The sequence below is a fragment of the Nelumbo lutea genome, chromosome 7, assembly GCF_056320005.1.
Source record: "Nelumbo lutea isolate HS-2025 chromosome 7, American lotus-T2T, whole genome shotgun sequence".
Lineage (NCBI taxonomy): Eukaryota > Viridiplantae > Streptophyta > Magnoliopsida > Proteales > Nelumbonaceae > Nelumbo > Nelumbo lutea.
Window position 1 is genome coordinate 11,487,968 of NC_142690.1, and position 72,089 is coordinate 11,560,056.

Here is a 72,089-nt window from a genome sequence, read left to right on the forward strand (position 1 = left end):
TTTGGGAAAGCTGAACAAGAAAGAAGATTATATGAAGTTGATATGCATGTGAAGCGTTCAGCGCCCACTGCCTAATGGTATCAAAACATGATTCCTTAAACTATCATATTCACCAGTTTTGCAACTTTGTAAATGTGATGGCTCACCAAGCAAATACTTAGCTTCTTCATGATTATGTTCTACCCATGGGTGTTTGATGTATCTCCTCAACCCCTCTAGCTCCATTGTCACTTCCATCATTGTGTGCCTCTCTTCTCCCTCCACACTTAGACATCTCTTTGCAAGTTTAGTAACTTCTTGAAGATGATCCTTACTAGCTTCTTGTAGCACTTTATCCTCTAAAATCTCCAAAATATTTTCTTCTTTCATTGAAGTAATAAAATGGATAGCTAGATTCTTCTCCTTTTCAGGCCTGTCAAATTCAAGTGCTTTTCTTCCTGTCAGTAGTTCCACAAGAACAATACCAAAGCTATTAACATCACACTTCTCTGTTAATTGACTTGTATGAAAATATTATGGGTCCAAATAACCCAATGTTCCCTATAACAATATAGAGTGTGTTTGAAACCGTGGGCGTTTATTAAATAAACGATGCCACGTAGGCACCATTTTAGCATTTTCCCCATTATGTGAATCTGTATGCATAGGGACTTGCAAAAGTAGACTTTAGTTTATGTGCACGCCTACCATTGGGAAAAGCTTCATTTCAGTGCTTCCCCCAACGGATAGGCATTTAATCGATGTTTTATTGATGTGGTGCCTAAATGCCAATAAATGGGTTTATCATTGATTTTCTTGGTTTTCCAAACAAATCAAGTGCAAAACATTTAGTCAATAATGTCCAAGGTTCCAAACACATACATAGTTGAATTTGATCCAAAGGGACCAATCTTGAAACTCCAAAATCTGACACCTTTGCCATTTAGTTATCACCCAAAAGTATGTTGGCAGATTTAACATCTCTATGAATCATGGTTTTGAAACACAACCCAAAAATAGAACCATTTTGACCACCGGTTTCTGCACCGACAGTCCGACCATCCGAGTCAACGGTGGTTCAAAAACTATGCTATGAATAATTGGAGGAGAGGCTGAAGAATGCAAGTATGCTAATGTAGATGTAGTTTCTGCTGCTATCCTTAAACTTTGTTGAGCATCTTATCACATGATACACAGCCACATCCACATCCAAGAGAGAGCTCCTCTTCATGAAACTCTCCATCATTTGTACATATGTAACTAATTATAAATACAAATCTAAGAATCAATCAAAGTGAGTGAAACAAATTAAACCTAAACCTGTTTTCATTCATGGCACATCCCCCGAGGTTTGTTGACTCTCCACACCCAACTCACGTCTGTCGTCTACAGAAATCCCTATATGGGCTAGGGCCTGGTACTCCAAATTTCATCAATTTCTTCTCTGTACGGGTTTCCATAGCTCCAAATCAGACTCGTCACTCTTTGTCTACACTAAGGATGACTTTGTGACTTACATCTTTGTTTATGTTGACGATATTCTTGTCACCAGATCCAGCAACTCTCATATTTTCAATCTCTTACAAAACATAAAATCCCCCTTTGCTATCAAAGAACTTGGGCCTCTCCACTACTTCCTTGGTATTGAAGCCATTCGCACCAGTTATGGATTGTTTTTATCCCAATGGAAGTACATTACTGGTCTGCTGCGGGATCTTTCTCTTGATGGTGCCAAACCGATCAAGACTATATTGTCCACAACAACTGTTCTCTCCAAAACTTATGGTGATGCACTACCTGATCCTTCATCTTACCGAAAGGTAGTCAATGCTCTTCAATATTTACGGATGACATGCCCCAACCTATCCTTTGTGGTCAACAAAGCCTGTTAGTTCATGCATGCACCAACCACTTCTCATTGGGCCTTTGTCAAGAGTATTCTTCGCTTCCTTAAGGCCATAGTTGACTTTGGACTCACAATTACCGCTTCGCAGTCTACTCACCTACATGTTTTCTCTGACTCGGATTGGGCTGGCTGCCCGGATGACCGACGCTCCCAAGGTGGTTATTGTGTTTACCTTGGTGACAACATTGTTTCTTGGTCTTCTAAGAAGCATTCTACCGTCTCTCGCTCCAGCACAGAGGCGGAATACTGCAGTTTAGCCATTGCTACCATTGAAGTTATTTGGCTTCGCTCTCTCCTCCACGAGCTTGGCATTCCTCAAGCCACTCCACCCACATTATGGTGTGACAACATCGGTGTTACTTATCTTGCTACTAACCTGGTCTTTCATGCATGCACTAAGCACATTGAAATTGACTTCCATTTCGTGCGTAACCTTGTTGCTTCAAAGAACTTACATGTTCATTATATTTCCACCACTGATCAAGTAGCAGATATCTTCACCAAGGCCTTGAGCTCTCCTCAGTTTTCTACTCTTCATTCCAAGCTTCGGGTGGTCTCTCCCACAATCAGCTTGAAGGGGGGTGTTGAGCATCCTATCACATGATACACGGCGGCATCCACTTCAAGTTTAAATTTCAATTTATGTTTATCCTTATTTCTTCTTATCCTAATTATTTACTGTATCTTATCCAAGAGAGAGTTCCTCTTCATAAAGACTCTCCATCATTTGTACATATGTAACTAATTATAAATACAAATCTGAGAATCACTCAAAGTGAGTGAAACAAATTAAACCTAAACCTGTTTTCGTTCAAACTTAAATTATCCCAAGAAATTGAAGAGTTATGCCCCTCATCATGAATATGATGGAATAAAGTTCCATTGTTGATGAACTCGTATACTAACAACAGAAATTCAGGTTCCCCAATAACTTCACTATATTTTTATGGTTAATTTGAGAGAGAATAACCACTGAATGATGAATTGTTCAACTTGATTTTCATCATTATTTTGGACTTCTTAATGGCAATTACCTTGTCGTTTGGTAAAGTTCCTCTGCATACTATTCCATAGCCACCACGAGTTAGGACTCGACTCTCATCATAATTGTTGGTTTCCTTTTTTGAGCTCTTCTTCCATAAATGTTTTTGTTATTTCTGGATTCCCATCATGTAAATAGAGTTGTTGTCTCAAAAGAAGAATTCCATTTTGCTGAAAGAATCTTTTTTTTTTTTTTCATTTTTTATGCTTTCTCTTTTGGATTCCCCAATATAGTCAAGAGCTGACAAATTGTAGAAACAACGGAGAAGTAGGGACAGGTCCAATGTAGATTTCTGATTTCCTCTGTATAGTTATAAATATTCAAAATGTCAAAAATGACACTTAAAGGTGTAAAGTGGGTCGTGCTGGGCCTACATGGAATGGCTTGCGGGTGGCCCACGGGCTGTCACAGGCCATGCCGTCCTTCCCGGTGGAAATTTTGGGGGTCAACCTGGCACGGCCCACAGCCTAGGCCCAAGTGGACCGTGTCGTGCCGTGCCGGCATGCGGGCCTGGGCTGGGCCGGGCTACAAGCTGTGCCGTGAGCTTGGACCATGCCGGGCTGGGCCACGGGGCAGGCCTTGGGCCAAGGCCGAACCGGGTTTTACTGTTTTTTTTTTATTTTGTATTTTTTTGAAAATTTTGATTTCTTTTCTAAGTAAAATTGTAAAACTAAAATATTTAACTTTCTTATGAACTTTGGGAATTTGGAACTATTTAAAAAATTAAGAAATGAGAAATCTAAGTTATTTAATGCATAATGAAAAAAATAATACTTAACCAAATTGAAATAAGAATGATGGAATAACAAATTGGAAGAAAAATAGGAATTCAATTTCATTTAAATCTGAATGGTACAAATTAGTGAAATACAAATACAATGATTGGATCATTGCATACTTGGATGAAAGAAAAATAAAAATGGAATAAATTAATAAAATATAAAAAATATAATATGGTTACAAATTAAAAATACAAAATTACATTGTTAAAAAATTAAAAAATATATATCAAATAAATAAAATAAAATATAAAAATTTTATAATAATTTGAAAAAATGAAAAATTCTACAAGTAGTCAAATTCATGAATCATCATCATTCATGACTTTCATCATCTGCTTCGGGTGAAATGTCCGGTGTTGTATCATGCCCTCCCTTGTCTTGTAGTCTATCTTCTATATCTACCCAATCCTTGAAGCAGATGCACATCTCTATACTCTCATCGTTCATGCAACTTCTTTTGTCATCCAGCACCCTGGTACCTTCACTAAAACAAGACTCTGGTGGAACTATAGACACCAGAGAGGTTAGTAGATCACGTGCCCTGGTGGCAAGAACCGGATAATTTTTCGAGTGTTCACTCCACTAGGAAAAAATATCAAAATTATTTGATACTTCACCTAAATTAGAAAAAAATTGCTTGCAAATAAAAATTAAGTTCAGTAAATGAACTTATTGTAGAACTAGCAGATTTCAGCCTTCTACTTATTAAATAAAAAAACTTTTCTCTTCTACTACTGGGCTCAAAGTCAAAAGGAGAAGAAGAAGATGACGAACAAGTTGTAAGAATATTTCCTACAACTTCAGATTTATACAAACTATACATTTCAAATAATGAATTATTAATTTCTTCTTTTTTATTTCCTATACCAATATTCATATTTTCATAATATGTTTCAAGTAAAATATCTAAACCATCTTTCCTAATCCTAGGGTCTAATATTGTAGATAAATAATAAAGGGAGAAATGTTCTCCTAATATTTTTTAAATTTATTTTTCATAATTTCAACAATACATTGAAAGTGTGGATTATTTCTATATTTGGCAAAACAATCACTAATTACCATCAATTGATATGGTAAATTACAACTAGTTAGATAATAATTTCCAGATAATTCATTTGTTGCATCATAAAAATGTTTTCAAAAATCTCTTATACAGATTTCCATTTCCCAGTCTTCCTCAAATATCATATCATTAGGCATTTTTAAATTATAAAAATAAAAAAGAATTTGTTTATGAGATATACAACTTTCTAACATAGCATAGGTAGAATTCCACCTATGCCTTACATCTAATATAAAATGTTTATATTTTAAACAATAATTTTGGCATAAATATTTAAATTCTTGTTTTCTTGCCCCTGAACTTTTTATATATATTATACAGTTTCTAATTTTTGAAATATGATTTGAAATAATATTCAAGGCATCTTGAATACATAAATATAAGATGTGACATGCACATCTAATATGAAATAATTTAACATTTAAGCATGGTTTTAATTGAGATTTTAAAATATTTATTACAGAATCATTATTGTTAGCATTATCAAAACTAATACCATAAGCATAAAAAGTATTTAAAATACTTGCAGCAATAGCTGGGCCACTATGTGGCCATTCAAGCTTAGTAAAACTTATAATTCTTTTATTCAATAGCCAATTTTCATCAATGAAATGGCCGGTAACACAAATATAACTGATATTAAATTTGGGTGTCCAAACATCCGAAGTAATTGCAACTTTAGAATTAAGATTTGCTAACAAAAAAAATAAATTTTGTTTATATGAATAAAAAATTTTTAAAGCATCAGTTCTTATAGTATTCCTAGAAATTTTTTATATTGTGGGTCTAGAGAACTACGCAACCATTTTTCTAGCTTTTGATCTTCAACTAACATAAATGCTTGTTCTGCATGTACAATATACTTAGCAAGTTCTTGTCTCATTTTTTCTTGTGAATATCTAAAAGTACTAAAACTAGTCCCCCTCCCAATCTGTGTTTGGGTTGTTTCTCTCCCTTCATCTTCCTTTCGCTCATGTGTGAGCAGATGTCTGCTCAAATGACCCGTACCACCCTTGCTACAATAACTAAAGTCTTTCTTACATTTTCGGAAAACGACCATTTTCCCCTTCCCCTCAATATCCTCTACTTTGAAAACTTTCCAAGCCAGGCTACTCAGCTTAGAAGCCCTCCTTTTTCCTCTAGTATCACTACTACCGGGGGTGAAAGTTCCACTTCCATTGACATCAAACGCATTGGCATCAATGTTAACACTAATACTATCGTGATGTGATTAAATGTCATCCATGGTGAACATGTTGGGCAATTGGTTTTAAGAAGGCCCGACCATTTTTTTTAATTCTAAAGATAAAAATTAATCTAATTTGACTTACCCGGATTGTCGGTTCAAAATCCCAACTTGATTTCAACGGTTGAAGCCTTTCAACATCCAAGCCTCCCGAATCGAGATACTTGAGCTAGTTGAGCAAGTCTTCTTCTTGTTGAAAGTCGAAACATTGATAAAATTGAGACTTGAGAATTAGATAATGCAGAATCAGGCAATCAGCTAATCAAAATTTCTCAGATTGTAGATAATTGAGATTGTACGAGTATGAGAGAGAGAGAATTAAGAGAATTAAGAGAATTGTTGAATTGGTGTGATGAGAATGGTAGAGGATATGGTTATTTATAGGAATTGAACATAATTCAATTACCCAAAATACTTAAAAATTACCTAATTGAACATAATTCAATTACCCAACACAGCACAGACCTCTGTGCTGGGCCTGACACAGCTCGTTAGCCGTCGTGCTGTGCCATGCCGAGTCGCGGGCAGCCTACCCCAATTTACACCTCTATTGGCACCCACCTCAATTGTACTTTGGGCCTAAAAATTCTAATCATGCAAAATTATAAACATTCAAAATATCATAAACCTCCACTCTACACATCAATACCCACCGGTAAAATTAATTAGCATCAATTCCGAACAGGCATCCATCCCAACTGTTGTACTTTGGGCCTAAAACTTCCGACCCTGTACTGAACCGTCATTCTCCCTATTAAACAATATGCCAAAGCTAATTCCTACAACATGAGAAATGTTGTCAGAAACTGTCACGTATGTCCCGGCCACCTTAATTCCCCTCCTGATCACCCCATCTCCCAATTGCACACTTATTAGCTAATGAGCCTATATTAATCATATGCATAGTTCATCTTGTTTAATATTTGTAATATTTAATATTAAATGAATCATTGATATGTAAGTGATAATTTATAAATTATTAAAATATTAGATATAAAGGATCCCCGTACTATAGGGTCAGTGACAATTAATTACCTATATATAGTGTGCCCGTGCTCTAGTGTTTCACTTAGGACCATTGGCGGCCCAAGGTAGGTTTGGTTCATCCAATTAGTGTCATTCATTTATGGATACGGTTAAACTCTATAAACATAGGACGATACTGAATTTGTTTTACTTGTAAAATTTCAATGCTCTTTGCCTTGAATATATGAATATGTAAGATTATAGTTAAACCCCTTCTGTAATTGTATTGCATACCTCTGTTTAGGGTGATCACGGCCGAGCTGGGCAGAAAATTTTTCAGCCGGGCTGGGCGGAAAATGATGACTATCCCTACTTCGGTTGTTGTTAATATCGGAATTGGAAGTCTGCAATTTGATCTGAGATGTTTTCAATTGGTGTTTGACGGATATATATTATTAACTTGACCGTTGAAAGTTATGATACATAAACATGTTATAAATCCCAACTTGTGTAAAGTAAATCGGCAACCCAGAAACATTCCAAAGCTTTGGACTCCACAACACATCAGTTACGTTCAATATGCAATAATACTTCAACTATAATTATTTATACATGGATAGAATAAGCTGAGAAATGACTCTGTAAGAAAGCGAGATTATTCATGTAAAATGTAGAAGCTAGCAGTGTTTGAGAAAAGTAGGAAAGTCAAATTTCGACAAGAACCATATAACATCTGCAGATGGTATAAGAAAGCTCGATCGACATAGGAAAACGGGCGCCAATTTGAAATATTTAACCATCATCGTCCACTGTCCAAGGGTGATATAACTCCCAGACTATGATAATCTGTGCTGTAATTGCAACTATAAGAATTTAAAGGCTCATTCAGCAAATACTCTACTTCTTCATGGTCGCGTTCCACCCATGGATGCTTGTCAGACCTCCTTAACCTCTCTAGTTCCATTGCCACTACTCTCATTGTCGGTCTTTCCTCCCCTTTCACACTTAGGCATCTTTTCGCAAGTTTAACCACTTCTTGGAGTTGATCCCCGTTAATCTCATGCCGCACTCTATCCTCCAAAATATCCAAAACAGTGCCATCTTTCATTGAACTAACAAAATGAAGTGCCAAGTTTCTCTCTTTTTCTGGTCTATCAAATTCAACTGCATTTCTTCCAGTTAATAGTTCCACAAGAACTATACCAAAGCTATAAACATCACTTTTCTCTGTCAAGTGACTTGTGAAAAAGTATTCTGGATCCAAGTACCCCAAGGTTCCTTGCACTAATGTGGTCAATTGATTTTGATCTACTGGAACCAACCTTGAACCTCCAAAATCCGACACTTTTGGTGTATAATAATCATCCAGCAGTATATTTGCAGATTTAATATCTCTGTGAATGATTGGAGGAGAGGCTGCAGAGTGTAAATAGGCAAGTGCTAGAGCAGTATCTGTAGCTATCCTTAATCTATCCTCCCATGAAATTGAAGATTTAAATCCTTCATCATGTATATGATGGAATAAGGTTCCATTAGTGACGAATTCATAGACCAACAAAGGAACTTCAGTCTCTAAGCAACAACCCAAGAGCTTCACCACATTTTTGTGGTTAATTTGGGAGAGAATAACTACCTCATTAATGAATTGCTCAACTTGGCTTCCATCAGCAATTTTGGACTTCTTAATGGCAACTACTTTATTGTTAGCTAAAATTCCTTTATATACTATACCAGAGCCACCACGTCCAAGGATTTGTGTCTCATCATAGTTGTTGGTTGCCTCATTGAGCTCTTCTGTAGTAAATACTTTTGCAGCTTCTACAGTTTTATCACATGAAGAGATCTTTTGCTTCAACAAGAGACCTCCATTTTGTTGAAAAAATTTCTCTTTTAGTTTTTTTATCTTTCTCTTTTGGAATACCAAATGTAGCCATAAGCTTACAATGACGAGAAACAAGATGCCCAAGCCAACACCTACATGGACAATATATATATAGAAAACGGTAAGTAGACCCCTAGCTCTAATGGCATTTCAGCCAGCTTGCTATGGGCCAGAATTGCTTGCCAACACATGAAGCCCTTTAAGAAGAAAAAGATTTATTTATTTATTCTTGTCGACTAGTCAATGAGTTAGTGACAAAGTGCATGAGAACATTGGCACATGGAGAACCTGCCTTTCTCATTCGATCCCTCTCCATCTCCTTAAACGTTTTTAGTATTTAATAATAAATAGATAATTGATAATACGAGGGTAATTTATAAAATATGTTACCTTTATTTTACAATAAAAATAAATTGAATTTAAATTCATCAAGATTTTGAATTCCACTATTTAGGGAAATGGCTTGTACTTGTTACTCAATAGATTGGACTAATGAATTGACTCATTCAATGATGTAGGAGATTTGCATATTTGATATACCAAATATGGCATTCACCTCTTCGAATTTTGGTGAAGAAAAGACAACGTGGCATGAATTATGTGTGTCTTGTTTTCGAAATTGAAACCAAAAAGCCAAAAACATGTTCTTGACTTTCTGGTTTTTAAATACATGTTTTCATCTAGAAACGTTTTAGATAAGTCATATAATTTCTGTACTATTTAATTTGTTTTTGTTTTAAAAACCAGTATTCCAATGGTTCCAAGAACATGTATTGTTTTCTGAAACAAAACCAACTTCTTTTTCCTATGCAAACAAGACAGTGTTTTTGTTTTTTTGATGATATGGTAATCCAAAAACAAATGAAAACAAAAATAATTATGTTGTAGAAGGCCCAGGGCATTCCACAATGTAAATTGTTTTTCTTATTGTTGGTTCTAAAAATAAATCAAAACCATTTGGTTTGAAAACAGATTGTTTTTCAAATGTTCTTGGTTTTTTGTTTGTTTTCTATTTTCAAAACTGAAACAAAATATATATATATATATATATATACTTCAATCTGGTTTCCAAAACATGTTTTCATCTTATTACTCAACTTCTTGTTCCATAAATCATCTAATTTCAAACTATAAAAGTGTTTTAGTAATGCACAAACTATAGGACAGGTTATAGTAAATAGATGAAACTACAGGGGTTGAAATTCTTTCCAGAGGAAGTTACACATCCCGTTACGGTGTCGAGGATCAAAATATCCCTTACCCAAAGATGGGCCTGGGTGTGTGTCGATATTGACGAAACTCTTGGTTTTTAATTTGTATTTTTACCCTATATTTTTTCTTTTTTAATGCATGAGAGACGATTCTTTTTATTTCCAAACCTTCACAACCCCCTCCCTAGATGTATTGATGATTCGATGTCCATACAGTCGATACGATATTTTAATCCTTGGAGACTTGGAAAGGAATCAATCTCAACTACAATATTCAGTTTGAAGTTTATTATTACCTAAGGTGACTTGTATCAGCACTACAAATTGCCTCTTTTGGCGGGCGGTGCAACCACTTACACTTTCTCTTCCGTCTCCCTCCATACCAGGTGGGCAGGAGCAGCTGTAATTTCCAGGGGTATTAATGCAAATCGCTAAAGGAAGCTTGCTGCAGTCATTTGTAGCTGGATTAGCGCATTCATCTACATCTGCACAGCATAGTTATTAATTACATATATGGCATATATACTCGATTTACATAATACCATTAACATCAGTAGAAGAGAAGGGTTTGTATTGTACGTATATACCTTGGCATCCGTCATCGAGATAAGGATTGCCTTGATAACCTGGAGAACATTTGCAGAGATATCCAAGACCGTTGGGGGAGTTGAAGCATTCGCTGTTATTCCGGCAAGCATAAGAGGGGTCGCTTCTTGAAGCATTTTCACACGTATACTTCTCTATTGCCCAGTCAAGAAACATTGGAACCATTTCTCTGTTTCGATTATAGAAATCCATATAACCCCCAAGATCGGACACTGAGAAGTTGTACCACTCAGAGTCAACAAGGAAGGCATAGCCGCATGGGTTGAAACCCATGACGTTGGTGTGGTTGTCGTAGCTATTTATATAAAACTCATAGCTTTTGAAACCCGTAGGGATGGAAGCCTGGCAACAGCCAATGCCTGAACAAGACCCGTTTATTAAGCTTCTTTGTTCGTCGCAAATCATGGAACATCCACTTGAAAAATTGCGACCGTTAGAGCCAGTAATAAGAGCAAAAGTGTCGCAACCAATGACTGTGAACCTATTGCCGGTATCGGAGAAAGTAAAGGGTCTAGAACTCACATTGAAAGCAGTGATGTCATAGTCATTATAACCAGACTTATTGTAGCAATCGTAGGCTATATAGCTTAGGACACGCAGTTGAGCTGGAAATAACGATATTTTTAAAACTTCAATGTTATTACCGGAGATCAGCTTGGGAGGGTCGAAAGATCTGTTGCAGTGTAGGTGGAACCTTTCTCTGTAACAGCTTGGGTTGTCGTCCAAGCCGAAGGGGTAGGGAACGGTGACATCCCCACATTTCTCTTGGCAACCGGGCTTTGCCATTGACACGGTTGATGATACGACCGTCGTCGGTGGCCACCACAGAAGGAGATGAAGCAGAATCATCACCACAACCAAAGCCATTGATTATTACTGGACCCTGTCAGTTTTGTACACGATTATGTCCACTTGCTTCTCCCTTTATAGATTTCGATATTCGGCAAGGAGTCGGTATATAAGCAGTTAAAAGAACTTGGGATATTTTGTGAGTCATCTTACAACTCTACCCATGCTAGTCACACAATTGGGTAACGTTACATTCCCAAATCACTTTTTTTTTTTTTTTTTTTTTTGAGAATTGCATCCCCAAATCACATTATGAGTAGTCTGACAACAACTTAACTTTTTTTTTTTTTTTTCAATTCCAGACCTTGGTTGAATGAGAAGTGTCAACATTTGACCCGGCTCATCACCCACTTGTCCGGGAACCATTTCTTGCTGAATTGTTCTTCTAAACCCGGTTATGAATACTAGTCACATTCATGTTGATTCGTATGCTCGTGAGAAGTGAGAATAATAAAACAGGGTAATTTTCAAGGAAGAAATTATCTTACTAACCTAAGGTTCAGTACAAACATAGATATAGTGTAGAACTTGTACCGTATAAATATAAATATGTACAATTTGCACTGTATACATTTCTATTTGTAAACTTGGCAAATGGACGGGTGATAGGAAGATACCTTACATTTGTGCTAGGTAAAGGAATCATTTCACCAATCAATTTCTATTTCATATGTCACATAAGGGACCCTGCGTCCACTTTCACAGTTGATAACCTTATATTAATCCTATGGTCAGTCTCTCCTATATATATATATATATATATATATATATATTTGTTTATATTTGAATCAAATTGGGATTATAATTCGATATTGAATAGTATGATAAAATTAGACTACAAATGATCAAAAGTTTATATAGTATATTAATAAATCAAACTAAAAATTACTTTAATATTATATTTTATGAACAAAATTAATTGATGAAACTTGAATCAGTGAAAATTTAGTAAAACTATAAAATTCAAATCAACTTTAATATTAGATATAGAAAAGATTATGATGGAAGAAAGACATGATAACAGAAAGGCTTCGATTAATCAAAACTATTCACCTAATTAGTTACCACTTTTATGATGTGAATTGATTTGCTATAAGTTTTTCTGATATGATGTCTTTCCAGCATCATATCATGAACGGGTGAAGTAATTAAGGGTGGATCCATATTAAATGGATCGAATGAATCACCATTATGGCTTATGGAACTAAATTCAAAATCATCCAATTGAATATCGTTTGAAGCCCTATGAAAAGGGCTTTCTTCTTAATATCGGTCAAACAAATAATTTTTTTGTGAGAGAACTTTTCTTTCTTTATTTTTTTATGAATAAAATGGTGGCAAGAAGAATACTGAGACTATTTTTGACTAAAAATTATAAATAAAGGGAACTTCACAAAGTAGACAAAGCGTGCAGGGACCACTAGCTTTTCAAACAATGCAATTCCAGGGAAGCTGGTTGATGGCCTTGCAAAGCATTGCTCTATTGTTCAAATGTCAAAATCAAATAATTAATAATCGATGTTACACCTTTGTTTTCTCTAATTTTTTCAAAATAACGTAACCTTGGGGCTACGGCCTATATAGAGGTCGAGAAGTTGGGACTCAGATGTAAATTACTGAGATGTTGTTTTGATGGTTAGAATCGATATTCTTCATTGAGCATAAGTCACTCTTTTAGGAGTGTTTTGTAGTGTGAATGAAAAATTGGTGGGTATAGAAGACTATTGCACACTATACCCTATGATAAGGATCAATCTACATCACACCATAATCCACAGTTGTTTTGAACTGTAGATAGACTATATGGATTGGACCAGTCCACGCCCATAGTGGCGTTCTATAGGTGTGGTGTGAATTGGCCCACACCACACTTTTTTATTCTATTTATTTCATATACATTTTTTTGAATAATCTACACAGTCAATAATAAAATGTCTCATTTTTTCATTTTATATGATAAATATACTACAAAAAGGCATTGATAAATTAGTACTAATCAATAAATATTAATTTTAATAAAATGATGGAAAAATGATAAAAAATAATTTAAATATTTGAAAATATTATTTTGTTGATAAAAACATTAAAATAATCAAATTTAAATAAATTAAAAAAAGAGTGAAAAAGGAGCACCATCGGGATTGTGCTAGAATTAACATTAAAAATATTATTTTACTGATAAAATATTAAAAAATTATTATTTTAAAATTTAATAATTAAAAAAAAGAAAAGTATATAGAAGAATTGTACTGTATTAAAATACAATGTAGAAATATTGTAGATCAGCCACATCCACAAGATATAAATGTGACCAAAATTTTGGACTGTAGACGAGGACGATCCATGATACATTGTAGACCAGCCCCATCTACGACCAACAGAACAATAATTTACCCGTAGAGTAAACTGTTTTCAATCCATCCACAAATAAACATACTACCAAACACCTCCTTAATTTTCTACCAATAAGTTGAACCAGTCTTTTCCATGGTCAAAGAAAACAATTAAGAAAGAAAATTGATTGCCGAGCGTACCAACGGAATTCACTTTGCATGAAGCCAAAATAATTTAACAAATAAGTTAAAGTCCAATTGACCAGCCTTTTGTGTATGTTCCAATTCACCAACCTTTTTAGTTTTCCGTGTAGGGTGGTCGATTGGACTTTAACTTGGGTGTTTGGCACGCGAGTGTTTCACAAACGTCCAGTTTCTATTGATGTGATATTCATATTAATCAGCAATTAAAAGGAATTGGCAACAAAATTACGTTTGATTAGTTCTGGGATTCAGGAAATTAAAGGAGGGATTTTTTGAAATGTTAAATTGCTTGAATGAACTTGTTGATACTGAATGGTAAGAGGATGTGATATATTAAAATTTGAAAATTTTGACTTTTTTCTGAAATATTATTATAAATATATTATAAAATTAAACTAAATCACTTTAAATGTTCAATCAACCTAATTCCTTATTCTTATTTTGGTGAAATGAAATATTTATGAATTAAGGCCCATTTGTGAAACCAACGCTTGTGAAATGTTCTCTCGCTAAATAAGCACTTAATCATTTGGCTTTATGCAACAGAATTCAACTATGATATAATATCCGAAAAATAATAAATTAATAAATTAGAGTCATAAACATGATAACAAATAAGGTATTATTTATCAAAATTCATGAAGCCCTTAATATTTGACGAATGTAAATGTGAATCGCTACGTTGGTGTTAACACCCTCTAGTAAACACACACATCAGTAGAAGGAAAATATCCATAAAATAGTGAATGACTGTTCGTTTGCCCACCACGTTATTCTTCCCAATTCCCTCTAGCAATTAATCAATCGATGAAAGAGAGCAATTTTTATTTTAATATTTTATGCATCACATGTAAAAATATTATGTCACGGCCAAAACTCATTTTATCAGATTAGTTCTATGAGCGGTCGGTCGGTGGTTATTTGGCACTGTGGTGTTGTCTATCTGTTATGATTCTGTGTTAATGATATAACACGGTTATGCTTGTATATTGTTTGATAGGTTCATCAAATACAAATGTTTTGTTTTGTATTATTTATACTTTTTTTTTTGTCTTAGATTATGCGAAACTTACTTTTAGAAGAACTAGAATATAATAAACAATGTTGCATTACACTTTAAACCAATATTTTCGATTTCCAAAGCACAATTCAAGAAACATACAACGCATTCATACATACCAAACTTATGTTAATTTGTTAATGAATCATTTTTCTTGCTCTACTTTTTGAGGACATTTGAAAATCTTTTGATCAGACACATGGCAATTCCTATAAAAGTGTTTATGTTCGAAAGCAAGCATTTTGTGAAAAAATAAATAAGTTTATTAGGGCATTTTTCAATACATTGGGCTGATGAACCTGACTAATTAACCAACCCTAAACCAAGCGCAACCCCAAGTGTGTATAGAGGACCCCTTTTTTTCTGTCCACTATTAAGACATTCCTTCCAACTGGTATTGGTCTACGTGTCAATCCCCAAGGTTCCATGGTCTAGTTAATTGGAAGTTCGACTCTCGGTGGCACCTTTCTAATGCTCAAATCTTTCTACTATGGGTCCGTGGCTACTGGCTAGTGGCACTTATTGTTTCTTATATGTTTTTATTTATGTTTTGTTTGTTTTTTAAGCTTATATTATGGGGGTGTTCTTTTTTTTTATTTTGAGAGGAGGGAAAGTTGGTCAATAGGATTTTGATTCCCATTGATCAAAAATTTCATATTCTTTTTTTCAGATTTATGTGGGGGTAAGGGAAAATTTATTTTCTTGGGTATTAGGTGGATAAATAATCTCATTGATCAAAACTGCACCATAATTTGGTGAAATAAATGTTGATGATGATGTGCCTCTACGGCTCTACTCTCATGCTAACCGATGGAAGACTGGAAGCTGAAGCCCATGCATTATTACACAAACTAGATCTCCTACCCACGAAATTACAGCTGTACATCGCGAGCATCTTTCCATTAATAATAACCTGCAAATAAAGGAGAGATGTTTTCAACTCCAAATCTTCTGCCCACAAGAACTCTTACCATGCCTACTCACAATACACTACCTCCGGTGAATTGGGAACATCTCCCCCTGCATAATACTATTATGCAAAGGATGAAATGTTCTCCTTGTATAACTGCAATAAACATGGGCAGAGTTCTTGTGGGTAGGAGATCCGAGACTTGATGTTTTCAATTGTTGTTGAAGCAGACAATGAATCAACCAAAGCAAAGCTTCTATTGGACAATTCCTCTGTGCCACACGATGATGTAATTAGCACCATCGTATTAGATTGAAGAAGCACCTTCTCTCTTCCTTTTGTTTTAGTTTCGATTGTTAGGAGAACACCCACTAGGCCATTACATCAATTAGTGAAATTAGATGCATCTTGTTGGAATTTACATTTGTACCCCACACGATGCATCTATATACACATCTGAACATGCATTGGAAACATGAATTTTAATAAAGTATATGCTTTTTTCTATCAAAAGTCCACTTGAATGTAAATTTACTTCTTTTTTATTGATGTACTTTTACATCTTAGTATTAATATAAATATGCATTACTCTATCATTTATCAATACATAAATGTCATGTTATCAAACACAAGTAAAAGTGAATCAAAGTGTATATTTACCCTAAATCGGGATTTACACTCTATTTACATTATTTTCAAACACAACCTAAATATCCACCATGCCAAATTTCCTCTTGCATATTAAAAAACATACCATCTCAAAGAAGTGGCTACTATAGGGTTCAACTTTCGTCGAATTGGATTAGGAATATATTAATGGGCCCAAACCCTAATCCAAATTCGATCAGGTTATAGCGGATCAGATCGGTATATATTCAAATTCGATCTTCGTATTTAAATCGGACCTAATCCAAATTATTCAGGGTCAACAGATTCTATGTGCACATGACGCATGCTTTTACATGCATGCATACATGTGTATATTTTTTCATATCAATTATACTTGCAAATCAATTGCCCCTATTGTGAATATGGAATACTAAGAAGGTGAGAATTGTTTTTCTTATCGTGAATTCGAAAAATGAATCAAAATCATCTGATTTAAAAATGATGAATTTATTTTCAAAGTAATTAAACATTGAAAACAAGCAAAATTTTTATGATTTTCAAAAATAAGAAGTGTTTCATTGAAACGAATAAAAAAAAAAGTTTACTAAGCATGCAGGAACTATTCAGTTATGAATAATGCTAGTCTGGACTTGGGAAAGTTCAATGGCCTTGCTGAGCACTGCATAATATTTCATTTTTTAAATAAATAATAATTAACGTTTATGTCACACTTTAATTTGTTTTTTTTTTTTTCTACTTATTCAATGGAACTTAAGGTTAGGGCTGGGCTATGGCCTACGTTAGGTATGGATCAGTTAGTCAGGACCCGGTTGTAGATTGTTGAAAAAGGGAAAATCTATGATGAGAAAGGCATGATATTAGAAGAATTTTGATCATTCTTGTGAGTCGTTCTCACCTTGTAATTTCATGCCATCGTCATGGATGATGAAATAGAGTGGGAATTTAATCGATCTCTATCAAAACCTTCATAGCACAATTTTAGGGTCTTGTGTACGTCAATCCTTAGTTCAACATTGTTGCTATTCATTATTTTTTATTGCAATGGTAAATGAATGGCCTATTCTAATTTAAAAATTAAACAAATATTTAAGAAAAAAACAGTCAAAACTGTTATTCGAGTCAGATGGGTGGACGAGAAACAAGATGCCCAAGCCAACACCTACATGGACAATATATATATAGAAAACGGTAAATAGACCCCTAGCTCTAATGGCATTTCAGCCAGCTTGCTATGGGCCAGAATTGCTTGCCAGGGAACACATGAAGCCCTTTAAGAAGAAAAAGATTTATTTATTTATTCTTGTCGACTAGTCAATGAGTTAGTGACAAAGTGCATGAGAACATTGGCACATGGAGAACCTGCCTTTCTCATTCGATCCCTCTTCATCTCCTTAAACGTTTTTAGTATTTAATAATAAATAGATAATTGATAATACGAGGGTAATTTATAAAATATGTTACCTTTATTTTACAATAAAAATAAATTGAATTTAAATTCATCAATGTAATTTTGAATATTATTTTTTTATTTTTCTGGAATTATTAAACATAAATGTAATTTTTTTGTATTACATTTGGACACTAGAATATAAAGAATTTATTTTATTTCTATCGGATTACACAAGATTAAAAGTGGCTTAATTGTTTATGCGTGCGTTTAAGGTTTGGCGTCGGGTGGTTTGTGTTCGAATCATGCCAGGTGCACCTTTTTTATAATAAACGCGCGCGCAGAAAACACCAATCCATGCCCTTTGTCTCTCCCTCTCTCTCAACTTTGATATTGATGCAATATCAATAAAATTTTATGATTTCTATGCATCATTTCTTCACATATACCTTTGGAATATACATTTTCTCTGTATCTATACACTAATTATGGTTATTTTTATCTTAAAAATATTGTTATTGATATGTTTATGGAATTTATATGCATTTTTTGGCGTATCCATATTTTTTCATCCATATCCATGCGTCTCAAAAGCGTATTCATATCCATATCCATATCTGAGTGGTCCGATACGATACCCGATACCGATACTTTAATCCTTAACTACACTTAATTTTTTTTTTTTTGTCTATGATATCATTTGACCCAAACCACTAACCACCACCTAAAAAGAAAAATAATTTGATTTCTCGGTAGACATTAAATTTTGTATTACATTTCCATCATTGATAAAATTATTTCTTATGTATAATATTTATTTTTGTTCAATATAATGAATGCATAATATTAGAGATGTACCTAACATTTAATTTTTTAAAAGTATATAACATTAGATATGCACCCGGATTTTTCCTTGCTTTTTTTATTTTTGTGAATCTTTGCATTTTCTATTTTTAAAAATTTTATTATTTGACTATGACATTATTTCATTTCTAGGTAGATTTTAAATTTGGCATTCCATTTTCATCATTAATAAAAATACTTCTTACATTTCATACTTATTTATTATAAAATTGCTTGCCCATCACCGGAAGGGAAGAAAATGTTTTTATTTTCAAATTACTTTTCAAAATATTTTTTTATACTATTAAAATTAATATTGTGGATTTAATTACAAGAATTTAATGATGAGAATAATATATCATAAATATAGGATTTAATGAGAGAGAATAGGAAAATATTTTTATTTCTAATTGGTTTTAAATTTTATATTTCATTTATGATGTAACCGTTTTTGGTCACATACCATTTTTTGTGATGTATAAATTTTTTGACTAAGTACCTCGTTGTTTGACCCGGTGGTGACGTGCCTTGGTGATGAGCTACTTGGTGGCGAACTCCCTTGGGCGAACTGCCTGGTGGTGCTCCCTCGTGGCGAACTGCCTGGTGGCGAACTGCCTAGTGTTGAACTGCCTGATGGCGAACTGCCCGGTGGCGAGCTGCCTGGTGGCGAACTGCCTGGTAGTGCTCCCTGGTGGCGAACTGCCTGGTGGCGAACTACCTGATGGCAAACTGCCTAGTAGTGCTCCCTGGTGGCGAACTGCCTGGTGGCGAACTGCCTGGTAGTGCTCCCTGGTGGCGAACTGCCTGGGGACGAACTGCCAGGTGGTGAACTGCCTGGTAGTGCTCCCTAGTGGCGAACTGCCTGGTGACGAACTGCTTGGTGGCGAGCTACCTGGTGGCGAACTGCTTGGGGGCGAACTGCCTGGTGGCGAACTGCCTGGTGGCGAACTGCCTGGTGGCGAATTGCCTAGTGGTGAACTCCCTGGTGGCGAACTGCCCGGTGGCGAGCTGCTTGGTGGCGAACTGCATGGTGGCGAACTGCTTGGTGGCGAACTGCCTGGTGGCGAACTGCCTGGGGGCGAACTGCCTGGGGCCGAACTGCCTGGTGGCAAACTACCTGATGGCGAACTGCCTGGTAGTGCTCCCTGGTGGCGAATTGCCTGGTGGTGAACTGCCTGGTGGTGAGCTACCTGGTGGCGAACTGCCTGGGGGTGAACTGCCTGGTGGTGAACTACCTGGTAGTGCTCCCTGGTGGTGAACTGCCTAGTGGCGAACTGCCTGGTGGTGAACTCCCTGGTGGCGAACTGCCTGATGGCGAACTCGTCATTTGACTTACTCCTAGGCGGTCTACAACTCAGAAGATGGTGGAGCTCCCTGGTGCAGCGCAACCCGACTACCCTCCGCGTGAGGAGATTTTCTCTCCTTTGTAGACCGCGGGAGCTGAGGGATCTACGAGAACTGAATCAGAGGACCCGGGGGTATTTTCCCGGCGGGGACTCTCCGATGCCTAAGTTAGCATTCTGATTATAGAGGGCTTGGAGAGAAATGAGAGAGCTAGAGAGCGGGGGTTACCATCCTTTTTTCCCCCCTCTGGCTTTGGGCGTCGGAGTCCTTATATAGTGGTGCCCTCGCGGGTTAGGTGGGTGAAAAGCCTTCAAATGGTAAGACGTCATATCCTGTCAGAACCGGGGTACGGTGATGAACTCCTCGAGGTTGTCAGGCTGGCGCTTGTGCCAGGCGACCAGGTCGGCGCCTGGGCCAGGTTTTCAGGTCGGCGCCTATGTCAGTCGGCGGGTCAATGTCCGGGCCAGGTTGCCAGGCCGACGCCTGTGTCTGTCGGCGGGTAAGTGTCCGGGCCAGGTTGCCAGGTCGGCGCCTGTGTCCGGGCCAGGTTGTCAGGTCGGCGCCTGTGTCAGTCAGCGGGTTGGTGTCCACGCCAGGTTGCCAGGTCGGCGCCTGTGTCCGGGTTAGGTTGTCAGGTCGGCGCCTGTGTCCGGGTCAGGTTGTCAGGTCGGCGCATGTGTCCGGGCCAGGTTGCCAGGTCGGCGCCTGTGTCCAGGCCAGATTGCCAGGTCAGCGCCTGTGTCCGGGCCAAGTTGCCAGGTCGGCGCCTGTGTCCGGGCCAGGTTGCTAGGTCGGCGCCTGTGTCCAGGTCAGGTTGTCAGGTCGGCGCCTGTGTCCGGGCCAGATTGCCAGGTCGGTGCCTGTGTCCGAGCCAGCTTGCCAGGTCGGCGCCTGTGGCAGGCTGATCCGGCCAAGTCGCGCAGGCCACGTGCAGGTCGCGCCAGGTCGCGCGCAGGTCGTGCGCAGGCAGCGCCAGGTCGCGCGCAGGTCGCACCAGGCCAGCCAGACTGGTGCCCGGGGGGAACACCAACTTGGTAAGTTGTTGCCTGGGTGCTTGCCTAGTTGTCACGAGGTGCCACATGTTGCAATTTCACTAGAGGGCCAAATCTGCTCTCACCAAATTCCATCATTAATAAAAACATTTCTTATTTATCATACTTATTATTGTTTAAACATGGATTGACCCATTTGACACAAAATGTTTAATGTGTATGTTAAACATTTCTAATTGGTTTTAAACATGGATTGACCCATTTGACCCAAAATGGTTTAATTTCTTACCACTACCTAAATGAAAACACTATTTTTTAGGTAGATTTTAAAAGTATAAGCTTTTATGTTAATGGAATTATTAATTTATTAACTATGGATTTAATTAATTGAACATAAATGATGAGAAGAAACAAAAATGACTTAAATATATGATTCAATGAACATGAATGCAAGTTAATAACTTAAATGTTGGATTTAATGAGAGGGAATTGAATGCTTTAATATCTTAAAATTACCACTTTTTAACTCATTTAATATCAATAACTGATTACCTTGTTTGCCCTTATTTTCCATCAATAACTTTAAATATAGAGAGATAAATTTTGTCCTCAAAAAATTCTAGAAACATTATTGAGGCCATTCATGTTTTTTAAAATTATATATATATATATATATATATATATATATATATATATTAAACACCAGTATTAATTAGAGTCTTGAACTTCACTCCATGCCGCGTGAGAGATCCATAAATTTAATAATTTATTTTGTGGAAAAATTACTCGTCTTGTGTACAGATAACATTATTTTACTATTAAGAAGACACCACTCTGCAATACATTCATCTTTGTTAAAATGTGTGAGATGGTAACATTAGTGGATGTTCCTGTTGTTGCGAAATGATGCTATTCTCCAAATTTGTAAACTTGCTGGTTGAAGTTGAAGTGGTTGAACTTGTTGGCTATAAGCTCAAAGTTTCATTGATGAAGATCTCCACCTCTTGGCCATTATCGGGGACTACCGAAGGCTCATCCGACCTTCTTAATCTTTCGAGTTCTGATGCAACTTCCATCATTGTTGGCCTTTCCCTTCCACTCCTATTCAAGCATCTCATTGCAAGGTTAGCAACTGCCTGGAGCTCCTCTGTTTTACCCTCCTGCTTAATTTGGGGATCAAGAATCTCAAAGAAGTGGTCTTCCCTCACTGACGAAGCAAAATATGTGACTAAACATCTATCTTCTGATGATCTACTGGAAGAAATTGGTTTTTCTCCTGTTAAGAGCTCTAGAAGAACTACCCCAAAACTGAAGACATCACTCTTCTCAGTAAATTGGTATGACTGAAAGTACTCTGGGTCAAAGTATCCAAAGGTCCCTTGTACCGATGTAGTTAAGTGAGTTTTATCATTTTCAACCAATCTTGAAATCCCAAAGTCTGAAACCTTAGCAGTATATTTTTCATCCAAGAGTATGTTTGAAGATTTTATGTCCCTATAGTAAATTGGTATGGAGGCTGCTGAATGTAAGTAGGCAACTGCACTTGCAATTTCTGTGGCGATTTTTAAACGAATGTTCCATGAAAAGAGCAAGTCTTTGTTTTTCTCATGGATCCTTTCAGCAAGGTTTCCACCAGAGATGAACTCATAAATTAGTAGAGGAAATTCTGCATCTAAGCAACAACCAAACAGTTTAACCACATTCCTATGATTGATCTGTGAAAGTATGACAATTTCATTAATGAACTGCTTGAGCCGGTTTTCATCCACTATTTTTACCTTCTTGACGGCCACAATTCTTCCATCTGCTAACATGCCTTTGTATACTGTACCTTGGCCTCCCCTACCAAGAATTCGATCCTCATTGTAGTAGTCAGTTGCATTCTCTAGCTCCTTTGCTGTAAAAACTTTTAATTTCTCAAAACTGGTTTCATTTGACAAGATTTTCTCTTGTAATAATAAACCACCATTTCTTTGGAAGAAAATTTCTTTACGTCTTCTCACATGCCTTTTCTTCAAAACACCATATAACCAGTAAATAGCAAGGAGCATTACTATACCCAAACCCACACCTACATAAAACATTAAAATTAAGGAGTCAAGAGTTACTGAAAAATTGGGTAGTAGTATGTAATTTACCTTTTTTCAGTAAAAATAATAGGGCTGTAAGTCGGTCTAGGTTAGGTCGGATTGAAGTCAATTCTAACTTAACTCTAAGTTCTAAACCCCCAACCATAATCCTAACCCAATCCGATCTTCAACCTGACCTATCCAATCCTAACCCTAACCCTAACTAAATTCCTTCAACCCTAACCCAACCCAACCCAAAGTCAACTTCGGGTTGGGCCCAACCCAACTTCTTCCCATCCCTTAAAATCTCGTAAAACTTCTTACTCTCATATCTTAACTCAACTTTCACTACATATATAAATCATATGTTTCATTAGTATTTGTTTGTGTTAACATTTTTATTGCTTCTTTTAGTATAAAAATTAGAAAAAAAAAGTAAGTGTTTGAAATGACTATAGCTCATTATGAGTTATGACTTATGATGAATCTTTTGTGGGCAGCAAACAATAGAGAGGAGATGAAGAATAAAATATTCAATAAACATAAATTATGTAAGGTTTTAGCCTTTATGATTATTAGGATTAAGTGAAGTGATTATAATAAAAGAAATACATGATACTATGTAGTGGGGCCTATACAACTATTATGCATCTAAATAAATCAATGTATGATATATCATATATAACATATATGTATATATGACATATACTATAAAGTCAATTTGAGGTTAGTGCCCGAGGTTTTAACCCTAGGGGTGGATTTGAGTTGAGTCGAGCCGAATATCTAACTATTCGAGCTCGACTCACCAATATATGATAAGGCTCAAGCTCGAACTCGATCTCAATTCTATGAGCCAAATATTTTATAAAAATAAAATTAAACATTTAAAATTTATTTTTATACTTGACATATAAAAAATAAAGAATTATAAAAATGAGTTATTATTATATATAAAAAAAATTAAAATATTATATTTATCTATCATTTTTATTATATATATATATATATATATATATATATATATATATATATATATGTATGTGTGTATACATGCATATGTGTATATATGTAAAAACTCTATTTGGGTACTAAGCCTAATGAGTTGAGTATTCTTAGGCTCAAACTTGACTTAGGTAGCAAACAAGCCTATATATTGGACTCGAGCTCGACTCGAAGCTCGATTTAGACCGAACTGAATCGTGATTTGCGGTCACTCCTAATCAACCCTAACCCAACCTGAAGTAATGTCTGGTTCATGAATTTCAATCCTAACCCTAACCCGAACATCCACCCAACCGAACCTTTGGGTTATGTTAGGGTTGGGGTCGGGCCAACCCGGCCCAAGTTGTAGCCTTAAAGAAAAGTTTGTAATTTGCCAATTTATAGTTTCAAACCATTGTTGTACATCTCTTGTACATGGATTGGTGTGTGAGAAGCGTGTGATTTGAATAAGACCCCACAAGAGAAGCCATTCACCGCTAGGTAGGAGTAGGGTGATTCAGTAGCTAGTTAGATTAGAGAATCTTAATAAGGGCAAAAAGTACGCCTAAGCTTATCTAATTCACTAACTCCAACCCTACTGTTTGACTATTTTCTTAAAAAACTCCTATTATTTCCGATAATTGACTATCTCTTTACCCCTATCGTTAACCATAAATATTTTTAAAACCCAATACTACCCTCTATCCCACTTCTCTTCAACATTCTCTTCTTTGACAGCGAAAATGTACTAAAGCATCATTACACACCCAACCACGGTCTGTAACTTCCGTTCCGCCACCAGAAGCCTCAACAAACCGTGGAAATCCATCTTCCGGCAATAAGACCTGAGAGCTTCCACCAGACCCAGATTCGCAGTTCCTTGGTAACCTTGTTTACAATGACAAAGATATCCACAACCGTTTGTGGAGGTGTATCAATTGCTGTTAGGGCCATATGCATTTCCAGCTTCTTCACACATCTTCTGCTCGATTACAAACTCAAGAACCGCTGGTCCATCTTTGGATTCGGCCTCGTGTAGTCCATCTATGTCTAGCAGTCCTTCATCGATAGGTTAAGCTTTAGAAACTTAAAAGCGAAATTGCTAGACTTTGTTGCAACTCTGCCTCCACCTCCTCAACAGCTGCCCCCACTGCATCCGATGACTCAATGATCACCTCCCATTTGAAAATAATCACACATTCACTGATTTCTAATTCAGAGAAAAGCTTACATTCTGATTCACCCACCTGAAATTTTGGTTCAGAGGAATACGCACACTCACCCACTAGGATTTCTAATTCAGAGAAAAATCCATGTTCGCCCACAAGAACGAACTTGAGCCTACAAAATCCTTCTTAGGTCGCTTCTCGGAATGTAAACGGTCTATTCATCAGAACGAACTTGAGCGCTGCCGCTAGGTCTCTAATCCTGATTTGAAATCTCATTTAAAATCTGACCTTGAGACTCATTCAAAACGAACGGAAGGAGTCTCCGTAGCGAATTTTCAGTTTCTGTACTGTCCTGGGTTTAGGAACAAGGAGGGTGAGGTTTTTACGCTTAACAATCTTAACTCCTGTGGAGTTTGCTTAATAGGTAGCCTATTCTTTGTTCATCACTTGAGGAGCTTGGGTTTTTGTAGGACCTGTTTTAGGTTCGATTCTAATTGAAGACCTGTTCACTGCTCACACAAAAAATCCCGTTCCCCTTTCTTTTTCAGCAGCTTGGTTTTATTTTAAAATTTTGAAAAAGGTATAATTAGCCAATTTCCTAAATTTTAGAAATAATTTAAGAAATTTGCCCAAATACAGAGTTTAACAGGCGGACCGTGAACATACGAGAGTAATTATCAAAGGTGCCAACCAGTTAGTAATGGTCCTGCTGATTGTAACGGAGACTTGAGATCGAATCCCGCCTGTTATGGGTTATGGGTTGGGGGATGTTATAATTGTAAGTCGAAAAAGTCACATACTGTTACAATAGGAGTGGATTAGATCTCATTAATACAATATTAATGCTTAAGTCTGAAGTTTATTATTACCTAAAGCAACTTGCATCACCGCGGATTGCTTCTTTGGACGAGCAGTGCGACCACTTCCACTTTTTCTTCCGTCTCCATCCATCATCTGGGCAGGAGCAGTTATAACCCCCACGCATATTAGTGCAAATAGCTAAAGGAGCCTTGCACTCATTTGTAGCTGGATCAGCGCATTCATCTACATCTGCAGAGCCCATTTACACTCCATCCATTTAGATTATACTTGAAGAAAAGTTATCCAAGTATTAACTTAAGATCGATCAGAAGGATTGTACAAACATACCTTGGCATCCGTCTTCCAGGTAAGGATTTCCATGGTAGCCTTGAGAACAGTTGCAGAGATATCCGAGACCGTTGGGGGAGTTATAGCAATCGCTGTTCTTACCACATGCATAAGAGGGATCACTTCTTGAAACATTTTCACAGGTATAGTTCTCAATTGCCCAATCAAGGACCACTGGAACCTTTTCATCATTTCTATTGTAGAAATCCATATAGCCGAACAGATCTCCTACTGAGAATTTGTACCACTCGGCGTCAACCAAGAAACCATAGCTGCATGGATTGTAATCCATGACGCGGGAGTGGTTATGGAAGCTATGGACCTCGACATCGTACTCCTTGAATCCCTTTGGGATGGATGTCTGCAACAACCGATGCCTGAACAAGATCCATTCACCAAGCTCTGTTGGTCGCTGCAAACCATGGAGCATCCGCTTGTGAAGTTGCGGCCCTTAGAACCTGATATGTAGGTAAAGATGTCACAGCCTATGGATGTGAATCTGTTGTGAACATCAGAGAAAGAATAGGATTTCATTTTCAGATCCATCCAAGGACTGTTCCAGGTATGACCCCCCGAACGATTGTAACAATCGTAACCTACAAAGCTTCTGACCCGCAAACTGCCCAGTGGTGATATGTCTATAACTTCCACGGTACCATTTGTTCCTAGGAACAGCTTGGGAGGGTCGAAGGATGTGCTGTCGCAGGTAAGGTCGAAGCTTTCTCTGTAACAGTTTGCTTCTCCGAAGCCGAAAGGGTAGGGAACACTGATAGTGCCACATTTATCTTTGCAGCCGGGTTTAGCCACTGACACTGTTTATGATATGGCCATTGTTGGCCTTGGCCATGACAAAAGAAGCTGAAGAAGCAGAACGAGCAGAAACATCGTTACCGAAATCTATTTTCTACTTGCTTCTTTCATGAGATGAGATAAAACGTACATCTGCCTTCTTCCTTTATAAAGAGTCAGGACGTGAGGAGCAGATGGGACTCCTTGACTTCACTCAATCTTTGCTAAAACGCGGTTTTTTCGGTGTCCCCACCTTAGACTTGCTACATGCCTACAACCAACTCATTTTACTCCGAGCTTCTTCAATTATTTTAGGGGTGTTCTGTAAGACTGTAACTGGACGAGAAATTCAAATTGGTGAAATTAGACCGGTTCACATCACGCCCTTTGGAATGGATGTCCCATTCTGATTTAAAAAAATAAATTTAAGAAAAAACAATTAAAATAAAAAAATGGCCAAAAATTATTATTCGGGTTGACGGGTTAATGGTTTATCCACATGGGTCAGTGGGTTGCTGATCAAGTCAATGGTTTTTTGCCCAAGAACAATTTTAGAGTGAAACAGAATCAATTGCCTGACTGATTCCCGGATCAACCGGTCCAAAGGTCTGGTCCAGTCCAATTTTGAAAACTATGGTAAAATTACATATTGTGCACATGTGTAAGAATTCACTATGATATCTGAATTTAACTTTTTATGGTGACCTGCGAAGGCAAGTATCTGCTTTTATATAGTACAGATAAAAATTGTTTATTAAGTAGGACTACAAGTGGATTGAATTGGATCAGATATTGCTATTATCCAAATTTGATTTGTTTATATGTATTTGAATTCAAACAGGGTCTTGTTCATGATATTTATGTAGGATTGGAATTGAATTGCTGGGATTGCAATTTGGTATTGAATAGTATAAATAAATTAAACTAAAAAATGATAAAAATATATATATTTATATATATATATACTATTAATAAAATGAATTAAAATTAGATTTGGTATTATATTTTATAGAACGAAATTAATTAAAAATTACTTATATGAAACTTTAACCTGTCGAAACTAAGTAAAACTATAAAATTTATATCAACTTTACTGATAGTTAGAGAAAGAAAAAAGAAATTATGATGCCAAGAAGTGGTGATACTAGAAAGGCTTTAGCAAATAAAAAATCTATGAATTTGGATAAAAAACCAACTAACTGATTACCACTTTTATGATGTGACTAAGTTTTTCCCGTATATACACATTATTTTTTTTAAGCATGCATCATAGTCAAACTCAACAGCTAGGTACAATATATTGGCAAATGTTTTTGATACGCACAAGTTCTCGAGCAAGGGCGAGAAGGATCTAGAATAAGGAGAAGAGAGAGGGAGAGTTCCGTTGTAGGAAAGCCAATGCCTTATTCCATTCATTCAAGTTATATTTATAGTCTTATTGTACTACAAACTAGGAGTAGAAATAGTAACTGCTGCCCCATAATTTTAGGAGCTTATCAACAAAAAACATAATGCACTTATCTAGGAAACAGAATGCACTTATCTAGGAAACAGAATTGAAGACTTATCTATTCTAACAGAATTAAAACCGAATGGCTAAGGCTTATCCACAACTAAGGGCTAATATGACCGGGTCTTCTGCTGCTATCCATTTTGACCGGGTCTTCGACTGTTGTGCGCCTAGTGCATGCATGCACATGCACGTATCATTTCCTCCCCCCCCCCTGAAGGATCCTTGTCCGCAAGGAAGTTGGGATATGATTTGCTGAAGCGCCATTCATTCTCCCAGGTTGCATTCTCGTTCGGCGCCCAACCCATTTGACCAAGACATCGGATTTTGGGCGGTATTTGCCCTTGTGAATAATACGACGATCCAAGATTGCTTCCGGTTGGGGTAGGATGGTCGAAGTATCCGAGATTGGGGGAAGCTGGGTGGAAGTTGGGGTGATAGGTCCCAAGTGCTTCCGCAGCAAACTGACATGAAACACATTGTGGATCTGAGAGTTGGGAGGCAAGGCTAATTGATAGGCCACTAGACCGATCTTCTCAATGATTGGGTATGGCCCAAAGTAACGTGGTGCGAGCATCACGGAATGCCGAAACGCCACCGATGTCTGCCGATAAGGCTGTAGCTTCACATACACGAAATAACCTGTGACGAACGAGGCTTCACGTCGGTGCTGATCCGCTTGACATTTCATCCGGTTCCGAGCTACCTGGAGGTTATGTTGTAACTCGCGTAGGATGATGTCCCGGTCACGCAAGTATTCGTCAACTGCCCCTACTCGAGTAGTACCTGGTACATAGGTCAGCAGACTTGGGGGTGGGATCCCGTAGACTACTTCGAAGGGTGTCATTTTGGTGGAAGAGTGAGTAGAGGTGTTGTAGTTGTATTCTGCCCAAGGAATCCACTCTAACCATATCCGTGGCTGGTCACCTGCAAAGCACCGTAGATATTGCTTCAACATCTGGTTAACAACTTCGGTTTGCTCGTCGGTTTGGGGGTGGTAACTTGAGCTCATACACAATTTCGTCCCATGCATATGAAAAAGTGTCTGCCAAAATGAGCAGATGAATACCTTGTCACGATCGCTAACAATGGATGTTGGAACTCCGTGTAGTCGAACAACGTTGGCAATAAATGCCTTAGCGACTGTCGTGGCAGTGAATGGGTGTTTTAAGGGAATGAAGTGGGCATATTTTGTCAACCGATCCACAATTACCATGATAACCGTATACCCGTTTGAAGGAGGCAATCCTTCGATAAAGTCCATGGAGATGTCTGTCCACATTTGAGTAGGTATCGATAATGGCTTGATGGAGGCCCATCTCACAATGGAGGCGGTAGCCCATAGGATAAGGATAAGGAGAGGATCATTCAAGTAGATAATTCAAGAAAAGATAAATCATTCAAGAATTCAAGACTCATCAAGAATTCAAAAATTCAAGACTCACCAAGAATTCAAGAGTTCAAGACTCATCAAGAATCCAAGAATCCAAGACCCATCAAGATTTCCAAGAATTCAAGATAATCCAAGATTCATGCATCAAGGGAGATTGGACGGTGGAGAACAAACCAAGAAGAGTTCGATCCTATCAGATTAGATGTTTGGATCTATCCTAGTTGTTCTTTCCTATTTCTTTTACAATTTCTAGATGTATTATAAATACTGCTATTTTCCAGAATTATTCATCAATTCAGACTTCAGAATTTCTTTAGATTTCCTCTTCAATTTTCGCCACCTTTTCTCTCTCCTAGAGAAATCGTGTAGTTTCGCTAGAAACTAGTGTTCGCCCGGTGCTTGCATAGCCAGCTTTGGTTTTCATTGCTTCCACGCTACATCAGGTGGTATTAGAGCAGAGAGTTCGCCCAATCAGATGGCCAACCCAGACGGTAGTAGTCGCAACCCACCCCGTGACGGAGATCAGGGGTTCCCAGCTGTTTGGAGAGCGATTGAAGAACAGCGCATGGCCACACGTAACATCGAATAGTAGTTGGCAGAGATGGCTGAACAACTGCGAACCTTGTTATGGGAGGTTGTTCCACAGAACCGGGAAAATCCACATTAGATCGAAGGAGACGACCACGACAGACCACCCGTCAACACTGCGTTCCGACGTCCAGTTCTTAACGACGACAGTGAAGATGAGTTAGATTTTGGTGGTGCTCCAGTTCTTCCCGGCAACGACAGAAGCGGTAGAAATTGGCACAATCAAGGTAATTTCAATCCCTGTAGGAATAATGATGAATTTAAACTCAAGGTAGATATTCCTACTTTTAGTGGAGATCTTGGCATAGAGGGACTTCTAGATTGGATCACAGAAGTCGATAGATTCTTTGAGTACATGGAGATACCAGAGGAACGAAGGGTAAAACTGGTAGCTTTCCGATTAAAGGGAGGCACATCTGTTTGGTGGGAACGCCTGAGAGATACCCGGATCAGAGAAGGAAGGGGTCCTGTTCGAACCTGGAGGCGCATGAAACAACTTATAAGAGGTAGATTTTTACCCCTAGATTATGAACAGTACATGTTTGAATCTTACCAACGGTGTGTGCAGGGTTCTCGTAGTGTTAATGAATATACATCTGAATTTTTTAGATTAGCTGAAAGAAATCAATTATCTGGAAGTGATAACCAGCAGGCAGCCCGTTATCTGAGCGGTTTGAGACCGTCCATCAGAGATAAAATCGGTGTACAAATGGTTCTTAGTGTGTAGGAAGCAAGGACCCTAGCCTTGAAAGCAGAATTGATGTTCCAAGACAAGGCACGCAGTGATAACTACCGCCGGTACAGCGAGAGAGACAACAGACCAGCAACTGTCGACAGGAACAAATCAGTCCCGGCAGTACAGTCTTCTCACCCGGCAAGTACAGCTAATGCCGATAAGGTTACTAAAGGAGGACATACTCGAGGTAACCTTTCCAACCCTCCTAAACCTAGTAATCCTTATGCAAAGCCTGCTCCTATTAAATGCTTTAAATGTAATGAGGTTGGACATAGATCCAGTGGATGTCCCAGGAGGAAGGCAGTTAATATGGTAGAAAGGTAGGAGAAAGTATACTGTGGACCTGATGGGGAAGATGAAGAGGGTCCATACGAACATGAAGAGTATACCTGTGTTGTGAGAAAATTAATGCTATCCCTGAAAAATAAAGATACTTCTCAAAGGCACAGATTGTTCCGTACTAGATGTATTGTCAAGGGTAAATTATTTGATTTAATTATTGATAGTGGCAGTCAAGAAAATATTATTTGTAGGGATGTCATACAAAGGTTACAGTTACTTCCTGAAAAACAACCAAACCCATATACAATTGGGTGGATCAAGGAAGGAGGCGACGTACAAGTGGAGGAACGCTGCAAGGTACCTTTTTCTATTGGTAAGTACCATGATGAAGTATATTGTGATATTGTAGATATAGATGCTTGCCATATTTTGTTAGGGAGGCCTTGGCAATTTGATACAGATGCAAGGCACATGGGTAGGAAGAATACCTACCAACTTGAAAAAGAGCGCATACGTTATACTTTGTTACCCATGGCTAAAAAGAATATTACAAAGGCCCCAAAAGCACATGAGAAAATTTTCCTTACCATTACCCATCATCATGCTGAATTTGTAAAAGAATGTAAGAATACTCGTGAGGTACATTTGTTAGTAGTAAAGGGAGAAAATTTTAATGATGAAAATAAAATTCCAGTGGAAGTGCAGGGACTACTTGATGAATTCCATGATGTAGTTCTAGAGGAATTACCAAATGAACTCCCTCCCATGAGAGATATACAACACCATATTGATTTTGTTCCAGGTGCTAGTCTACCTAACCTCCCACATTACAGGATGAGCCCTAAAGAAAATGAAATCTTACGGGAAAAGGTAGAAGAATTATTGAAGAAGGGACACATTCAAGTCAGTATGAGTCTTTGTGCAGTACCAGCTTTGCTAACACCTAAGAAGGATGGCAGTTGGAGAATGTGTATCGACAGCAGGGCCATTAACAAAATTACTATTGGGTACAAATTTCCCATTCCTAGGCTGGACGACATGCTGGATCAGCTTAATGGAGCTGTAGTTTTCTCAAAGATCGATCTCAGGAGTGGATATCATCAGATCAGGATCCGTCCCGGAGATGAATGGAAGACAACCTTCAAGACTAGAGATGGTCTGTTCGAATGGTTAGTGATGCCCTTTGGACTAACCAACGCACCCAGCAGATTCATGAGGCTGATGAACCAGGTACTGCGTCCCTTCACTGGTAAATTTGTGGTAGTATATTTTCATGATATTTTAATTTACAGCAAATCTATCACTGAGCATGTGGGACATATTAGGGAGGTCGTAAAAGCATTGAGGGAAAATAAATTATATGCTAATTTGAAGAAATGCACTTTTATGAGTGATAATTTATTATTCCTGAGATTCATTGTGAGCAAGGAAGGAATTAAACTAGAAGAAGAAAAAGTGAAAGCCATTAGGGAGTGGCCGACCCCATCAAATGTCACAGATGTGAGACACTTCTATGGGTTGGCAACTTTCTACAGGCGATTTATTAAACATTTTAGCAGTATTGTAGCTCCCATCACTGAATGTTTGAAAAAGGGGAAATTTCAATGGGGAGAAGAACAAGAGCAAAGTTTTACTCTCATAAAAGTGAAATTATGTACTGCTCCTGTCCTTGCCTTGCCAAATTTTAATAAATTATTTGAAGTTGAATGTGATGCCAGCGGAGTTGGCATAGGGGTTGTATTGTCCCTAGAAAAGAGACCCATTGCTTTCTTCAATGAAAAATTATGTGAAGCCAGGAGAAAGTGGTCTACTTATGACAAAGAATTTTATGCTGTGGTTAGAGCCTTGAAGATATGAGAACACTATTTAATTGCAAAAGAATTTGTTCTCTACACTGGTCACCAGACCCTAAAATATCTCAGTGGGCAAAAGCAATTAAGAAGTGATTTGCATGATAGATGGCCTGCCTTCCTAGACAAATTCCCATATAAAATTGTGTATAAGGCTGGACAACAAAATAAAGTAGCCGATGCTCTTAGCAGGCATCAAGACCCTCAGTATTGAGATTGTGGGTTTTGAGTGCTTAAAAGACTTATATGCCCAGGATGAGGACAGCTGCGTATCCCTATGAAGGGGGAACAACTGTGTATAGACAACCAGCTATCAATTCAAGGTATGGGAGAAATGTGTGAATAGATAGCCAGCAGATGACTTTTACATCTATGAAGGGTTCCTTATGAAGGGGGAACAACTGTGTATCCCTTGCACCTCCCTCCGTGAAAAGATCATTAGGGATCTGCATGGGGGTGGATTAGCAGGACACCTGGGAAGGGATAAGACCATTGAAGCAGTTAAAGGGCGTTATTACTGGCCGAAATTAAGAAGGGATGTGTCCACTATTGTAAGTAGATGTTATATTTGTCAGACAGCTAAGGGACAAATCCAAAATACTGGTCTCTACATGCCCCTACCCGTTCCTACTGCTATTTGGGAAGACCTGTCCATGGATTTTGTGCTAGGCTTGCCAAAAACCCAAAGGAACTTGGACTCCGTCTTCGTGGTAGTTGACAGGTTCTCTAAAATGGCTCACTTCCTCCTATGCAAGAAAACAGCAGATGCATCAGCATCAACCAAATTATTTTTCAGGGAGATTGTCCGTTTACATGGGGTACCCAAGACCATCACATCAGATCGTGACACAAGGTTTCTAAGTCACTTTTGAATGACCCTGTGGAGGTTATTTGACTCATCACTAAATTTCAGCAGCACAGCCCATCCACAGACAGACGGACAGACAGAAGTGGAAAACCGGACCCTGGGTAATTTAATTCGCAGTATATGTTGGGAGAGGCCAAAACAGTGGGATTTCGCCATAGCCCAGGCTGAGTTCGCCTATAATAATGTAGTGCACAGTTCTACAGGTAGATCCCCATTCTCCATCGTTTACATGAAGGTTCCTAATCATGCATTGGATTTAGTAAAGCTACCCAGAATACCCGGTGCCAGTACCTCCGCAGAACAAATGGCCGACCAGATCCAATCCGTCCAAGAAGTCGTGAAGCAGAAGCTAGAGCAAACCAACACCAAGTACAAGTTGGCAGCAGACAGGCATCGTCGACCCCAAGTATTTGATGTCGGTGATGAAGTTATGGTATTCTTGAGGAGGGAAAGGATTCTCGTGGGAAAATACAACAAGTTGCAGCCTCGAAAGTACGAACCATACAAGATCGTGAAGAGAATCAACGACAATGCCTATGTCGTGGACCTGCCAGATCATATGGGTATCTCTAAGACCTTCAATGTTGCTGATCTTCACCGCTACCTGCCAGATATGACACTTGCCTATCCTAGTCACGACTCGGGGTCAAATTCTTTCCAAGTGGGGGAGAATGATGGAGGCCCATCCCAAGGCCCATCTCACCATGGGGGCGGCAGCCCATAGGATAAGGATAAGGAGAGGATCATTCAAGTAGATAATTCAAGAAAAGATAAATCATTCAAGAATTCAAGACCCATCAAGAATTCAAGAATTCAAGACTCACCAAGAATTCAAGAGTTCAAGACTCATCAAGAATCCAAGAATCCAAGACCCATCAAGATTTCCAAGAATTCAAGATAATCCAAGATTCATGCATCAAGGGAGATTGGACGGTGGAGATCAAACCAAGAAGAGTTCGATCCTATCAGATTAGATGTTTGGATCTATCCTAGTTGTTCTTTCCTAGTTCTTTTACAATGTCCAGATGTATTATAAATATTGCTATTTTCCAGAATTATTCATCAATTCAGACTTCAGAATTTCTTCAGATTTCCTCTTCAATTTTCGTCACTTTTTCTCTCTCCTAGAGAAATCATGTAGTTTCCCTAGAAACTAGTGTTCGCCCGGTGCTTGCATAGCCAGCTCCGGTTTTCATTGCTTCCATGCTGCGTCATGGCTGAAGCAATCCCGTTGGTCTCATGCAATCTGTTTTGAAGCACTGACATACGTCACATTGCTGCAAAAATTCCTTCAGCGTCCGACACATGTGGGGCCCAAGGAAGTTGTGTTTGATGTGAGAGAAGGTCTTATGAAACCCAAAGTGTCCCCCTACTGGGGATGAGTGGCAGTCCGCCATCACCTTTGAATTCAAGGTGGAGGCGGGGCTCAAATAAATCTTGTCCCCCTTGAACCATGCTCCATCTTGTTGAAGAAACTTGTGGGAGGGTCATTTCTTCATCAATTCTCCATAAAAGGTGTCTTGTTTGACCTCTTCCTGTAGCGTTGGCCACCAGTCTGCGTGTAGTATAGAGATGGAAAGAAATTGAAATTCAGCCATACGCGACAAGGAATCTGCACCCTGATTCTCAACTCCTTTCTTATACTCGATCTCATAGTCGTACCCCAGTATCTTGGGCAGCCACCGCGTTTGTGCCGGTGTGGTTATCCTCTGCTTGAGTAAATATTTAAGACTTTTTTGGTCGGTGCGGACTGTGAAGGGTTTTCCAAGCAGATAAGGGCGCCATTTCTTAATGGCTTTGACAATAGCTAACATCTCCTTCTCATAGGTGGATAACGCCAAGGCTGAACCTTTCAATGCTTCACTGAAGTAGGCCACCGGTCGGTTTTGCTGGATGAGGATGGCACCAATCCCGGTTCCACTCGCATCGCATTCAATCACAAATCGTTGGGAAAAATCCGGTAGACGTAGGATTGGCGGTGAAGTGAGTGCCTTCTTCCATTGAAATCCCCCTTTGGTCAACAGTTGGGTCAAGGGAGCTGCAATGCTTCTGAAGTCGCGGATGAACTTCCGGTAATATCCTGCTAACCCAAGAAAGCCACGGACCCCCTTTGCTGATGTTGGTGTAGGCCATGCGAGAACATCTTGTATTTTGGCTGGATCAACGGACATGCCTTGTTCTGAAATCACATGACCCAAGTACTCGACCTGCGAAACACCAAATTGACATTTTGACATTTTTGCAAATAATTTGTTAGAGGATAATATGGTTAGAACAACTCTCAAATGAGATAGGTGGTCTTCCCATGATTGGTGGAGGCCCCAGTACACCGGCCATGGGGTTGGGTGACCCCTTCTGGGCTGTCATGGCTGATGGGGATCGAACCGGCTGGTTAGCTCTCCGCTGCAAGTGATTTCGTTCCCCAATTAACCGGGCCACTCCAATCGCCTCTATCAAGGTTCGAGGCTGCTTGATCTTCACATCTAAACGGACGTCATCACGAAGTCCTGCAATGAAACATCCAATGAAAAATCTCTCGGGTAGGCCGTCAACTCGGTGGGAGAGCCTTTCGAAGGCTTCTTGATAAGTCGTCACAGTGGTGGTTTGCTTCAGGCGGGTTAACGCTTCCGACGGGTCCTCGTAGTCGGTGGGGCCGAACCGTTGTAACACCGCCTTGGAGAATTCTTCCCATGTAAGCGGTCCGCGATGCTTGGTCAACCACTTGTGCCATTGTAAGGCGATGCCTTCCAAATGGAAGGAAGCTAGATGCACTTGTTGGTCCGGAATAATATTTTGAAATTCAAAATTCTGCTCCGCCTTGTAAATCCAGCCGCTCGGATCATCCCCATTAAATTTTGGGAACGACAGCTCGACGTGTTGATGAGGGTGGTCATGGGTGGAGTTGGAACGGGAAGTATGGGGGTGTGAGGATTCTTCATGGGTGAAGGGGTTAGTCTCGGGAGTGGTATTGGGAGTGGTTCGTGAGGCTCGAAGGGTTTGGAGTTCGGTTAACACTGCTTGTAAGACAGTATTCACCTGGTTGAAGCTCGACTCATGTCGTGCTAAGGTTTCATTGACCTCATTGCGTAATTCTGCGTTGGTCTTTCCACGGGTGTCCATGGTCGAACCGGCTCTGATACCAATGATACGCACAAGTTCTCCAACAAGGGGGAGAAGGATCTAGAATAAGGAGAAGAGAGAGGGAGAGTTCGGTTGTAGGAAAGCCAATGCCTTATTCCATTCATTCGTGCTATATTTATAGTCTTATTGTGCTACAAACTAGGAGTATAAATAGGAACTGCTGCCCCATAATCTTAGGAGCTTATCAACAAAAAACAGAATGCACTTATCTAGGAAACAGAATTGAAGACTTATCTATTCTAACAGAATTAAAACCGAATGGCTAAGGCTTATCCACAACTAAGGGCTAATATGACCGGGTCTTTTGCTGCTATCCATTTTGACCGGGTCTTCGGCTGTTGTGCGCCTAGTGCATGCATGCACATGCACGTATCAATTTTCAAGTCCAAATGAACCAAATTATATTGATCAAGTAGAAATGGATTCATATTCGATCCAATTATCAACGGATAGATTTCAAATCACCCTTACAGGACTGAATTCGAATTCGGCCATTCAGATAGACTTAGTAGGAGCCCTACGATAAAGGGCTTTGCTTGTAAGATAGCTTTTTCATATGAATAAAAAAGTGCGAAGAAGAACACAGAGACTGTTTTTGAGTAAAATTATAAGCAAAGCGATTTTCACAGAGTGGAGAAGATGGCTTTGCAAAGCATTGCTTGATTGTTCAAATTTGAAAAATCAGACAATTTAATTATTGATGTTACACCTTTGTTATTCATTCAGTTTTCAAAGGAACGTAACCTTCGGGCTACGGCCTACATAGAGATCGGCAAGTTGGGACCGAGATGTAGATTATTGAGAGGGTAAGGGTAATAATCAAGAGAAGATAGATCCGCCATTGAGCACAAACCACTCCTTTTGCACCAGCTGCGTAGTAGATAGTATTGTACAAAGTTGAACCAGTCTTTTCCATGATCAAAGAATTAAAAAATAATCAAGAAAGAAAATTCATAGCCGAGCATACCAATAGAGTCACTTTGCATGAAGCTAAAATGATTTAATCAGTGAAAGTCTGATTGAATCCTTTTGGCCTCATGCAAAGTGACCCCTGTTGGACCTCAGTTGGACTCTAACATATATACCTATTAAATCATTTTGGCTTTGATTTAAAGTGACTCTAGTTCACATCTGCGCCCCACAATGGGCACCTCACGTCTCATAGCACATCTTCGCTGTATATTGAGAACATCTCCCAATAATATATCATAAATAATGATATTATCATCGAGAAATATTTTTAATACAGGACAGGAATGTGATGTGGGACGTTGTGGGGCGCCCAATTGAGGGGCGTAGATCTGAACTCAAGTGACCCCTGTTAGATTGAGCAAGAAAAGTCGAGTGTTGAAATCGTAGGCCCACAAATGTGAATGTAAATACTAAATACCATCGGTCCTACAAGGAAATTAACACCCTCTTGAGTAACACGCACGTCGGGAGTTCATATTTTCGCCCCCAAAGCACATCGTTGGGACCCGGATGTAGATTATTGATCAGAGGGGTGTCGTTATATATAAGGGTAATAATCAAGACAACGTAGATCCGCCATTGACCACAAACCACTCCTTTTGCACCAAGTATTGTACAAAGTTGAACCCGCCTTTTCCATGATCCAAGAATAAAAAAAAAAAATCAAGAAAGAAGGGGTAGGGAACGGTGATGTTTCCAGGTTACCAGTTGATATGAATAGCTTGGGAGGGTTGAAAGTATGATTGCAGGTTAGGTCGTATCCTTCTCTGTAACAGTCTGGGTAGTCCAAGCCGAAGGGGTAGGGAACGGTGATGTTTCCGCATTTCTCTTGGCATCCAGGCTTTGCCACTGACGCCATTGCTGGCCGCAACAAAATGAGTTGAATCATCAGCATAACCAAAGCCATCGTCGTTCCTGATGAGTGATGATAGCGTTGGTTTGGTGTCTTAGAACGTCTGGTCGATATGGGTATCTCATTAATAGAGCAGGCTTGATAGACCTGTATTATCAGTTTATTCTTCGTCTTGACTTTTGTATCATTTGATTCTTTCAAAGAAAATAACATTTCATTTGTAATTAATTCTTGATTCTGACCTTGACCATTTCTGCAGCATCTTCCTTTCAAATTTACCTGTAACTGGTAAGGGGGAGGGAGTGGTTTGTGCAGGCTAGTTTCTTAGTTTTGAGAAAACTGGTTTACATATTTCTTTTTTAAGAAGCTGTATTTTTTTTTTTTTTCTCAAGAGAAAACCTAAAAGGTTAGCTTTTCCAATCTTGTGCATCTAAATTTACTACATCGACATCCTGATAGATAAAATCATGGGTCATGGCTTCGCTTTTGAAAGTTCAATTTTCTACTTTCTAGAGAAAAGGATACGTATATAAAAATGTGTCATTCAAATATGTTTTTAGAACTAAATACAGTGTTTATTGCTTCTTTTTGCAACGGAAATAAGCCACTCTACAACCAGATAGAGATTTTATCAGATAGCTAGTTGGTACCTTTGTAATTGTTAATTGTTAATGTTACTATTTTCTATTTTAAAAACTGAAACTAAAAACATAGTTTTTTCAATGTTCTGATTTGATATTTAGAATTATGTTTCAGGAAACATACAATATTCAGCTAGAGATTCTAATTAATTAAATGGATATAATTAAGTTTACCAACTCTTATTATTTTATTTTTTGTATATATACGTGAGAAAAGTCTATTCAGATGTGGAATGATATGGTTTACACCAGCCTTGATACCATCCTGCAAAGAGAGTGTATGGGTGTCAATGGACACGTTTTGGGTTGAACTCCATTAAAATAAAAATTAATTTGGATAAATTGGACGGATCAATTATTAGACATATTGAATTGAACCATTCTAGACTTAATGGTCCAACGTTTTTATTAGATTGGATTGAATCTGATTAATCTGTGATGTATTTATATTAGATTGGGTCGGATTGAACCAAATACAGATGTCAATGAATCAGGTTTGAATTGGAATCAATCTAAGAGTATGTTACTAATTTCTGTTGGTGGTAGGAGTGTCAATTGGACTGGATTTGGTCCAATCCGATCCAATCTAATGCGAGCCCATTATAAATGGAATAGGTCTAATCCAATCCAATAAATGTTTTGGACCAATATGGATTGGTTTCAATCCAAACTTGGTCTATTGACACATATATTCTTATTTTATATCAATAGACCATATATTGGCTTAATCAAACCTAATTCAATATAAATTTGTTACGGATAGATCAAGTCCAATCCAATCTAATAAATATTTTGAGCCAAATTGATCCAATCCAATGTCTTGTTGATCCATTCAATCCATCCAAATTGACACCCTTAATTGGTGGTACACTCTGAACCAGTGTGGCATCTTCATACAGTGATTGTTGATTATAGAAGTTCTCTCAATCACCTGCCGAGTTTTTCAGTCAGATATGTTCCCAGATCAGCGAATTATGTGGCATATACGCTTGCAAAACCTGATATTACATTAAACCGTCCTCACACATGGTCAGTTCCTGATTTCCTTGGATCTTCTATATATTGTAGCTGATTCTTTCTGAGCCATTGAATGTATTGCTAACAGGCTTCTTTCAAATAAACAAAAGTGGGAATTTATTATAAATATAGTTTCCTATTCATTTTCTCTTTCTGCACCATATCCACAGTACATTATCTTACAATACAAAATGACGATGTGTGACTACAATTCAAGGCTATATAGAATGTGAGTAGAGAATGGTGGGCTGGAAATCTGATTTGCAAATACAGACGTGTATAACAGCTTATATAACCAATCACTAATGGATAAAATCAATCGGTATTTAGTAGAGAGATTAAATATATTGACAGATGGATAAGGACAGGTGGCCTGATTTAAGTGGATTAATGGAAAAGAGAGGAGGAAGAAGTGAACAAAAAATCTGACTTAAAACTAACAATCGGCACTATATATATATATATATATATATATATATATATAACATGATCCAAATTATCATAGCCAATAGTGTTGCAATAATGAAAAGTTGATGTCTTGTCATAGATACTTCATTGTGGGGCTTTCCTCTACCTTTTCCTTCAAATCAAACATATCGTTAGGCATCTATTTACAAGAATAACAAGCTGAGCAACTTCTTGGAGTTGATCATTGCTACATTAATTTAGCTTTATCCCCAAAATTTCTGAGACATTGTTTCATTCTTTTATTTTTCTTCCTTTTGTTTTGGGTTTATGAATTTCCAGTACTTTTCTTCTAATTAATACTTCTACCAAGCACTTTTAATTTCTCTGTTAATTGACTTGTGCGAAAATATTTATAGAGTCCATGTAACCAGTAACCCAATGCCCCCTGCATTAATGTAGTTCACGGTGTCTGATTTAATGGAACCAATCTTGAAGACCCACCATAATCTGCCACTTTTGCCACGTAAGTCTCTTCCAACTATCCAGCAAGAATATATGAGCAGATTTAATATCTATGTAAATGGCTAGAGGACAATGTGCCAAGTGCAAATCATGGTTTTTAAAAACGAATTGGTGATCGAACCGGTTAGGGGTCCGGTTATTGGTTCGAATGATTCAACAGTTTGACTCGAATGGCCAGCCCATTCTGACAAAAAATAAAATAAAAAATTTAAAAATTAGAAAACGGTCAAAACCATTTGAACGGTTCGAACGGTTAACCGGACGGTTCAGAGGTTTGTTGATCAAAATCAACGGTTTTGGGGGAAAAAGCGGTTTTGGAGGAAAACAAAACCGGTCAGGTGACCGATTCCCAGTTTTTTCCAGTCTGACCATCCTGTCCGATTCGGTTCTGAAAACAGTGGTGCAAATAGTCAGGTTGGACCACCGTTTTACCGGTTAACTAGTTAGTTTGATTGGTTAACATATGAAAATTGTCAAATAAACCATAATCTAAATTCTGAAAAGCCTATTGATTCTCTGGTTAAACCATCCATGCCATCCAGGTTTTAGAACATTGTTTAATTGTGTGTTTTTTAGGTCATGTTTGGGAGTATTTATGTTAAAAATGAGTGTTTATTGAATAAGTACTTAAAAACAAGTGCTTATATTAATAAACACTTATTTATATTTGGCACTTAACTTTTTCAAGTGCTTATTTTTTATAATCTTCTTTTTCAATAAACACTTAAATAAGCATTTGTGACTATTTTGTCCTTCATTTTTTTTTTATTTTACAAAAAAACTTTTATAAAAACACTTTAACAAAAATACAAAGGATGGTCTATATTAGATTAAAGGGAAAGTTTAACCGTGAGCAACAAATAATCTTATATGAAGGTTTGAGCAGAAATCAAGGTGAAATTGGATCCACAGTTTCACTGGGACTATTTTTCTTGTTCACGTTAAGCTTCCCTTCTTAATTTGACATTCATCAATCTTTCTCGTGGAATCAGCCAATTGATACAGTATGAGAAACATTAATACACATGTGAGCAACTCATTACATCGATTAAATGAATGATTTTTAAAACCGGACCAGAAAAAACTGGTAACCGGTCAGCCATCCGGGTCCGGTTTTACTAGAAACCAAAAAATTGAAAAAAAAACATTGAAAAGTCAAAAAAACCACTAACCCGGGCAGTCGGACCGCTAAACCGTTCGACCCAAGCAGCGGTTCACGGGTTAATGTTTTTATTTTTAATATTTTAAATAAAAAATAAATAAAATACCTATTATATCTCAACCAGTTTGAATCCCTTATTCGGTTTCCCTTTAGCTTTAGGGTTATTTCCCATTTTCCTGAGTTCCCTTCTCACTCCTCAGTCCTCTCAACCCTCACACCCTATCGATCGATCACCTGTGGTAGCCATCACCTCTAGCATCCGACAGCGATACACACCGACGATGACTGGTGAGCTTGCAGCAGCAAAAAGTCACCCTTACCCCAGCACTTGCAGCAGCGTCCAACGGTGAGAAGATCCAGCACTTGTAGTGGCAGATGGCAAGCTTGCAGTGGCGGGCGGCGAGCTTGCAACGGCACTCAACACTCGGCATTGGGCACTGGCGAGCCCAAACCCGACTTAAAGGCTTGCAGCGGCAGCGAATCTACTAGGCACTCAGCACTTGCAAGCTTGCAGCGCAACTTGCCTGCGACCAAGCCCGACTACCCGAGCCCACCGGCAGTGAATCCACTATCACACCACCATTATCGGCACTCGGTAGTGAAACCTTGAAGGTGTAATTTTTTTCTGATTTTTTTTTTGTGATTTAATTGATTTTTTGATTTTTTTTTTTAATTTTTTTGATTCATTTGGTTCATCAGTCCCTGATTGTTCTTCATTTCGCTTTGGACCTGCTAGGCAAAGGCTTTTAGTGAATACTTCATAGTTTATAATTAGGAGAAGCAGACGATAAGTTGATGGATTTACTAGCAGAAAGTTGCTGATTGTATTTTTGTATCAGTTTCTTGTTGATTATATGCCTTGCTGAACCCTCAAACTTCATTTGATAATCAGATGCTTAGTTCTTTGTTTAATTAATCTTGCTTAATTTGTTTTTAATTTTCATATGCATATTTTGCTTAATTTTCGTATGATGATTAGATGCTGAAAGTTTTGCTTAAATTTTTGCAAGCAATTTACTCTCATTTCTAATGGAGTGATTTTACATTTTGGTCAATTATTTGCAGCAATTTGGAAATTTTTCTGTATTTTTTTGTATTTTCTGTATTTTATTATTTTTATTTTTTCATATATTGTTCTTTTTCTTATATTTTTGTGTATTCTTTGTATTTTATTTAAATTTCTATGGTATTTTTATTATATATAAGTATCTTTTGTTTTTTTATTTATTTATAACATCATGGGTCAAACCGTTCAACCCAAATGGTTGAACCGCCGAACCAGAAAACGGTGCCCTGACCGGTTCGGTTCTAAAAACCATGACTAAATGGGACATATTGAGAAATATTGACTTTTCACAATATATGTAGCCATTAATGTTTTCCGGTTTATGTGTTTCTCAAACTGAAAAATTAGATGATCCCATGTCAATGGATAGTTTACTTCAGATTAAGATAAAAACTTAACGATGAACAAGGAACAGAGTCCTGTATCAAGATCTGTGCAAACTTGAAGGTTAAATTGGACACAACATTGACAGAGATTCTTTTATTGTTCATGGTAAGCTTCTTCTATTAGTCTGGTATTCACTACCCTTTCTTGTTCGATCTTACTGATACAGTATATGAAGAAATACTAATACAAATATATGTGCTACTCGATATAGTGATTAAATGGGTCATACATTGTGTAAGTTGAGAAATTACTCTTAAGAAATTTATGTAGCTATTTGTGGCAAGAATAGGTTATTAAATTAGAAGCATCATTTCTCTTCTTTCTCTTAAATTAACAATTTGACACTTAAGCTTGGCTTAGTTTGGAAGACTATAAATGCAAATATGTACAGAACAAATACATACGAAATAATGCAAAATATAAAGTTTTACGCTCCACATATTTGCATTTGTACTCCTTCCAAACTCAGCCTTAATAAAGCTGAGCAAAGAAGATGAACATATATGTAACTAGAATATACAATACAATAGAGCAGAAATTGTTTGGGAAGGCTGAACAAGAAAGAAGATTAGTATGAAGTTGATATGTGAAGCATTCAGCGCCCACTGCCCAATGGTATCAACACATGATTCCTTAAACTATCATATTCACCAGTTTTGCAACTTTGTAAATGTGATGGCTCACCAAGCAAATACTCAACTTCTTCATGATTATGTTCTACCCATGGGTGTTTGATGTATCTCCTCAACCCCTCTAGCTCACTGCCACTTCCCATCATTGTGGGCCTCTCTTCTCCCTTCACACTTAGACATCTCTTTGCATGCTTAGCGACTTCTTGAAGTTGATCCTTACTAGCTTCTTCTAGCACTTTATCCTCTAAAATCTCCAAAATATTTTCTTCTTTTCATTGAAGTAATAAAATGGATAGCTAGATTTTTCTCCTTTTCAGGCCAATCAAATCCAAGTTTTTTTCTTCCGGTCAATAGTTCCACAAGAACAATACCAAAGCTGTAAACATCACTTTTTTCTGTTAATTGACTTGTATGAAAATATTCAGGGTCCAAGTAACCCAATGTTCCCTGTACCAATGTGGTTACTTGAGTTTGATCCAGAGGAATCAATCTTGAAGCTCCAAAATCTGATACCTTTATGAAAAATTTCGGAAGCCCAAGATCCTGTCTTTCCATTGATATCTTATGATATATATATAAATTTGATCAGAGTTTTTGTTCCTCAAAAACTTTCTAAAAACCAACTCCTAATCCAAAAGGAAATACAAAACTTAAAAACCTAACTGTACAGAGACTATACAAATCCGGGATGAGCCTTATCTTCGTCCAACTTGGAATGAGCCTTATCTTCGTCCAATACTCCCCCTCAAGGTAGTGCATGAGGATTGCGAATGCCCAACTTGGGAAAGAAAAAATCAAACTGTTTTTCTCCGAGAGCCTTTGTGAAAATGTCGGCAACTTGTTCACCGGTACGTACATAGGAAGGTGTAATGGTGCCAGCTTGGAGCTCATTGCGAATGAAATGACAATCAACTTCAATATGTTTGCTTCGCCCATGGTAGATAGGGTTTGCAGCAATATGCAGAGCAGTTTGCTTGTCACAAAACAAGTGTATAGGTTGAGGATGAGATATACCCAAAGACGACAATAGACCTTTTAGCCACTTCAACTCACAACTGGTAGTAGCCATTGACTGGTATTCAGCCTCGACAGAGGAATGGGAGACCGTATGTTGTTTCTTAGTCTTCCAGGAGATGGGGGAATGTCCTAACATGACAAAATACCCAGTAAGAGAGCGGCGAGTTAGAGGACAACTCGCCAAGTCGGAATCACAATAGGCATACAATTGCAAATCACTATCAGAGCGCAAAAATATTCCTTGACCAGGACGTCCCTTCAGATAACGAACCACACGTAATGCCGCATCTCAATGATGAACACGAGGACACTGCATAGATTGAGCCAGGACATGGATGCAATAACTGAGCTCCGACCGTGTAATGGTTAAATAAATCAAACGGCCCACAAGACGTCGATATCGTTCAGGGTCATCCAGGAGTGCTCTGTCAGTAAGGGCAAGTTTATGATTCTGAGTAATAAGAAAGTGAGCAGGTTTGGATCCCAATAAGCCATCTTCTGTAATAATATCAAGTGCATATTTTCTTTGGCAAAGAAATATCCCCGATGATCCGCAAGTCACTTCGATGCCCAAAAAATATTTAAGAACACCCAAGTCCTTCATGCGAAAACACCGGTTCATATACTATTTAAATTTGCGTATGAACTCCGAGTTATTCCCACCAACGATTAAGTCATCAACATAAACCAGGACGTGCAAGACAACCCCATTCTTGCGATATGTAAATAAGGAATAATCGAAATAGGACTACTCAAACCCAAAAGTTTTCAAGGCAGCACCTAACTTAGAGAATAGTTCTGGGGGGCTTGCCGTAGACCATACAAAGATTTCTAGAGTTTGCATACCTTTCTAGTCCCGGAGGCCAAAAAACCTGGAGGAGGTTTCATATAGACCTCCTCATGGAGATCACCGTGTAGAAAAGCATTGTGGACATCCATCTGATGCAATTCCCAATGTTGGGCTGCAGTAACTGCTAAGAAGGTTCGAACTGTGACCATTTTAGCCATAGGGGCAAAGGTCTCGTTGTAATCAAGATCTTCAACTTGAGTGTTGCCCAGAACTACCAACCGTGCTTTAAATCTTTCAATGGATCCATCAAAGTTGTACTTGATTTTGTAGACCCATTTACACCCGATTGCCTTTTTTCTAGGTGGGAGGTCTTCCAAGGTCCATGTCCCATTGTCTTCCAAAGCCTGTATCTCTTGGCGCATAGCCTTGTGCCACTGAGCATCAGTCATTGCCTCAGAGAAACAAGTAGGTTCTCGGCCTGCAGTAACAGCTGCCAAGAAATGTTTGTATATCATAGAAAAATTATCATACATCACATAATGAGTTATGGGATAAGGAGTACCTGAGAACTGAGATGATGCAAGAGAAACATCAGAGGGGTCTAAGCGACGAGCTGAGTGTGTGACAAAGTACTGTAAATAGTTGGGGTCCGCTTTTCTCGATGTCCGCGGCCTAATAACTCCATGGTGGGCTGAGGAGTAGCTGGAGTTTCATTATTTCTGTAATCTGTAAGGCTCCTTGTCTCATCAAGAGTACCTGCCTCCTCATCATTACCTGTGTTCTGATGTCCTTCTTCATTGATCGTGTCGCTCCCCCTGACTTCTATATGAGGTGACTCAAATACCATGTCAGGAGGAGTGGCCCAAGGCAACCCAATATTTTCTTTGGCTACGGGAGGACTGGTTACTGATGGTTGATGTTTCGAAGTGGCAAAGGGAAACTCGGCCTCACTAAATACCACGTCTCGTGAGACGAAGTAATCACTAGACTCAAGGTCATACAATTTCCACCCCTTTTTCCCAAAAGGGTACCCAATAAAGACACATTTCCTACTCCTAGTGACAAACTTGTCACAATCCTGAGTATGCGAAAAACATAAGCAACCAAAAGCTCTAAGATGTTTATAAGAAGGACTTTGTCCAAATAGCATCTCGTAAGGTGTTTTACCACCAAGATGGGTCGAAAGTGTCCGGTTAATCAAGTACCTTGCGGTCAAAACACACTCACCCCAGAAATTGATCGGAAGATGTGCTTGAAACCTGAGCGCTCTAGCCACATTCAAAATATGATGATGCTTTCTCTCCACACGACCATTTTGTTGAGGTGTCCCAACGTAGGAAGTTTGAAATAAAATTCCTTGCTCGTCAAAGTATGACTTCAAGGATTTAAACTCCGTTCCATTATCACTTCTTCCCACCTTGACCTTCTTATTAAATTGTCGTTCAATCATGATACAGAAATTTTTGAGTGTTCTACCAATTTCACTTTTTTCAACCAACAAATAAATCCAAACCGCTCGAGAATGATCATCAACAATTGTCAGAAAATATACAGCACCACAAGATGTAGGTACTCTATAAGCACCCCATAAGTCACAGTGAATTAATGCAAAACAATCAGTTACTTTATTGCTGCTTTGAATAAAAACATCTCTAGTTTGTTTTGCCTTCAAACAAACATCACAGGTTTTGTTCTTACTATTACTGATATTAAGAAGTAAGCTAAGCGTTTGATAAGAAGGGTGTCCCAATATCCGATGCCACAAATCGCATGACCCAATTCCATCTATCTTGTAAGCTCGAGCCGGCGCCACACCCTTGAAGACATAGACCCCATAAAGCTGTTCACCCACACCAATCAAAGTCCTCGAGATGTGGTCCTATATCACACACAACTTATTAGTAAATGTCACAATATAATCTGTGTCACGAAGTAACCGATCTACTGACGATAAATTACAATTGAGTTTTGGGACATATAATATGTGCAGCAATTTAAAATTATTTCCAAGTTCAACAGTGCCTTCTTTCACGGCCTCGGTGTGCGCACCATTGGGTAACCTAACAGGACAAGGTGCAACATCATAGGTGTCGTCGACGAGCACATTTAAATTCTCTGTCATGTGATGTGATGCCCCAGAGTCAATAATCCATTCAGTGGAGTAATTCTTACCAGAAAGTTTTTCATTAGTCCTGGTTTTGTAAGCATTAAGCATGCCTACAAGAGTCTGCCATTGCTCGTCATTAAGCCCGTTCGGTCCAGTCCTATCTCCGTCAGTCACAACTGCATTAGCAGCCACCTCACGCTCTACCGATGACTGAGCAACATGAGCTTTTGCCGTACCTCGGCCATGTCCACTAGAGGGTCCACCCCCTTTTCCTCGACCTGCTCCACGCCCAGTCGATGTACCGCGAGATCTGTCTCCCCACCATTCAGGGTATCCAATTAACTGGAAACAATTCTTTGCTTCATGGCCAGATCAACCACAATTGTTACACACAATTGTTTTGTCTTTTGAAGCAGCTCTACTGTCTCGCGATGTCTGTGAGCCTTGTGCTGCAAAACCAACCGCATCTGCCCGTTCCTCCTTACCTCGTGCCAACAATCGATGTTGATCTTCTTGTATGATCATTGAGTAAACTTTGTTTATATTTGGAATTGGCTCCATACTCAATATGTTGGAACGCACAGTTCCAAATATATCGTCGTCCAAACCCATCAGAAATTGGTGGATTTTCTCTTCTTCTCTTTCTTTAACCAATTTGGCTGCCGCTCCACACCTGCACCCGCATGTACACACAGGTACCTTAGAGTAGCTTCCTAATTCGTCCCACATTGCTTTCAATTTTCCGTAATATGCAACCATTGTCTGTCCATGTTGCTTGCAGTTAGCAAGTTCGGATTTAATCTGATAAATCCGGGGTCCGTTGCCGATCGAGAATCGTTCCTTCAAATCATCCCAAAACTCTTTGACCGTCTCCATTTACGTGATAGTTGAACGCAGTAAAGGATTGGCAATATTGAAAACCCAAGCCACCAACGTCGAGTTCACAATCCACCAGAGATCGATCTCCAGAGCGTCGTTCTCCGGCTTTGTGACCTTCCCTTCGATGAAGCCGATTTTAATTTTGGCACGGAAAGCAGTTATCATCGCCTTTGCTCATTCGTCGTAGTTATCTCCTTTCAAGACCACCGAACTGATAATAATTTCAGGATTATATGATGGATGCAAATAGAAAGGAGAAGACGGTCCAACAGACTTACTCGAGCTCTCACTGTTCCTCTCGTTGTTGGCAGCCATGGTGACCGATCAACAAGATTTGTCCGAGCTGCTTGATTATTGCAAGAAACACGTCGAGTTTGATTCTAAGAGGTAGATGGACAATCCTAATGAGGCTCACGAAGAAATCAGAACAAGCGAGCCCACCGATTCCGAGTCTAACCCAAGCTCCTGCCTAGTTTCCTCCGATCCCGCAACGTTGAGCGGGAACCAAACGTCGACGAAGCAGAAGGACCGAGAAAAGAAGGTTAAAATATGTTTATGTTCGAGCTCGTCGTGGCCAAGCAACTGACAACCACAGTTTAGCAGAAAGAGTGAAGGTGAAGCGAAAGACGGCGAGAAGCTTCCTTACGATCACGTTCGAGCTCATCGTGGCCAAGCAACTGACAACCATAGTTTAGCAGAAAGAGCGAGGAGAGAGAAGATAAATGCTCGGGTGAAGCTCCTCCAGGAACTGGGACTCAGAATCATCGATAATAGGCTGTGGTCGGAACAAGATATGCAGCCGATAACCGTCGGTCACGTAGCGAACAATAACACACGCTCTGATACCATGAAAATTTTTGGAAGCCCAAGATCCTACCTTTCCATTGATATATATATATATAAATTCGATCGGAGTTCTTGCTCCTCAAAAACTTTCTAAAAACCAATTCTTAATCCAAAAGAAAATACAAAACTTAAAAACCTAACTTTACAGGGACTATACAAATCCGGGATGAGCCTTATCTTCACCCAACTTGGGATGAGCCTTATCTTCGTCCAATACTTTACCATATAGTTATCATCCAAAAGTATGTTAGCAGATTTATGCAGATGCAGTTTCTGCTGCTATCCTTAAGCGATCAATCCAAGAAATTGAAGATTTATGCCCCTCACCATGAATATGATGGAAAAGTCCCGTTAGTAATGAACGGAACTTCACACTCTAAGCAACAGCCCAAGAGCTTGACTACATAAATTTGAGAGAGAATAACCACGTCATTGATGAATTGCTCAACTTGACTTTCATTCATTATTTTGGACTTCTTAATGGCAATTACCATGTTGTTTGGTACAATTCCTTTTATACTATTCCATAACCGCCACGACCTAGCGACTCGACTCTCATCATAATTGTTGGTTGCTTTTTTGAGCTCTTCTTCGGTAAATATTTTTGCTGTTTCTTCATTTCCATCATGTAAAGAGAGCTGTTGACTCAACAAAAGACCTCCATTTTGCTGAAAGAAAATTTCTTTGCGTTTGTTCTGTTTTCTCTTTTGGATTCCCCAATATAGCCAAGAGCTGGCAAATGGTAGAAGCAATATGCCAAAGCTAATTCCTACAAGGACATGAGAAATGCCGTCAGAAAATGTCCTGTATTCCGGCCAACTTCTTCCCCTCCCCACCATTGCACACTTATTAGCTATTGAGCCTATATCAACACATAGTTAATCTTGTTTAATATTTGTTGTATTTAATCATAAATAAATCAATGATATGTATGTGGTAATTCATAAATTATATTAAAATATTTTTCAATAAAAATAAAATGAAATTCCACTATTTGAAGAAAAGGATTGTGCCAGTTCTTCAACTGATTGGAAAATTGAATAGACTCATTCGATGCAGTTGGGTTCCCTATCAATATCTCAATGTTCGATAACAAACATGGCATTCACTGGACTGTTTACGGAAAAGAAAAGACCACATGGCATATGTATTTATGTGAAAACACCGTCTATGTGATTAGTATATAGGACTGTTAAGATTATGGAATAGGGGTGCAACTTCGGCATGCCTAACTAGAGGTCTTAGTGGGCCCGTGGGCAGCCCATGCAAAGTGTGGGTCGTCACGGTTTGTGCCACCCTTCCCGGTAAAAAATTTGGGGGTCAGTCCGGTATGGCCTACGACCTAGGCCCGTGTGGGCCCATGCTGTGCCGTGCCATGGGCCAGGTTGGCCTGTGGGTTGAGTCTTGGTTCAAGTCGGGTCGTGCATTGAGCCAAAGCTATTTATTTAAAAAAATTGACAAAAAACTTAAAGTTTTAATTTTATATGAATTTTGTGTATAAAATTGTTTATATATACAATAATTAAATAAATTAGTATAATAAAGTTAAAAAAAATATTTATTTTATTAATATATTATATAGTATATATTATTATATAATTATAATTTATATAATATTATACAAATATATATAAATAATATATATGGATCGTGCTGGCCCACAGGCCGTGAGCGGCACGGCCCACTCAGTTGTGTTGTATCGTGCCAGCCCGTGGACCTAAAACCCTAGGCCCAACACAGCTATGGAACGGCCCGCATGATCGTGCGGGCCTAGCACGACCCGCGGACCATGCTGGGCCAGTCCAAGTTCATGTTAGATCACGGGCAGCATGACCCGATTTACACCTCTATACCTAACCTAAATCTAGACTAACCAGACATCAATTTTTGGTTCCAGGCTCTGTCTGGACCCAAAACCCTAGATTTCTTTAATTTTGAGGTTGATCTTGGTCTAACGCTAGGTAGCCATTTCCATCACAATCTTAGCATTGCCATTGCCTTTGGCCGAATATGGCCTAACTAGACATACATACATACAGGATATTTCTATTAAATTGTTTAATTTACTAATGCTATATAGGTTAACGGTCATTTTTAATATATTAGGGCGACTAGGCTTACCTGAACCCAACTGACCAATCCGAGCCTTTCTCAAGCCTGAGCCGAAATCAAATGTATTAAATTTCAGTTCGGGCTGGGCCTCGATAAAGCAGATTCGGATTAACCTCAGACAGTAGGACTAAAGGATTGGGCATTAAGCACAAGTCTTAGGTTTGGGCGTTGGGTTATTTTTAAATCCACCCAACCTGTCGAAGTTGTATGCTGGGTGTTTTAGAAAACGGCCTCTTGTTTGGTTTTGTTTTTCTAAAAAAATAAATATTGTTCTAGATCAAGTTTTGGAAATTGGAAAAGTGTGATATGAAGACCAATGTGGCATTTTCTTGGGATTGGAAAATATAGATCAATACTGAAAACGAACGGCTGAAGCAATGGCATCGATGCCAAACATATACCTAGAGAATCAAGACCAATGTTGTCAAACCACTGAACCATTAATTAACCTAGATGGCTTTCTGGTTCGATGTAAAATTCCAGTTTTGGCAACACACAGCACTGATCAAGGGTACGTAGGGTTAGTTATAACGTTACTTCCCTTTGGGCCTTTTGGCTAGCTGTTGAAAAATGAGAATAAAGTCATAGTGCAAATCCGAACCGGATAAAAATTTTGCATTCAATTTAGTTTTGCATCCATTTCTTTGTAACTACGATTTGTCCACCTATCTGATAAAAAATTTGTAATTTTTGTTTCAGTTCAGTTTAGAAAGAGTACATGTACAGCGTAAATACATACAAAATAATATAAACTATAAGGTTTTTCACTCTACATATTTGCAAATTGAGCGTTCATTTACATTCACTGGAGGTGAACTTTTTCATTCCAAAACTGATGCAAAATTTGCAAATATAAGGTGGGGACATACAACATTTTACTTCCTATTTTGTTTCTCACAAACAAATATAACAAAGTCAAATCTGAAGGAAATGTACACCAAAATTTACATTAGGGGGGTTTGTTTTTGGGATTTTGAGAGGGGTAAAAGTTGGTCAATGAGATTATTGACCAAGAAACCCATGTTCTTTTTTCTGATTTATGTGGGGGCCAGGGAAAGTTTATTTACCCGGGTAAGTGATACCTATCTTCTAGGTGGGTAATTCTCATATTTAGGCCTGTAAACGGATCGAATTCGATTCGAAACAAGCTAGATTTGAATTCAAAACCGATTATGAAAAACAACATTCAAATTTGATTCGATATCCGACGGATATCGATTGTTTAAATTCGGATTCAAATTTGATTATTAAGTTGAATATTCGATTTGATTCGAATTCGACCGGTATGAGGCATAGAATCTAGAATTTTAAATGACTGAGTTTGCAAAGAAAACAAGCAATTATCTTGAGAAAAGCGATAGGAGATTGACGGTGGAAGTTGTGGATTCCTGAAGGTGGGCCAAGTCTTTGACAGCGATAGTCATGGGTTCCCAGCAGTGTGAATGCAATGGCAGTGAGTAGACCTGTTCATGGGTCGGGCCGGGCCGGGCTGGGATCGGGCCAGGCTTTTACTCTTTATTAACAGAAAAATGTTAGGCCCGAGCCCGAGCCCAGCCCGACCAACGGGCCTACAACTTGGGCCCGAGCCCGGCCCTGATAATAAGCCCGAAGCCCGGCCCAAGCCCAAAGCTCAACCTAATAAAAGAAATTCGAATTTTTCCCTATTCAAATGAACATTATCTATTCTAATTCAGATATTTTTTCCCCTATTTAAATGAACAATGGGCCTACAAGTGAATCAACAACCTTCTTAAATAAAAAAATTATTCAAATGGACATCACATAGGGTTTTTACTTAGGTTTAACTATAGGTCGGGCCTGGCCGGGCTCGGGCCGGGCTTTTTAGCCCGAGGTTAAGCCCGCGGGCCAAAAAGCCTGTTCAAGCCAGTCCAAGGGCGGGGCCGGGCCGTCGGGCCACCTGGCCCATGAACAGGTCTAGTAGTGAGTAGTGTTGGCTGGTGATACTGGATTGTTACAACACAATAGCTAGTGATGTTAGATGGTTGAGGGCCTTGAAGTGTTGAGTTTGAACTTGAATAGCGGCAAAGGAGATGGTAGTGGCTGGTGACCGATGATCGACTGTTATCGCTGATGCTGTCGTAGGTGCTCACAGCTTCCAAAGATTGGGAATAAAAAAGACAGAGGGAGAGGAAGAAAAGAGGAGTGTGAATAGAAAAGACGGAGGGAGAGAGAGGAAGAAGAAATTAAAAATGGGAGAGGAAACTGGTTTGGATCTCTGGCTTATATCAAAAAATAAAATAAAAGTGGAAGAGAAATGGATGACTGGATGAGAGAGAGAGAGAGAGGAGGGAGGGGTTATCCAGAATGAGGTGATATAATTGCCGCTGTCAGCTTTTTTTTATGATGGACTCGACATGACCCCTCTTTAACTTTAATCTTTATATTTTATTATATTTATTAATATATATTAAATGTATATAATTAATCGAATTCGAATTTTTATCTAATTGGATCGATATGAATTCAATAAATTAATCGTTAAAATGTATAAATTTGAATTTGACCGTTTAATTTATTGAACCATTTGAATTCGATTCAATTAGGTCAGGTATCGAATTCAGAATAGAATAATTAGATACTGTTTATACCTCTATTCATGTTGGGAAAGTTGCAAATACTTGGATGGAACAAAAATATCCTTTTTGATCATGAAATTTTTATGGTTAGAATGGTCATTATTTTATTTACCTGAAAAATAAAAAAAAACATAAGTATATACACTTACCTAGATAAATGTTTCCCAAAAACCACTTACCCGATAAATGCATTTACTCAAGTAACATACCAAAAAGAGAATGAGGCCTAAGTGTACTTTAACTTCCGTGCATGTGCACTAGTACATATAAAATTTTGCAACCAACTGAGCCTAAGGGTTGTTTTTTTTATTATTATAAGGGAGTTAGGGTTTGACAATTATAATCCATTTGCTTCCCCATTGAGAAATATCTAAATATCTAAAATTTCAATTATTCTCCTAACACAGCCAAACCATTGTTTAACACATGGGGGTTACATGTTACTTACACCTTATGCAATGTATAAGGAACACTTGCACTCGTGATATGTTTTCCATCTTGATGTGTATATGATTTTGTTTCCAACCAATATTTGAGTTTCAATCAAATTATATTATTCAATCCGATCAAATCCAAAAATATTTGGAGATCCGGTCCATTTGCACCACTGGTCACTGACCCCATATTATCATATGGTTATTTAGCATTATGTTCCACAAGATATAATATATATCCACATTGCAATTTATTTTAGAAACTATTATTTTGATCATTCCAAAAACATTTATTGTTCTTTTGAAACAAAACTGACTTGTTTTCGTTTTCCAAAAATAAAAACACAGGTCAAAATATGGTTTTTGTTCTTGTGTTTGCTGATGTGGCAATTTCAAAAGTAAATGAAAATAAATGCATTCATGTTAACATATAGATGAATTATGTTTAAAAAAAACAATAATTTGCTTTTACTTTTTAAATAAAAAACATATAGATGAAGATAATATTTGATCCCATATTTCCCCAACGAGATAGAGAGTTTATCTGCAAACTAGATGGCACCTTCACTGAAAAATATAGGTGAGCCAACAACCTTTTAGCTTCTAATGTGATTTCTTTGTTAGCGTTGCTAGAAAACTCGGTCTACAGCTATTTTCAAAGAAATAGTACTTTAAAATAAAAAATCCAAAAAAAAAAAACATCTTCTTGGTTATGATAGTGTCTTTCTTTTACAATACTGAAACAAAAAGAAAAATCCTGAATTTTCGATTCTCAATACATGTTCTCTGTGGTTTTGAATTATGATGAAGGGTGATTTGGCGCGACCTATTGATAAGGGGACATGTGGATATGATCTGACTAAGGGATGATAGCTCAGCCTAACAAGCTTGATTCGCAACATTTGAGCTCAGGTGTTCGGTCACCTCGGTATAGAGTCACCTCAGCATCAAGGCACCTCGGCATTCAATCCATTTCAGAACTAAAGAACCAAAGTATCAGCTCGGGGCTATCAACCCGAACTGCCACGTAATGACTCCAGAAGTTTCTCCAGTAGACTCCGAACCTTACGAGATCATGTTGCGTAATGGCAGGCCTAATCTTCTCCCTGCCCGGATCGGGCAGAATTGATAAACTTTATTAGTGGATACGTTACTCCCCAATTAAAGCAGAAACAAATCCCCTCAGGACGAAGATCCTGGAACCGATCCGCGTAACCCACGAGAGCTCAGCTATATAAGAGCAACAACCCCTCTAGGGCTCAGGTACGCGTGATTTATCTATTCTCTAGTTCTCTAGCTCTCTAACTCTCAAAGCATTCAACTCACACCACAGTACACTAACTTAAACATCGGAACGACTTCGTCGGGTTAGCCACCCCAAATTCTCTAATTCACTGTCTTACAAATTCACCTATCTCGCTGCTCAATTGAAAGCCACATCACCTTATAGCTGGGAATAGTCAAATGGCACTACATCAAATTACATGTCAAAAATTAGATGAAAATTTGAGAAAAACTACAGTGAGATCCGAATTTTAATCAAACGGGTCGGATCTGATGAGCTCATGGGCATTTCCATAAAAGAGGCATACATGTAGAACCACCACCAAATGTCAACACCTTTCCACCTCATCATCCTAATTCAAGCTTTATCACCCCAATACTATAGTTGTTGGGATAATCTAAAGTGTTGAAGCTTTCCGTTTGTTTAATGCCATATTGATTAATAATTTAATATTATATATATATATTGCATGGTCCAGCCTCAATAAAAAATTATATCAGCAATCACCGCTTGATATGAAATGATACCAACAAAATTAAGAAAATTTTAAGTTTCCAAGAGCCCCCATTGTATTTGGAGAATCAGCCTCCAAAACCTTATGTGGTTTAATAAAACGTAAAAAATTTAAATCATGCGCATGGTGTGTCTATATCAATTATAGTACCTTAACCTAAATGGAATTGACCAAGAATTGATTCTGTGATGATTTTTAAAAACTAATTTGCTTTGGCAATTTGTAATTGGTTTTTCGCAGTTTATTTTTAATTTTATTTTACTATCATTTTTATCCCTCCCTATGTTTTATCATTTCTGAAACCAATATTTTATTTTATAAATAAAAGAAAGCATCAGGTACAAGTTAATGGGCATTGATCTGATCCTTACAGCTCATTCTGAAATAGAAATCCCAACAAACCACTGACCAATTCTATATAAGTGATAAAATAAAAGGAGTAAGGTGGTTTTCCATTATTAATGTTGAAGTTTTTTATTTATTTATTTTTTTCTCGAAGGCGTGAAAGCTCCAGCTTATGAGAATGAACTCTATAAATGGACATCACTATAGTGAAGTATGAAAAGAAAAGAAAAAGAAGAAAAAAGAGAAAATCCTAGATGATAATGAAATCACAAGCTTCATTGAGTAGGCATGCATCGGATGGTCAATGCCTTGTGAAGAATCAGTGATTTTTTTTTTCTCTTTGATTGGTCGATTATATATGCTGATTTCTAGGAAATCGGTAAAAAATCAACCCCTGAAATCGATCCTCAGTGGTGATTCCTTGATTTTCAGGCAATTCTGATTTTTGTGGGGTGATGTGGCAAGGATGATTTCCCAAAAAATAATGGTAGTGGGCAGGAAATCCTGTTTGAATCAAGGGGAGGATTGTCTCTTTAGAAGTCATAAAGGCCAGAGAAGGGGGAACCAGGAAAGAAATCAAGCTACGTAGAGATTCGATTCAGTACTCACAAAAGGTGGTTACACCATACAGCCTCTTGCAGTTGTACATTGGGAATATCTCCTCATAAATAAAATTATACAATTATACAATTAGAGAGATGTATAAGAGTAGAATTGATTGGGTGATGTGTTCTGTTTTTGTTTTATGAAATGCTGTTGGCTGGATTGGATTGAGAATTGAGATTAGCTGAACCAATGACTGCTCAGCAGGATGTGAAATCAATGAAAATGTTCCACAGTCTTTCTGTAAAAGGTATAGGTCCCATATATTTTATTACTAGCGTGAAATATTATCATCAATTCTACAACCTATCGAATCTATTCAACTAATCCTTACTCTGATTGTGAGGTGTAGAATTGATTGTGTTTGATGGTGGTTGTTAAGGCTATATATGTCTTGTGTTGAGATTGGGTCAAGTAAGCTGGGCTAAAAGGTTTGTGTGGAGAAACTTTGTTTTTTCGTCCTGTTACTCTATCAAAATTCATGTTCTTTTATTTCGCAAGTAAATAGGACAATGATTTTTTTACCCATGAAAATATATTATTAAAAGGGATATTTTTGTCCTATCCAAGTGTTGGGCAATTTTTTCCAAACGAAAAAGTTATTTATCCACCTAAGATATAGATATCACTTTCCTAGGTAAACGATACCAGGAAAAATAAACTTTCCTTGATCCCCACATAAACCTTGAAAAGATTATGGGTTTCTTGATCAATAAAATTAATTGATCAGCTTTCCCCCTTTCAAAATCCAGAAAAAAAAAAAAAAAAACCAAACGCCCCTTAATTTCTCCATTAGCTGATTTGAGAGTCTATGAAATCCAAATGTCCCCAGCACTAATGTAGGTCACTGTGTCTGATTTAATGAAACCAATCTTGAGCCACAAAATCTGCCACCTTTGCCACGTAATTTTCATCCAACTATCCAAGAAAATATGAGCAGATTTAATATCTCTGTAAATGACCGGAGGAGAAGGTGTCAAGTGTAAATAGTCAATTTACTCATTGGTCACCGTTTCAGCATCCAATGTTTATCCAGTCTGAGAACATTGCTTGTGTGCTTTTCAGTGTTTTTCATACTATAACCAACTGAATGATCTCATTGGCTCACCAATCTTTCAGTGGGACCAACCAATTGATACCGTAAGAGAAACGCTCATACAGACATATGGGCCGGCAACTCATTACATCGAGTAAAATGGGACATACATTGTATAAATTGAGAAATGAAAAAAAAAAAAAAAAAGAGGTAGCCCAATGCATAAGGCTCTCCTCAATTGGGGTCTGGGAGGGATACATTTACGTAGCAATGTAGCAATCCCATCTCAATGGATGGTTCTACTTCAGATTAAGACGATGACTTAACCAACAAACAGAGTCCTCAATCAAGATTTGTGCAAAACATGAGGGTTAAATTGAACACAACTTTGACAGAGATTCATGGTAGGTTTCTTTTTCTTTTTTTTTTAGTCTGGCATTCACTACCCTTTTCTGTTGGATCAGCTCATTGATACAGTATGAAGAAATACATAAAGATATACGGGCAACTCACTATATTGATTAAAAGGTGTAGGTTGACAACGAGTCATAAAAAAGTATAATTTATGTATCAATTAATGGTAAGAAGAGGTTGTTAAATTAGAAGTACCATTACTCTTCTTACTCCCAAATTAGCAATTTGGCATATATGTAACTATATAACTTAAACGAACAAAGAAGTTGAGTAGAAGGCTCATTGAATATATATAACTAGACATACATTACAACAGAGCAGAAATTGTTTGGGAAAGCTGAACAAAGAAGATGAGTATAAAGCTGAACTTGGCAAATGTTGCTCACCGAGGAATGCAAATATGCTAATGCAGACGTAGTTTCTGCTGCTATCCTTAACTTAAATCATTCCAAGAAATTGAAGAGTTACGCTCCACATCATGAATATGATGGAATAAAGTTCCATTGTTGATGAACTCGTATACTAATGACAGAATTTCAGGCTCAACAGCCCAAGAACTTCACTATATTTTTATGGTTAATTTGAGAGAGAATAACCACCTAGGCCTCGACTCTCATCATAATTGTTGGTTGCCTTTTTTTGAGCTCTTCTTCGATAAATCTTTTTGCTATTTCCGGATTTCCATCATGTAAAGGGAGTTGTTGTCTCAACAGAAGAACTCCATTTTGCTGGCAAATAGTAGAAACAATATGCTAAAGTTAATCCCTACAAGGAGTCAAGGACACATGAGAAGTGTTGTCAGAAATTTTCAAGTATATCCCGCTCACCTTAATTCCCCTCCTCACCCCCATCTCCCCAATTGCACACTTATTAGCTAATGAGCCTATATATACATATTAATCATAGGCATTGTTCATCTTGCTTAATATTTGTAATGTTTAATATTAAATGAATCATTGATACGTAAGTGATAATTTACAAATTATATTAAAATATTGGATAATTTATAAAGGACCCGTGTACAATATATAGGGTGAGTAACAATTAATTACCTATTCATATATAGAATGTGCCCGTGCACTAGTGTTTCACTCAGCACCATTGGTGGCCCTAGGTAGGTTTGGCTCATCCAATTAGTGCCATTCATTTATGGATACGGTTAAACTCTATAAACTTAGGACGATATTGAATTTGTTTTACTTATAAAATTTCAATGCTCTTTGCCTTGAATATATGAATATGTAAGACTATAGTTAAACCCCTTGTGTAATTGCATTGCATACCTCTGTTTAGAGATGATCATGGCCGAGCCGAGCCATTAATCTATGTTTGAAAAATATTTATAATATGTATTATAGGTATCATATTATAATACTTGTATATAAAATATAAAACATAACATAAAATAACACACGTAAGGCGCAAAAAATTCTCAGCCGGGCTGGGCAGAAAATGATGATTACCCCCAACTTGGGTTGTTGTTAATCCAATCTGTTCAGATGTAAAAATTTGGTTTATCTAATTTATTAAAAATAATGATATGAGTGCCTACTTATATGTTTACGCCGCTCATAAAAAGATGGATAAGAATTGGAAGTTTGCAATTTGATCTGAGATGCATGTTTTCAATTGGTGTTTCAGGGCAACCAAGAAACATATTCCAAAGCTTTTGACTCCACCACACATCAATTCAATATGCAAATTAATAATGCTTCAAGTACAATTATACATGGATTGAATAAGCTGAGAAATGGCTTTCTAAGAAAGAGAGATTATTGATGTAGAAGCTAGCAGTGTTTGAGAAAAGTAGGAAAGTTAAATTTTGACAAGAACCATATAACATCTGCACATAGCATAAGAAAAGCTCGATCGGCAAAGGAAAACGTACGGGCGCCAATTTGAAACATTTAACCATCATCGTCCACTGTCCACTTGTCCAGGGGTGATATAACTCCCACACTATGACAACCTGTGCTGTAATTGCAACTATAAGAATTTAAAAGGCACATTCAGCAAATATTCCACTGTTCCACTTCCACCCATGAGTGTTTATCAGACCTCCTTAACCCCTCTACTTCTATTGCCACTTCACTTCTCTCATCGTCGGCCTTTCCTCCCGTTTCACACTTTGGCATCTTTTCGCAAGATTAACCACTTCTTGGAGTTGATCCCTGTTAGTCTCATGCCGCACTCTATCCTCCAAAATATCCAAAACAGTGCCAGGTTTTGCTCTTTTTTAGGTCTATCAAATTCGATATATATGAAGTTTGATTTGTTTATTTTTGAATCAAATTGGGATTATAATTCGATATTGAATAAAATTAAACTACGAATGATCAAAAGTTTATATAGTATATTAATAAATCAAACTAAAAATTACTTTAATATTATATATTTTATGAACAAAATTAATTGATGAAACTTGAATCAGTTAAAATTTAGTAAAATTTTAAAATTCAAATCAACTTTAATATTAGATATAGAAAAAATTATGATGGAAGAAAGACATGATAACAGAAAAGGCTTTGATCCATCAAAACTACCCCTCTAATTAGTTACCACTTTTATGATGCCAATTGATTTGCTGTAAGTTTAGTTTTTCTGATATGATGTCTTTCCAGCATCATATCATGAACGGATGAAATAATTAAGGGTGAATCCATATTAAATGGATCGAATGAATCACCCTTGTGGCTTATGGAACTAAATTCAAATTCATCCAATTGAATAACGTTTGAAGCCCTATGAAAAGGGCTTTCTTCTAATTGTTTTGTGAGAGAACTTTTTTTTTATTATTTTTATGAATAAAATGGTGGCAAGAAAACGTGCAGGGACCACTAGCTTTTCAAACAATGCAATTCCAGGGAAGCTGGTTGATGGCCTTGCAAAGCATTGCTCTATTGTTCAAATGTCAAAATCAAATAATTAATAATCGATGTTTTCTCTCATTTTTTCAAAATAACGTAACTTGTAGCTACGGCCTATATAGAGGTCGACAAGTTGGGACTCAGATGTAAATTACTGAGATGTTGTTTTGATGGTTAGAGTCAATATCGTCCATTGAGCATAAGCCACTCTTTTACATGGGCTATAGTAACGTAACGTTGGGGTAGGCGTGGGTAGAATTCTTATCGGCAGGAGATCTGGACTTGATGCTTTCAACGTGCAGTTGTAGTAATGTAAGAATAGGTGTGGATAGAATTTTTGTGGATAAAAAATGTTACATGGGCTATATTGACTTGCCCCTCCGGTCAATTGTTGTTGAAGCAGACAATTGAGTCAACCAAAGCAAAGCTTCTATTGAAGCATTCCTCTGTGCCACACGATGATGTAATTAGCACTATCATATTAGATTGAAGAAGCACCTTCTCCTCTTCCTTTTGTTTTAGTTTCGATTGTTAGGAGAACACCCATTGGGCCATTACATCAATTAGTAATTCACATTTGTGCACCCATATATATATCTGAGCATGCATTAGGAACATCTCTCATACTTGGTCAGTACGTATGGTTTAATTTCATTGCTATTTCTAACCACATTAAAGTCTGCCCCTATTAATCAAGGGAAATTACAATTGTTTGAGAAAATCTCTAAACGTTTCCACAAATCCCTCCTTTCCAAGTAATTACAGCTAGAATAAACAGCAGTAACCGGTCAGTTTTCTTACTCTCCACATCCAACTAGCTCCACATCCAAGCATTGACTCCCAAAGACCCAAATTTTACAGCCATTACTATCACCCGTATGAAAGCTCTTAAGACCAAGATCCGCTGCAATTTGAGAAGCTCTACAAGCTTCTATAAAAGGCTCCATTACTATTGTTATGGAAAACTTGTGGATTTGAATTAATTTTTTTTTAAACGGCGAACCGCTTTTGTGTTTCCAATTCCTCTAGTATTCCAAAAAAGAGCATTTAACATGGCTAAAAAGTAGGAGAATTAGTTGGGATCCCACCTCCATAACCGGTCAGTTTTCTTACTCTCTTTGGACGAACCACCAACTCATCCGGTTCAACTCCCGGTTCAATGTTTTGTCTGACCTCCATGGGAGATGTCGATGTCTCCTCCACCACCGTTTGATGTTCTTTTTCCCTGATCGGAGATTCATACTCATTGGTGTCCTCAATTTCAACAAATGAACCTTCCTCTTCGTTGGTGGATTGCTCACCAACTCTTTTTAATGCTTCTGAAACTCTTTTTTCCAAACTAGCATGAAAAGCATTAAAAACTGAAGTATCAGTAGCTTGATTATCAAATTTATTCTTCAATCAATCCGCTGACCATGGTCTTACAATACCATCAGATTCCTTTACCATTGTAGGAGTCAAATCATCTTTAGACTTTGCATAAGGAGAGGGTGTTCCAAAAGCTTCTTGAAGCGCATCTTCAATGGCTTGACGTATTTCAGTTGTAATTAAATCTTGATTGCTAACAATGTTAATGGCTTCATGGGTTGACGAAAGTTCGACCAAATGAGATTTTTCTTTATTATTTGTGGACGTTAATTCCCAAATTTACTAATGGCACCCGTTGGCCTCCACTCCATTCTTGCCCCTTTGGTCTTGCCTCTATCCTGATATCTTTCTCTTGTTTACTCTTTCCTCATTCCAATTTTCTTTGGCTTCATGACCAATTTTCTTGCATTTCCCATAATAAACTGGAATATTTTCATAAGCTACTTTTTGGAAGAAGCCATCTTTTCCTATACCAACCCACATCTGATCAATCAACGGCTTGGTAATGTCTACTTCCACACAAACTCTGGCTTCCTTAGACATGGTACATTGCAGAGTCGCTAAATGGACTTTCAACACTTTTCCAACATTACCCGCGATTGATCTTATGAAATCTTCACCAAAGAGATAGACTGGTAATTTGGGCAAACTAATCCAAATTGGTAGGATGGTAGGATCCTTTCCAGGGTTAAAGAAAGGTACCCATTTAAAGAATCCTAGGTTGAGCTTTTATAGACCATTAAATGGGCCCACACCTTAGGCTGGATAATATATGTTTGGGCTTGCATTCGGGTTGGACCATATAAAAATAAACTATTTGTAAAAATCTCAAACATTAATTTAATTTGATAATCAAAAATATGGAAAAACATATAAAAACTTTCTATATATATATATATATATACACACATACATATAGCCCGACAATAATTTCAGTTAATTAAATATTAAATATTATTTAATTAATTATTCATTAATTTTTAATTTATAAATATTATTTCTATTGTCTTATATTTATATTTTATTGTTATTTATCAATTAATTAACTAATTGGTTAATTTTTAATTAATATTTTAATTTTATTAGGTAATATTTTATTTATAAATACTTATTATAAGTTAATTAATTATTCTTTTAATACAACCAAGCCTGAATACCCAACCCCACCTTTGCCAAACTTGGACCAACCCTTTGATCTTAGAGTGTAGAAGTGTTGCCATGTGTCCTTTAATTTGCTTCTCATGTAGCTAATCACAACCCTTGATCCACTTCAAAATTGTACAAATTAAGACTTCTTTTAGATTTTTAGTACTTAAAAGGATTGTTTGTAGCTCTACAAATATCTTTGATAACTCATTAGATTTCTGCATTCTGCATCTAATAGGGCATGGCACCTTGTTGCATCCCTCCACATTTAATAATACAATGATAATTGGACCAAAAACCATAAATTGGTTTACTTTATCATTTTGGTCATATTGATATCTTTTTAGAACTTAGCCTAGTCTATCTAACTATTTATCTATATGTTGTTACCAAGGATGGGCCGAGGGCAATAAGGTAAATCTTCTTCCTTAGTCGAGGGGTTAACGTGTCCCAGGGGTGAAGACTTCGATGGTCAAGTTAGCCAAGTGTATGAAAGAGGTCGGACGAGGCCTGAGGAGAGGACTTAGACGAGGTCACTCGAGAGCAAGAGTGCTAGAGAGCAATGAGGAGCAAGATGCCTTACCAAGAAAGGGGGACCCCTATTTATACTTGACCTTTCCTTGGGAGTGGTTGAAGGTGGTTGGTGATGGGCGGTAGGATTGTATCTAGCCGATGCCAAATGGCATCATTCTAGGCCTTGCCACATGCGCTTATATCATTTGCCACTCACTCTCGAGACCGTAATAGACGAGGCCCGATGAGGACTGCGAAGAGACATCAACTTCCAAAGAGAGTGCAACGATGTTGCTGTAAGGCGTTGGATGGCACGTCAGGGAAAAGCTTCAGCTTGGTCAAAGAGAGTGTCATTCAAAAGTGCGAAGGCGTCAGCCTCGGCTCTAGAGAGATCCCCTTGGTCATCCAATGGAAACTGCTTCATGTTGACTCCACCTCTTAGGAGAATCATGGAGGACTGAGAAGTGCGAAGCCGTGTCTTGTACGGGCGTGAGGCATCCGCATTATTCGGCTGTGTTCCTCACGGTTGTTGTCGTAGATCCGTATGCAAGATAGGCATTGGATCGATTGATCGCGTTTGTTACCATTTGTTTGCTTCCGCTCAAGTCTTTAGAGACCTCGACCAACTTCTAGCCGAACCCTTAGCCTTCTTATTCAACTCAGACTACTAGGTAAAAGACTTCTCTTGTAGCTATGTCGTACTCTGATTCTGATCCTAAGTTCTATGAGCTCCCAACCTTTTCAAATACTAACGTGCCGAGCCCTTGGTGGCGGAGGAAGCCTTGGTGTGGGTTGGTTTTAGCCCCACCTACCCCAATAGGGGAACTCCTACTGTTGGCTGTACACATCGTCTTCACTTCTGCTTTTGCATTGCGTACTAATATGCTCGTGGTGTTTTGCTGTACATGTGGTCTCAGCCCCACCCACCTCGATAGGGGAACTCCTATTGCCGGATGTACACGTTGTCTTCACTTCTTCTTTTACTAATATAATCTTATTTATTATATACCAAATTTATCATTCCAAAGATAAAAATATGATAAAAATTATAAAAAAATAATAAAATATTATATATTTTATAAAATAATCATTTTTAGCTTAAATTGCTTCGTGACACAAAAGAACCAGAACTGACACAATTATTAAATAAGACAAAATCATGAAACTAGAACCATTATAATCGGTTTGGGCCATCGTGTAGACTTGATCCATTGACAACCCTACTTGCACACTTCTTCCTACCCTCTTCCCAAGTATACCTATTCATGGGTTGGGTACCCGACCCAACCCTTTTCAAATAAGCCCATCATGAGCCTGGTCTGACAATATTATATAATAATAAAAAAGTATTATATATTATAATATATAGAATACTATATAATATATAATTAAAATATTATAAAATACTTATCAAAATCAAGCTTACAGCTTTATTTAGGCCGATTCGACCACAAAATCTAAGCCTGATGTTCAGGCTGGACTATTTTAAACCCCGACCCAGCCCGTGAATAGGTTTATTTCCAAATATCAAAAATCCAAAAAAAAAAAAAGAAATAAATAGTCCCGCGCGCGCCTTCCTACCCTCTCCCCAAATCCATTTGAACCTTGGCTTTTCAATCAATCCTTTGTCCTATTTTTTTCCCCTCTTTTCCCTTTGTTTCTAGTTGTTTTTCCTCGTTTCTACTCGCCATGTCGTCTTTTGGTCTCTTGCTGTCATCTCCCGCTTGGGTTCTTTCTCAGTTGGTCATTGCTCGGTCTCCGTCCCGTCTCAGTGATAAGCCGTATAAGTGTCCAGTAAGCACATTTCCTCTCTTCCTCCCTCCCCCTCGCCTCTCTCACTCTCTTCCTGAGCTCTGAGTGAAACCATAGCTCTACGAGAAACTCCATCTACTATTGGCTCTATTTCTCTGTTCCTTCCTCCCCATTTCTCACACACTCTCTATGAGAGACAGAAGTGCAGATCTTTGCTGGGTTTTCCGTCCCTCTTGCCCTCACAGCTTCTCCTCCTAGAATGCCAGCCTCTCTTTTTGCTACATCCCTAATGCAGTCTCATGGTTCAGGTATGCAACTCGGCTCAACCTATAGATTTTTTTTTCTTGCAACTTAGACATTTCTTCAATGCATGGTACAATAGTCGTTCTATATTTCAAAGCAATTCCTATATTGTGCCTGAATTCTTTCTTTTTAACATCTTATTTGGAATCAAATTTCTACGTAATGTTGGACTTGTATGCAGATTTCTAATTAATTTAATTTGATATTTCGTTGCAACTGTTAATATTTGTAATTATTTATTAATTTTAATTACTATTATTAATTTTTGTTAATGATGGGTGTTGGGTTTTATTCATCTCATAGTGAATATATGTTCAAATATCATTATGGGTAATTTTCTTTGTTGATTATGTGCTTTCTGTTTTGATATTTGTGATACCAAACTTGCGGACGCCAACAAAATGTCTCTCAAGTCTTATGGAAGTTTTGATGAGAATAAAAAAAAGCATATTTGTTTTGAATGTGGTAAGCTATAATCCCTTTCCTTCAGTTCTTTTGAATATCAAGGGTGATTTCTCTTCTTTGATTTAGTATCCCCTCAAACAATGGAAAACTGGAAAGATAGTAATAATTGTTTTCCATTTATTTTTAACTATACAAATGAATTTTGAAGCTTCCCCTTATGTTCAAGGCAGGTTAAGTAATTCACCAAACCACTCTATGTGTTTTCTCATTTTTTCTATCATGTCTTTCTTCTTTCTTGTGTGTGCATCGGTGCATGTATTCTCTTTGTTATGTTTGGTTCATGATTAGTTCTTGATTGTTAATTGAACCTCCAAATTTTTGACTTATTTCATCATCAATCGAGTAATCCTACTTTTTTTTTACTTTAAGAACATCAATCAATCCCCCGTAGTTGATTCAAGAAGTTGAAACATAAACCATCCTACCATAATTGCCATAGAGATTAATTAATAAATTAGCTCATTTTTACACCATGTGGATATATTCATCTTATTTTCTTTAGTTCCACCAATTTTTACTGCTCTAGACGACATAGTAAATGGAGATTTTATTTATTAATAAAATGAGCCAAAGGCAAGGACATCTGTGAATACAAAGGACCAGAAACAGATATACATTTAAAATCAATAGCTTAAGGATGTTCCCCACCCAATAGGAATGTCTAAACCAACATTGAAAACCTGCAATGAATAAGGAGATGTTGTACTGATTCCAAGTCTGAGTTGGTTATGGGAGAGAGTTCTTTCCTCCATCCCAATGCTAAGTCTCATAATGTACTCTCTGAAAGACATTTAATTTGATGAATGAAAATAGACATTGATGGCCCCTATATAATGAAGGCTGTGGAATTGTGACATATGTTATGTTAACTAGGATAAGATGAATGAAGTAAGAAAATCACTGATGGAGCACAGGTTGCACCACCAACTTTACTGTAAGTTTTAGAGCCTGCTTTTGAAACCCAATTCCAGAGTAGGGGGGTCTTGATGAAACACCGAGTACGTCATTAGGAACCTCATCTAGCAAGAGGATTGAGGTAATCTTATATTGAAATTTGAGTTTCACTTATGAGATTATTAGAATTTACTATAGAAAATTTCACAATTTTTATTGATTCAACTACTTTTATTTGTAAATGTGACCCATCTAGGTTATTTCAAGAAGTTGAAGGTGAAAGTGAGGAATGACCAAAAACCAAATGAGAATATCAACAAAGTAATCAGGAGCAAGATGCATGAAATTCTCCTCTAATTTTGCATAGTCAGTTACTCCACTTTTTTAAATAGTCATTAATATCTATCTATCTATCTATCTATCTATATATATATGTATAATGCCGGTTTTGGGTTGGACTCCGTCCAAATCGAAAGTGTTATGGACGGCCCTAAAATTGATATAGATCACTAGAACCTAGCAAAGAACAGATTAAGCTTCCCTGGATTTCTTGTTTTTTCATTGTTTTAACATAATTACTAAATAACCTGGCCAGCAACAGTTTTTGGTCTGCAAAACATCTATTCTCTCATTATTAGTGGGGAAACACGTTTTAGCCTTTTCTTTCCCATGAGGCCATGAGTACTTATGCTCCAACAATATTAAATTTGAAATTAACAGATTTTACAAAAGAAAGAAACCTATATATTAAAACTTTATTAATGGATATATTTAAAAAGAAAACAAATGAAAACACAGATTTTATAGAAAATGTAAAGCATGCTCTTGACTCCTACTTGGCTACTTCTAAGAGATTCAAGTTCCTATCATTGAAGACCAAAAGTACTGTACCTCTTGGCTTCTGCTTCCTTCGGTAATTAGTAGGCTACAATCCCAAACATAGTGCATTGATATCAGCTCACCAATTTAAGGGAGACCCAAAGATCCCTCCCTTAGCGAACCAACCTTTCAATTTTAGTTAAGATTCCTTGGGTTCTGATGAAGGGTCTTTTGGCAGGACCCTGTTGTTCAGACTACTTCCATGTGGTCGACGACTCAAAGGTCGAAGTGGTGGATTTTTGCTGGATGAGGACTTGGATGCCGAGCTGGGGGTATATTGGGTGTCGAGATAGGTTGATTGCTGAACTAGATAGCTCTTCAAAGAAATCTGCAAGGAATCAATGTTAGAGGACTTGGGGTGGCTAACCCAACGAGGTTGCTCCGATGATTAAGTTAGTACTCTTGTAGTAGATTCTGAGATAAAAAATCATAAAGTATGAGAGGTAGAATGTGCTTACTTGCCTCTCTTGTGTCATTGGGATTGGTGCCTTTATATAGGCATTGTTTGGTTTGGTCCTATCGCACTACATCCGAGATTTCCGAGAGATCGTGCCTAACTGGTCCAAGACCCTCAGAGGTAACCACCATGCACGTTGACCATCCTTTGGAACATTCAGTACGTGGTCCAACTTTCAAGAAACCTAGAAGTGTCAGGATATGCATGCCGAATTTGTCGACAAGCACATCTCGCAGGTCATCGCCTGGTCCCTAGTCAGGTCGACAAGTCCTTGAGGGAGGAAGCTTCTCGCGTCGAGGTCACTTCGGCCAGTGACAAGGTGCTACAGGCTGACCTTGGACGAGGTGCTACAAGCTGACCTAAGTTGTGGTTGAGGTCGCTAGGTCGGCATAAAGGCAAGTCGCTAGGTCGGGGTAAAGACGAGCCACAATCTGGGACTCCAACATCACTTAAGTGGTGTCTAGGTGTCATTTAGCTATTCTGAGATGCCATTTGTCACAATGTCATTGGAGGGCCAAGTCCGCCCTCATTAATTGTCCTCCACTCCCAAGCTGAAAGTAGCTCGGCGAAGGGAGTGGATCGCTCTTGGCCTGGAATGACTGATTCGATTAGCTCGTAGTTGTAAACGTCGATCCAATTTGCTTCTCAAGTCGAAAGAGTCCAAGTGTTTGCAGTCTTACGTAGGACCCTGCCGTCTTGATTATTGGGGCACGAGAGCGAATTCATCTGCTCGAGGAGAGGTGGAGCAGGTACCTCGAGGGCATCTACCTTATTAGGGATGCGACTATCAAGGGGTTCTACAGTCCAACTAAGTACCTCAAGAGCAAAGCTCATCATGCCATCCTCAAGAAGGGGTTCTATGTGGTTGTTTTATCAGGTTGCTCCACCTAGGTAGACTTCAACACAGTGTTTCTCGAGCTGGTGCTCAAAAGAGTAGCCGACGAGTCCGTCATGATGCTGAAAGCGAAATAGTCTTTCCTTTGTTTTTCTTTCTTGTGCCGAATTAATCTTCCTTCCATCGTTTCTTTTTCTCTCTTTCTTTT

At 38.0% G+C, this 72,089-nt stretch overlaps 1 protein-coding gene and 1 pseudogene across 1 annotated transcript; both read right to left on the reverse strand.

The window, feature by feature from the left end:
- Positions 1 to 7,786: 7,786 nt before the first annotated feature.
- On the reverse strand, positions 7,787 to 11,535 carry LOC148845100 (putative wall-associated receptor kinase-like 16). The gene is made up of 3 exons (XM_088956368.1): positions 10,668 to 11,535; positions 10,377 to 10,565; positions 7,787 to 8,961 (listed from the first exon to the last, which is right to left on the reverse strand). Exons 1-3 carry the CDS (start codon positions 11,533 to 11,535, stop codon positions 7,787 to 7,789), a joined length of 2,232 nt encoding a protein of 743 aa, XP_088812494.1.
- Positions 11,536 to 22,203: 10,668 nt separating this feature from the next.
- LOC148845101 (wall-associated receptor kinase 2 pseudogene) lies at positions 22,204 to 27,036 on the reverse strand (annotated as a pseudogene).
- Positions 27,037 to 72,089: the final 45,053 nt, after the last annotated feature.

Excerpts from the sequence above, each read along its gene's own strand:
- LOC148845100 (XM_088956368.1), bottom strand. The coding sequence starts at position 11,535 with ATGATTCTGCTTCATCTCCTTCTGTGGTGGCCACCGACGACGGTCGTA. Across the intron at positions 10,566-10,667 it reads TCTCGATGACGGATGCCAAG|ATGTAGATGAATGCGCTAAT; the intron begins GTATATACGTAC and ends TATGCTGTGCAG. Across the intron at positions 8,962-10,376 it reads GCTGATACAAGTCACCTTAG|GTGTTGGCTTGGGCATCTTG; the intron begins GTAATAATAAAC and ends TTGTCCATGTAG.